At 39.9% G+C, this 72,089-nt stretch overlaps 1 protein-coding gene and 3 long non-coding RNA genes across 5 annotated transcripts in view; 1 reads left to right on the forward strand and 3 right to left on the reverse strand.

Moving 5' to 3' along the window:
- The window catches only part of LOC131383764 (uncharacterized), a 13,033-nt gene extending 12,596 nt beyond the window's left edge, over positions 1–437 (reverse strand). The window contains exon 1 of the long non-coding RNA XR_009214015.1: positions 302–437. This is a non-coding gene — a long non-coding RNA (uncharacterized LOC131383764). The remainder of the gene's footprint in view (positions 1–301) is intronic.
- A 1,785-nt stretch (positions 438–2,222) lies between these two features.
- LOC131383765 (uncharacterized) lies at positions 2,223–5,522 on the reverse strand. The gene is made up of 4 exons (XR_009214016.1): positions 5,467–5,522; positions 2,932–3,045; positions 2,433–2,538; positions 2,223–2,321 (listed from the first exon to the last, which is right to left on the reverse strand). It is a non-coding gene; the product is annotated as an uncharacterized LOC131383765 (long non-coding RNA).
- A 15-nt stretch (positions 5,523–5,537) lies between these two features.
- Positions 5,538–17,977, reverse strand: LOC131383763 (uncharacterized). The gene is made up of 4 exons (XR_009214014.1): positions 17,867–17,977; positions 9,820–10,044; positions 6,825–6,909; positions 5,538–5,659 (listed from the first exon to the last, which is right to left on the reverse strand). It is a non-coding gene; the product is annotated as an uncharacterized LOC131383763 (long non-coding RNA).
- Positions 17,978–18,396: 419 nt separating this feature from the next.
- On the forward strand, positions 18,397–40,059 carry MPHOSPH6 (M-phase phosphoprotein 6). Of its 2 annotated transcripts, XM_058440442.1 has the most exons (6): positions 18,443–18,496; positions 20,447–20,685; positions 24,010–24,122; positions 36,687–36,777; positions 38,813–38,907; positions 39,353–40,059. In XM_058440442.1, exons 2-6 carry the CDS (start codon positions 20,683–20,685, stop codon positions 39,483–39,485), a joined length of 435 nt encoding a protein of 144 aa, XP_058296425.1. In that variant the 5' UTR covers positions 18,443–18,496; positions 20,447–20,682; the 3' UTR covers positions 39,486–40,059. The 2 variants fall into 2 exon arrangements, with proteins under 2 accessions (XP_032012224.1, XP_058296425.1); XM_032156333.2 differs by lacking the exon at positions 20,447–20,685 and having other exon boundaries at positions 18,397–18,496.
- Positions 40,060–72,089: the final 32,030 nt, after the last annotated feature.

Genomic DNA, 72,089 nt, shown 5'->3' on the forward strand with positions numbered 1-72,089 from the left:
TAGTACAGCTTCACTCAGTGGAATTTCTCTCTCTCTCTCTCCGTCTCTCTCTCCCCGCCGGCCCTGCCCTCAGACACACACACAGACGCCCCACTTTTCTTGGCAGTCCTTAACATAAATGAGATAGACAAAAATTTTCAAAATTATTTTATTATTTCACTTTGTGCAAGATGTGTAAAAGCAGTGAAGCTTATAGAGTCCAGCACAATAGCTACATAAACCCCCTGACCCCCAAGATTCTTATACAATAAGAATATTCCCATTCTTATTCCCCCAAAGAAGTTAGTGATTTAAGACTAACCTGAGACTGTTGGCATTAGGGCCTGTTCTACGATATTCCAAAATTAGGAATCTATCTCTCATCTTCAGCAGAAACTGTTCTTTAATTCTTAATATCACGATGAGGAAGAAATTTCAGGATGTCAAAAGATAGAGACTCATAAAAGGACCTCACACGTTTCTTATTTCCTGTCAAATGCAATGCAAAACAATATCTCAGTATTATTCTACTGCTTCCAGTATTTTTGCCTAAAGATGGGAATTTCTAATCATATAAACCTGGTATTGCTCAGTTAGGGAGTGAGGCAGAGATTAGAAAAAAGTTTCACCCCTACCGGTAAGTTTCTATGAGGACTGAGTGGGAAGGTGGTTTCCCAGCATGTAAACCAAGAGTCCTGAGAAAGTTTTACATTTCTATCAGCAGAAATTGAAAACCCCCAGTGACACTGACACCCAGTCACACCTTTGTTCTGCCTTATATTGGACAGGAAGGAATGAGTTTCTCACCAATCTCTCTCCAGACATACCTACTAAAAAGTGCTAGCAGGCAGAGGTATTCTAAATAGGCTTTAAGCATAAGCAGATATAGCTTAAGCTTTATTAGATATTTCTTATTTTCTTCATCAGTGTAGATATACAGCAGGCTGTCTGTTAAAAAAAGGCTTAGGAGTTTGGTTCTTTGACTAAGAAAAATAATCATGGTCTGTTAGTCTATTTATTACCAAGAGAAGAAGAATTTGCTATGTGGCAATGTTAAGGATTGCGGCCCCACCTGGAGACCTTCCTGAGGGTCTCTCTTAACAGGCCCTATCTGTTCAGTTCACTTCCCATTTGCTATGCCTACAGTGCTGAAACAAGGACTGACAGAAACACCTGACTTCACAGTGCCACCTTTAAATGAAACCCCATTCCCTACATTCATGGTTTGGTCCTTAGTGGGTCAGAAGATAAATCTCTTGATGAAACCACAACATTTAAAAAAGAGTCACTCACATAGTAAAAGGGGCTACTGTTCTGTCAGTAACTGTATTAATCCTTTCTCAGATTGCTATAAAGAAATACCTGAAACTAAATAATTCATAAAGAAAAGAAGTTTCATTGGCTCACAGTTAAGCAGGCTATACAAGAAGCATGGCTGGGGAGGCCTCAGGAAACTTACAATCATGGCAAAGATGAAGGGGAAGCAAATACATCTTATATGGTTGGAGCAGAAGGAAGAGAGAGAGGAGGAAGGTGCTACACACTTTTAAATAATCAAATCTCATGATAACTCACTCACTACCATGAGAACAGCACCAAAGGGGAAATCTGCCCTCACGATCCAATCACCTCCCACCAGGCCCCACTTCCAGCATTGGGAATTATAATTTGACAAGAGATTTGGGCAGGGACACAGACCCAAACCATATCAGTAACTACACATGGTATGGACATGTAAAATAATGGTAGCCAAAATGCAGTGACTTATTTAGGAATGAAAGCGAGGATGATTTTCTAAAGGCGGTAAGACCTCCCTACAGACTTGATCATTATCTAATTGCACTTATTTTTAAAAGGCTCCCATAAACTGTAACCCTGGTGATTTAGACGAATCAATTAACATCTCTGTACAGTAATCATTCATCCAGCAGAAAAATATATTACATATATGTCAAATTATTTTTTTGTCTCATTTAACACAACACCAATCTCAGTTCACGTATGTTCACTCTTCTTCTTCTCGCTCTGTCTCCCAGGCTGGAGTGCAGTGGTGCAATCTCGGCTCACTGCAAGCTCTGCCTCCCGGGTTCACACCATTCTCCTGCCTCAGCCTCTAAATTAGCTGAGACTACAGGCGCCCGCCACCATGCCTGGCTAATTTTTTGTATTTTTAGTAGAGACCGGGTTTCACCGTGTTAACCAGGATAGTTTCGATCTCCTGACCTCGTGGTCTGCCCACCTTGGCCTCCTAAACTGCTGGGATTACAGGTCTGAGCCACCGCGCCCGGCCCTGTTCACTCTTCTTAATCCACCGCTGCTATTGCGTGATTCTGTGCTCATCACTTTAAAAAAAAGAAAATTTAATTTTAAGAAATCTGAATTAAGCATTTATGTTAGAAAAACAGTACATCAGCTCAAAGGAGATGGTTGTGTTAACGTAACAAAAGGTTTACCTCATTCCTTGTGCTCACTGAGGTAACCCTCATTCAAGTTGATATCCTTAAGTGAGCTGTGCTAAAAAATGATTGTATCCAAGGAGCTTAGTAGGGGCAAAGGAAACTGCAACACAAAAGGAATCTTATGAGATTAATTTTATTATTTAATATTTATAAGATTGTACCTAAAATGCTAACTCAAGAATAAAGAAATGTCACCGGTTAACATAAGTTTAAATATTTACAAATATTGAAATAGTGGGAATTGTCAAGTGAAAATACAAGAGACAAGGGCAATGCTATGTCTGATCCTTTGAGCATCATCAGCTCATTCTGACAACTATGATCAAAGAACACAAAGAAACCAGAATTACAATGAAGTGATTTTACATGGCTTTGGTTAGTGTGTTTTCTGTTGGAAATAAAAGAAGGAAAACTAGAATTGGCTTAAATAATGACTTTTATGATATCACAAAGCACGAAGTCCAGAGCTACAGTGGCTCCATGGTGAGTTCACCTGGTAATTCACTGATGTCAAAAGGAACCTTCTTCACAACTTTCTACTCTTCCAACTTAAGCATGTTGGCTTGCCCTCTGAGGCTGGTTCGCTTCAAGATCCTTAAGATGGCTTCTGCAATTTCAGGCATCATATAAGGATGACAATCGTCAGAGGCAGAAATGTTTGCTTCTAAGGGTAAATTTTACACAGAAGCACCATATGCCTAAGCCAAAGACTCCCCCACAATACTTATTGGACAAAATTATATCACAAACCCACGTCTAAATCAATCACTGGAAGGGTAATAATTAGAATTAGAATGTCTGATTTAGACTATTCAAGATTCACTTCCTCTCAAGGCTGATGGAAACGCTAACTTCCCCTAAAACACATTACTACCCAATATTTGAGAAAATTTAGAGTTCTACCAGTAACAAATAAGGCTGGTGAGAATGACAACGGGGTAGACAGCCTGAAGAATCAACCACATATACCTAATAGAAATAGAATAGAGCTTAACTCACTACGCTATGGCTCAATTCATAGAGTTGACACAATTTCACAGGTGGACAGTATCATGTATCTAAGATTAGCCATTGTTGTTATAGCAATATATCTTCATAGAGAGCTGGAAAGACATGAATCTCTCTTTAAAAGGCAGTAAGTGATTATAATTGAAGCACAAATCATTGCTAAATCCATATCATCTACATGCACCCAAAATAGATATTTCCTCTATTATTGCAAAATCAACGGTTCCTTTTACTGGAAATTTGAGTTCCAATGAGTTTCCAGTAACAGTTTCACATTACAGACGTGCATTTGTAATAAGTTTAAATTGGTTAATTGGGTTCAATTTATCTAATGAGCTACTAAAGTGGTCAATTGTTATGCAAATTAGGGAACATGGCTATATTAAAAAGTAATGTATTGTATAACATACCACCTGAATATATTCAGGTATACATTGTTTCATTTTTCATTTCATTCTGAATTTTCATTTATCATATCACCATCTCCCACACAGAAAAAATGGCTACAATGATACTTGTTAACTGTGTGCTCTTTTCTAAAATATTTAATCAATTCTAATGAGAAAAAATACTATTGAAATATTTTACTCTGTTTAATGTGGTGTAACAATAAATCAATCAACTGAAAGGCAGGAAACAGAATTCTAACTCTGATAGCATTTATTGAGTACTCACTGTATACCAGGCACTGTGCTAAGTGTTTAACCCGTATTCGTTTCTTTAATTCTCCCAATAACTCTGTAAACGAGGTACTATGATTATCTCATTTTCAGAATGAAGCACAAAACTGGGGCACAGGGTCACTTGCGCAGGCTTACCCAGTTACTAAGTGGCAGAGGCAAGACTCAAACCCAGACCACATGACTTCAGAGCCAAAGCACGTAATCGTGGTGCAATACCACCTCTCTAGTTCTGGAATTGACACTAGCTACTTAAATTGGTGGGGGGTAGGGGGTGGTTACAGTTTTCTAATGAATTCAGAATTTGAGATATTGGAGAACATTTCCAGCCCTAACGCTAAAAATGTCACGAAAGCCATGACCTTATAGACAATCTCCTCTGCCATATGGTTTATATTAAGATTACATTTATGAGCCGGGGGCGGTGGCTCACGCCTGTAATCCCACCACTTTGGGAGGCTGAAGCGGGTGGATCACCTGAGGTCAGGAGTTCGAGACCAGCCTGACCAACATGGAGAAACCCCGTCTCTACTAAAAATACAAAATTAGCCGGGCGTGGTGGCACATGCCTGTAATCCCAGCTACTAGGGAGGCTGAGGCAGGAGAATCGCATGAACCTGGGAGGCAGAGGTTGTGGTGAGCCAAGATCGTGCCATTGTACTCCAGCCTGGGCAACAAGAGTGAAACCCTGCCTCAAAAAAAAAAAAGATTACATTTATGACACAACTGAACACCCATCTCTGGACTTTCTAAGTAACAACAGCTGCAAGGTAATTCAGAAGAAGGAGAAACTAAAAAGCCAACCATGACATATAAGTCACAGAAAAAATACATCCCCTTGGAGGAATAATGTTACAGTTTATGAGACCTAAATTCAAAAGGTACTCCAGACACTGGCATGAGACCCACCTAGAAGGTAGGCTATAGAACTGAATTTCCTAAACTATGGCTCCTAAATTAACCAAATATTTTTCAAAGCACACTACAATGTTTCATGACAATAAACAATTGAAAATTCTTTCCTCTCAGAGCAAAAATTCTTTCATCACTCTGAGCCTCCTAAAGAGTCAGAATTAAGGTATTTTTAAAAATCCCACCAAACATAATTATGAGTATTCATAGGATTTCTCAGAATATCCTCTTTGGCTATACCCAAACTGAGGCATAGAGATCTATACATTTGCAGAAGAGTTAATATTAAATTTTTTTCTCCAAACACTGTGAACTAACTACTCATTAGAAGGGCCTACCATTCAGGTTATCTGAAGAGTGAAATTTGTAATCTAAATGACTAAAGTATCTAATCTTATGTTAAGGATACAAGCAGGATTGTGCAATACCTTCCTGCAGTCTGTGAAGAAGTTCATCCTTTATGTACTTTATCACTATGTGTAAAGAGCGTCATTGAGTGGTCTAAGTTCTGGAAAGTGTCCTGGTCCGAGGTGTTTTCTCAGCCCAGTCCCTATGGCCCATGGTGGAATGGCTATGGCACAGAAGTGCAAAGGATAGAAACGTTTTCTTCCGATACAATCACTGGAATATAAAAATCAGCAAACTTCTTGTTAAGGATCAATTTTCTTTGGGGTATAGACAGTTCCCTTTTGGGTGTACAGTAATATCTCAATTATCTCCAATAGATAAGGGAAATAATAGTGTGACTAGGCAAATAATTCAGGTCTCATAATATGTGTTTGTGTGTATGTGGGCATATCATTTTATGGATTTTGTTTTGCAATCCCATTCTTCTTATATTACATAATAAAGTTAATTTGTTATTCCTGAACGAAAGATGACCAAAAGGTTCCAAAGCATTGTGGAAGCTAAGGTGAAGTTGTGAAAAATAAATTTGCTACAGTATGCAAGGGCTAATCCATAACAACTTGCTTAAAAAGATAGTAACAGCTTGTTTACATCTATAATGTGAAATTTATTCCAAATAAAAGTGCTGTGCACTTCTATTCCCATATACTTGCTATATCTTTGTCCTAGGTTTATGCAATAGATAAATTAAAAGGAACTTTATGACATTTTCCACTGATGAAAAACCTTAGGCAGCTGAGGCACAATACAAAAAGCCATTGATGACAAGAACCATCTGCTTGTCATGTAAATGTTTCGTAAATCAGAAAAGGCATGAAGTTCCTTTTGTGTTGTTTCTCCCTTTCATCTTTCAGGCCAATCAGATTCTATGGACAAGGGACAAAATGGGAGGAATTACTACTATGTCTTGTCTGAGCCATTAGTTCGTAATAAAATAAGGATAATATGGCAATTCAGCAACAAAAGAGGCAAACAAGTATGAACTGAAATAACAAAATTCATTTGGTAATATTGAGACTTCAGAACCCAGGGAAGCAGAATGATCAATGAAGCGAGTGGCGCAATGGCCAGGGAGTCCCACCAGCTCAGGACCAAGCCTGGGTCAGACTCTTCCAAACCTCTGGCAAGTAATTTCGCCGCTCTGGATCATGTTTCTTTTATTTCCTTTCCTTTTCTTCTTTCGTTTTAGATACAGGGTCTTATTCTGTCACCCCAGGATGTAGTGCAGTGACTCAATGATAACTCACTGCAGCCTCAAACTTCTGGGCCCAAATAATCCTCCCACTTCAACCTCCAAGCAGCTGGGACTACTAGCATGCACCATCACACCGGCTATTTTATTATTATTGTTATTTTTATTGTAGTGATGAGTTCTCACTGTGTTTCCCGGGCTGGTCAAGCAATCCTCCTATCTTAGCCTTCCAAGCCAAGCACTGGGATTTCAGGAGATCATGTTTCTTAATCTGTGAAATGGGAATAACAACAATACCTATTTCAAAGGGTTGTGGTGAGAAATAAATCATCAGCTTGAAAGCGCTTATCCCAGTGCCTGGCACATGGCCAGCAATATATACATGCCAGCTGCTACTCCTACTAACCCAGGAGTAAGATCATCCAACTTAGCGACAATATGTGGATAGCACACCCTGCCCTGAGAATGTCTCTCATTGCACGTTTTAACAAAATGTATGCAAGTTCTTCCTTTCATGAATTCTTTGAAAATTTAATTCGGAAAGTAATATACATTTTCAGCCAGGTGCAGTGGCTCATGCCTGTAATCCCGGAGGGTGAGGTCGGCAGATCACTTGAGGCCAGGAGTTCGAGACCAGCCTGGCCAACATGGCGAAACCCCATCTCTACTAAAAATACAAAAATTAGTCAGGTGTGATGGTGCGGGCCTATAATCCCAGCTACTCAGAGGCTGAGGCACAAGAATTGCTTGAACCCGGGAGGCAGAGGTGGCAGTGAGTGAAATACTTCCATAGCTTCTATGGTTTCATTATTGCATTTGAATTTTTATAGCAGTGAGCTGAGATTGCGCCACTGCACTCCAGCCTGGGCAACAGAGTGAGACTCTGTCTCAAAAAAAAAACAAGTAATATACCTCAAAAAAAAAAAAAACAAGTAATACATATTTCGAAAAAGATTTTGTTAATGCAGGTTTTAAAGTGAGAGTCTCTTCCCTACTCACAATATCAATTGCAATCATTACTTTAAATACCACTGTTCTTGATTTGGGATATATGCTTCCAACCTTTTACATCTTTAAACAAATATAGATATCATTTTTATAATTTTTTTTTGAAATGGAGTCTCACTCTGTCACCCAGGTTGGAGTGCAGTGGCCCAATCTCCACTCACTGCAAGTACCGTCTCCCAGGTTCACACCATTCTCCTGCCTCAGCCGCCCAAGTAGCTGGGACTACAGGCGCCCACCACCACGCCCAGCTAATTTTTTGTATTTTTAGTAGAGACAGGTTTTCACCATGTTAGCCAGGATGGTCTCGATCTCCTGACCTCACGATCCGCCTACCTCGGCCTCCCAAAGTGCTGGGATTACAGGCGTGAGCCACAGCACCCAGTCTCATTTTTATGATTTTTGAAATAGAAATTAAACCATATTATAGAATTTATTGTTACTTCCTCTTTCACTTAACATATCCTGCATATCTTTCATAATATGTTAGTAGGTGTAGATTTCTGCTGTTGATATAAATCTAATATTAAATTTTAAATAAGGAGATAAATGATAAGATAAATGATGAAAATAAAAAGATCATTAAAAAGTGTTCTTTCATTGTTGCTTAGCTTTTAAGTGTGATGATGGCATTGGGATTATGTTTTGTTTTAAGTCCTTACCTTTTAGACATATCTACTGGAATATTTACAGATAAATTACATGATTCCTAGGATTAGCTTCAAACTGAAAGAGGGATGGAAAGAGGAAAACTTGGAAACACAAATAAAACAAGATTGGCCATAAATTGATAATTAAGCTGGCTGATGACCATGTAGGGATTAAAGTATTCTCTTCTTTGTACTTTTGAATATTTTTAAATTTTCCATAGCAAAAAGATTTAACATTTTCCCTTCTTAAAACTGATGTACTAAATGCCAAACAGCTATATCTTTAAATCACAGCAATTAATTCCTCCTGACTGGTTAGATAATAATTTAATCTACAAGACTAATTATTCCTAACACACATCCCCTAAGCAGCGCAAACCAATTACAATTTACCTTTCTTATAGTTTGAATGATGCTATAAAAATTCAAATGCAATAACGAAACCATAGAAGCTGGTTATTGTATTTCACCAATGTTAAGGGAGCTATTTATCGACAAATGCAAATTATAAACTATCATAATTACTGTTTTTTTAGAGTTAATGGAGTGCTTTCCTTTTTCTCTTACATTGGAATTATTGCAGCTAGATGAAAAAATAAAAACAGTTGTTTAATCTAGGTACAGTCAAGAAATCAAGAAGATCGCATGGAGTGTTCTGTTTGTTCACCCAGCTAGGAGGACACATACAACCTGGAGTGTGCTCACCAAAATTCTGTCATGCTCAAGCCAATAGAAGTTCTTTGCTATGCCACTGGAGCAGAATAATGTTTTGAGTTTCATGTTTTACTCTATGCACACCTCAACACTTCCAGGAAGGTGGCCAGGCCCTTTGTATGTCTTATCTGTGGCGCGAGAGAGGAGGTTTATAGGACATAGAGGGGAACTGCCTGAATCCTATAGCTCCTCTTGGCTTTTGTAAAAGTCTACACAAACTGAAGAGGTATGTTCCTGAAGCCCAGAGGCAGACAGGAAAGACAGTACTTTCTAGGGAAGCAAAAGGGAAGAAGAAGTTTTTTCAATATTGGGTTAGAGGTCAGAGTTCAGCAGATCCAGTGAGACAAAGAATCTTACAAGGCAAACAGTATCTGTACTGTGCACCCAGCAATGTTGGATGCTAGACTTCCAGTCCTCTCAAAGATTTCTGACACCGAACGTGGACTGGAAGAAAGGGAGAATCAGAATCTAAAAAAATTAAGATGAATGGTAAATAGATAACTCTGCATTATCAGTGAGATAAGGACATGATAATGCATGATCAATGACAAGGAGATCTTCACCTATGATTTGGCATCATTTAAGATCCCGAACCCTTGGACTATGTTTGGGGCAGGACATCACTAATGAATATTTAAATTTAATTTCTGCCAGCCCATAAGTATAATGAGATGTTAGATTTAAGTTTAATTGGATTTAAAGAAAATAAAAATGTCCAATAGTACGGATCTTAGTTTATGGCAGTTAATTCATACAGGCTACTCCATTAAAAATCCACCATGACAATAAAAGAGACTATAGAAGCAACCTACCTCCATTCTGTAATAACCATCCTTTACATCTGCACAGCTTTGTATTTGTAAGGTGTTTTCACACACATTGTCTCATCTGATCCTCACAGAGTTCAGAGGGTTCAGCGGCTCTTGAGCTGTTCAGAGTAGATGGGCAGGAGTGAAATGGCTCAATGGAAGACAGGACTTTCTCAACTGGTCACTAGTCATTTCTTTTGCTTGCTCGCTCTCTCACTCTCATTCTTGCTAGAAACAAGAGGAACCATTTATTCAACACTTCATTTAAAAACATCTGTGCAAAATTGTCACTTGTAAGATGGATTTTATGGAACCTATTGTCAAGGATGAATTCACTTCCTCAGGGGTAGCAATTTAGGCTGCCATCCAATGGTGGTGGTTAAGTCTTGGCCAAATATTACTCAGCAGAGAAATATTAATATAACAAAACAATTGTTTGTAGGTATATTTAAGAAGGAAAAACAATTATAGCACTTTCCAATGTCTTCTTACTATAAGAAACAGATATCCTTCTTAAAACAATTCAACAGAAAAAAAGTTCATTTAAAGAGCGTTCTTTTAGTGCAAATTTTTGAAGCCAGAAGATTTAATGGAAGTTGCCTCTAAGGAATGGGAGTTGGAGAAATGAAGTAGGTGAGACTTTCATTTTTCTAATTTGTACACTTCTTTATATGTGTATATATATATATATATATATATATCATAGTTTGGAAACTAATCTTTTTTAATCAAATGAATCTAATTATCTAATTGGGTTCTTTTCCTCTTTATCACATCATTGTTAACAAAATATCTACAAACATGAGCATTCTTTAATAACTTACAGGGCTTTAAAAAGAGAACTTTGATTCCTAATTATTCACTTTTGTCACTAAAACCCCTGCCCTGGTTTGTCCATGCTCTTTAGGCCAGGAATTTCTAACTATGGTGAGAACAGTGGGATAAAGGAGTCTTCAAAATCAGTATCAGGATTAAGAATTCACTTTCCATCACCCTACGCCAACTGGTGAGTATGCAAGGTTTAATGCACCTGCCTTTGATTTTTCAGGCATATTCTCAGCATACAAGTAGTAATACGGAGAACAGTTTTTTGTTTCTATTTTAAAGTTGTAAGAGAAAAAAAATTCTCCGAAAGACAAAATGCATTTTTATGTCTGCAAAACTTACTACAGGCTTTCATGGCTAGAAATCCTAGAAGCAAGATTCAAATTCAAGTCTTTCTATTTCTAAAGATTATGTTCTTTCCACTCCACCATACAACTTCCCCTAGAGATCATTTTCATAAATTTAGTTTTCTTTAAAACAGTAAATTGGATTTGCAGAGTTTTTTTCAGCCCCTGCTGTGTGAAACAGAGAAAATGTCTCACTGTTATGGTCAGCAGTGTCTGGGTACCACCAGTACGTGCCTGTATGATTTGTGTCAGGTATATGTGATAGCATCCTTCTCCAAAAGCTGTGAGCACCTGTGTAGCTTGAATTCAGCTTATGTGGAGCTTCCCATAGCCACAGAACAAACAAGACTTCCCAGCACAACTAATAAAAGAAGATTCTTTAAAAATAACTTACTACAAATAATAAATAAAATAACAAAACTTAAAGACATGTAACTGTCCTTATAAGAAAAATATTGGCTTTCTGTTTTTTAATGATGGGAGGCATATTCTTAGAGTAGTAGAGGGATATAGGAAGGTGAGAGTAAGAGCCCTTGACTCGGTCCACAGGCCCAGCAGCCTTCTTTTCAGCTGGCATCGGCTTCTATAACCTGCTCTCCTTTTCTAGGAGTAAGGATTCATTGCACGTAAAGAGAAGACTGTTTGGCCTCTCCAGTCCTCTGATTTAAGACCTTTCTTTTGTTACTTCTCATTAGTAAACACGACAATTACTCCTTTTCCTTGGGAAAGTAACAATCCTATGTCAGCTGTGGCCAGGTTTCCAGTTATAACATGTTCCCGTAACACTTCATTTCCACGTGCTTCCTTTTTCTGAGAACCTCCTCTGTCCTTCCCAAATGTCTTCCAGGTTTAGACCTTGTGGCTTCATTTGCATTATTTGATTATGTTTTTTAAATTGTTTCTCTTCATAATCCCCATAGCAACTGGCTTCTTTAGAAATTTCCTCACAGTCCAAAGATATCATACCTTTTAACTGAAAATAACATTTTGAATAGAATTAGTACAGGAAAATAAGCTGTTTTATTACCTCGTCCTTGACTTTTCATTTCTTTAATTTTCTTTTATAAAATTAAAAATTTTAAAAAAAACTGTCAACTCAGCTGGGTGGAATTTGTTGGGTATTGTGGGGCCTGTAAGTTATTAAAGGATGTATATAATTTTTTAAATGCTGTCTCGCCCATTTTACAGAGCAGGCAGTTTTTCACTTACTCATTCAATAAGTGTTTTTTTAGTATCCTAAGAACCATGTTTAAAGCTGTGAAACTTTTAAGGTGAGTATAAAACCCAGAATTGTCCTCCTGCACCTGAAGTCATTTTAGATAACAACAAAATGTAGTGTGTAATTAAACACTGAAACTATAAAACAGCCCTATCATCATTTTCAGTTGATAGAAGAAGAACGTGAAATTTGAATTGGGCCCTGAGGAGTAGGATTTGAAAAGCTGAAAGAACACCAAAAACATTATTCTAGGCATCATTCCAGAAGAGAAGGCAGCGTGAAATTTATATGAAGGATAAATGTGGAGTGTTTGGAGGGACAGTGAGTAGATCAACTTGTCTAGAGGACAGTATATTGAGACATATAAGACAGAAGAAAAGCTAGAAGATAAGGCTAGAAGGCAGGTGTAGAAAGTCTTACCCATCAAGTCTTGACCTGGGTTTGGATTTTATCTCAGAGGTGATAGGATTAACTAGATACAATGGAAGATTAATCTGCAGGAAATTACAAAGTGTAACCTAAAAGAATCTTTAAATTGGCTTGAGCATCCAGGCTTTCTCCTTGTCTTCTGCTTTGTTCCTTCCTTCCTCCATTTCCCTACTCCACTTTTAGCCAGTGATCTTAAGAATCACACAATTCTATTGTGCAATGTTTAAATGGGGTCATTCTCCTGCTTAAAACAGTTCAATAGCCTTGCAGAGACTTTCAGAAAAAATCCTACCAATTTAACACATGGCCTTTAAGATCTGGCCCTAACTTGCCTCTCTAGACTTGTCACCTATACAACAGGCATCACTTTAACCCTTTTCTATTGGACTGAAATACCCTTCACTCCTCCACGCCCCTTTCCGGTTTTTTGTCTGACAAACATGTAACTCATCTTGAGGTTTTGGCTTAGATGACACTTTCCCAAGGATGGATCTCAGAGTGCTTTAAATCCAGATTATGCTGCCTTCCACAGCTTCCATTTCCACGACAGTACTTAAGATCCACATCATTGTCTTGGGTATACCCATAGGGGTGGGGTGGTTTCCCTAGTACCTAACAAAGCACCAGAAACATAAAAGATGCCTAAAATTTTTTGGTAAATAAAAGAATAAAAAAATGAAGAACGCGGAAAAAATAGGAGTCTATGGCAATTGGACAGTCATAAAATAGTAAGATTTAGGGCATAAATTCTGGGATAGGCTTGCAGCAATGGAAAAGAAGGGATGGATGGAGGCACGGTAAAAAGGAAAGCTGGGTGGAATGCTAACAAACCTCAATTCTGACTGAGCTGACGTAATTTGGTATACATAATTAAAAGGTCCATCTAACTCTATAGTTTCCAAATACTGGCTGATCATCAGAATCATCCAGAGAATCAGGAATGTTTTTGGTTTTGATGTGTTTTAATTTTTCATGATCTTTCTTATAACAACTTACTGATGTTTAGGAATTACCTAGATGTCATATAAGGCCATTTGCAGCACTAATGTTCTGATTTAACCAAGACATCCATGAAAAGATAATAAGTAACTGAATGTAAGAGCAGAAGGAATGCGTTATACTACTACATTTTTAGGCTGGTTAACCTGGAGTCACAATTTGCATGTAACAGGCAGCCAAAAAAAAAAAATACTTGATGAATAAATCAGGAAAGCAGAAAGAGGGAGCACATTTTGCGAGATGGATTTGATGTTGGACATGAGTTCCTAACTGACACTCAACCATTTGTGTGTCCTTCCAGCTGTCTCAACAGAACTCTCACCCTGCTTTAAGTGGTTATGTCCTTGGCATTGCTGTTTTGGTTGGTATAGTGACTATCTCTGAGGAACAGCACCCAATTTCTCTTTAAAGAATTACCCTCCGCCATTGCGTAGTCTTCTTGGAATTGTAAATCAGGTCCTGCCCTCCCTCAGCTGAGACATAACAAAACTCTCTCCCTGATTTTGAAAACTTGACTAGAGTGTCCAAAGAGCAGAGAAATTGATTGGTGCTCACCATTCTTGCTGTGTCATTAAGTTCCTTGGAAGGCCCTGGTTTCTGTTCTTTTAACTTAGCCTTGTTATCAAGCCTTCTCAACATCTATGTACTACCCAGTATCCTTCTAAATCACCATTTTGTTTAACAAGTCTTTTCAATATCTGGTACCTACAAACAAACAAATGAACAAAAACTAATAATATACTACGTTCATTGTCTCATTGCATAAGAGTTCCTTCCTGTGCTCACCCTAGATTTTCCTCTAGTTTCTGCACTAGAAAGGTATGCATAGCCATTGCAGCATTAAAAAAAAAAAAAAAAAATGCAAGCCACACATGTAATTTTATATTTTCTAGCAGCCACCTTTTAAAAAGTAAACAGAAACGGATGAAATTAGTTTTAAGTCTATATTTTAAACAAATATATCTTTATTATTAATATACAATATGAAAAAAATTTTTTAGTGTAAGTCTTTTGAAGTGTGGTATGTATTTTACAGTTACAGTACATCTCAATGCAGATGCTAAATTTTGAAAGGTTACAGTGATATATGTTCCTTCCGAAACAATATAGCCACATATACAGAAAAATAACTCACACTGTTACTTTTAATATTTAAATAGCTGGGCACGGTGGCTCATGCCTATAATCCCAGCACGTTGGGAGCCCAAGGCGGGCACATTGCTTGAGGCCAGGAGTTTGAGACCAGCCTAGCCAAAATGGCGAATCTCCATCTCTGCTAAAAATTCAAAAATTAGCCGGGTGCGGTGATGGGCACCTGTAATCCCAGCTACTCAGGAGGCTGAGGTATGAGAATTGCTTGAACCCAGTAGGCGAGGTTGCAGTGAGCCAAGATTGCACCACGACACTCCAGCCTCGGTGACAGAGCAAGACTCTGTCTCAAACTAATAATAATAACAATAACATAATAAAATTTAATTTAAATTAACTAAAATGTTCAGTTCCTCAGTTGCACTAGCCACATTTCAAGTGCTCACTAGTGACATATGACAAGCATCTATGTACCAGGCACCACAGCCTTACATCTGCTACAGGAGTGAAGAGTCACAGGGAACCTTTTCTTGATGGATCTAGTAGTTGGCAGGAATTGGAGGCTTTCATACTTCCAACAAATTCCATCATGACAGGACTCAAAACTGTGTGAAGACCTGTTTGAAATATTTCTTCCCCCAAAATGACGTTTCTTTGGCTGGGTAACTACAACAGGTTAACACATTACTGATTGTGAGATCTATCCTCCGTGCTCTGCAATTCAGGTGCATAGAAACATCAAGGAATTGTCTTGTCAGGTAGTATCCAAAGTTAAAATTACACTATTACTCTTAAATCACTTCTCATTTATAACATGTTGAGGGGTGGGAAGAGACTTGGGGAATTCGTTTTAATTTTAGGGATTTTCACCATGAAATAGAAAAATAGAATTTTGAGTGGCAGGTTGAAGAAGTTGAACTTTATCTCTCAGACAATAACAGATACTGTAAATTTTAGAGTGAAAGAACAACATAATAATGTCAATCTTTCAGGAAAACAAATCAGAACCCAGACTGGTACAACAGCAGTCCATAGAGAAGGTGTGGCGCTTCCAGCATCCTTAGATGATAGATATATGCTCTTATTTCGCCGGGAATGCTGTTTTCCTCTTCTGAAGCTGACAAGATATGTGTTCATCCTAGTTCAGTCGCCCCTTAGTTTCCCAAGTGCAGATGGCAGACTGAGTCACTTCTCCCTTCACCTCTACTCTCACAGCAGTTCTTTGAGAATCCTGCAGAAAAGTCAAATTTATAGAGACAGAAAGTAGTCGCGAGGGGCTGAGGAATTATTGTTTAATGGGAACAGAGTTTTCGTTTTGCAAGATGAAGAGTCCTATGGTGGTAAAAGCAGCACAACAATGTGAATGATTGCTGCGCCTTTTCCCTGGTTAACTCTTCTTCACGTTTAGGAGAGCTCTCATTTCCAGGCCAGAATGGTTTAGGTACCCTTGTTGTACCCTTTCATGACCCTCATACTTTCCTTACCGGGCTCTCATCAGAACTGTCATCTACAGCTAATTGTATGGTATATCACTCTGCTAGGGTTACTATAAGAAAACACTACAGACTGGGTGCCTTATACAGACTGGTTATGATTTTCTCACAGTGCTGGAGGCTAGAGGTCTAAGATAAAGGTGTTGGCAAGTTTGGTTTCTCCTGAGACATTTTTTTAAATTTTTTTATTTTTTTGGCTTTCAGATAGTCTTTCCTTTATGCAAACACAACCTTGGTGTCTGTGTCCAAATTTCCTCTTCTTATGACGACATCAGTCAGACTGGATTAGGGCTCACCCTAAGGGTCTTGTTTTAATCACCTCTTTAAAAGCCCTGTCTCCAAATACTTTCACACTCTGAGGCACTGGGAGTTAGAACTTCAACGTATGAATTTTGGGGGATGCAATGTGGCTTATGATTAACCTCTACTGTTTCCACTTGTTAAACTTTTAACAACACGGACTTTGTCTTGTTCATATTTCAGGACCTTTACAGTTGCTGCTGTCTTCTGAGCACACTCTACCTCCAACTCTTCATACAACACGTTATTCTCAACTTTGAAACCTTAGCACCATCATCTGACAAGGGCCATTCCAAACCACTTTGTCTAAAGTAACCCTAAACGTTACTCTATCACATCACTGTTCTCTCTCTTTCACAGCAGTCGCCAGTTACTTACGTCCAGATTATCAGCTTCAGGAAAGGTGGGGATACGTGTTTTTACACGCTATTATACCCCCAGCATCTCACACACAGTCCCAAATGAATGAGATTCTGTAGCCACTTAGCACATTACAAGGATTTTATTTACCCCTGGGAAAACCTAAAGGGCTTTTAACATCCAAATCGGCGTTTGAATTTCAGCTCTAACATGGATTAGCTGTGTGATCACCAAGTGCCTTACCCGCTGTGTCTCAGAATCCCTAACAACACGATGACAATACCTTCTTTCCGGTTCTTATGAGGATTAAGAGAACTAATTACCCGTAAGGTGACCAGGTCAAGAATTTGACATAGAACTCGTGGTATCACCTGAGATGCTATTAGCTTGAGAGTGTTCCAAAGCGTCGGACCTGGGAATGGTTTTCGAAAACGCGTTTAGGTGGTACCCAGAGCATTAAACACCAGGGTATGAATGCTACCCTATTTTCAGTGGGTTTTTTTTATTCTTTTTGTTTTGTTGTTTTGTTTTTGAGACAAAGTCTCGCTCTGTAGCCCAGGCTGGAGTCCAGTGGCGGGATCTCACCTCACTGCAGCCTCAACCTCCCGGGTTCCAGCGATTCTCCAGCCTCACCCTCCCAAGTAGTGGAGACCACAGATCCGTGTCACCACACCCAGCTATTTTTTTTGCATATTTTGTACATTTTTTGTATATTTTGTATATATTTTTGTAGGTATTTTTGTATATTTTGTATTTTTTGTGTATATATATATATATTTTTTTTTTTTGTAGAAATGGGGTCTTGCTATGTTGCCCCTCGCTATGGTCTTTTCAATTCTTTTGATCAAAACCACGCCTTGTTCTCATTCACGTGTCTTTGGCACCCATCCCTGCCTCCATCCCTTGCCGTTTCTTGAGATTCTTCTGTTTAGCAGAGATCACTCGGCCAGACACGCACTGGCAGCACCCCGGGGATGAAGCCAGCCTACCTGGGGCGCCCCCGCCGCGCTCCCCCGGGACTCCGGGCTGCTGAGAGGAAAGCAGCAACTCCTGGGGTCCTGGTGAAGAGAAAACGACCTGGACCCTGCAAAGCGACCCAGAACACAGGGAGCCCGCCACCCACGTTATAAAGACAAAACACGTGGGTAACACAGCCCAGGCGGGTGGCAGGCGTGGCGGAAACCTCTGAGGCTAGCGAGGACTACTGAGTCTAGAGGGGGTCCCTGAGGAAGGGAGTCCCTGAGGGAGGATGGCCCTCCGAGGGGCCAGGCCGACGTCCCGGGAAGGCGGCCCGCGGCTCCGAGAAGCCAAGCTCTGGGTCGTCCTCTGACTTCAGCCTCTTTGGGTTCTGCCGCGCTCATCCTCGCGCCGCCAACTCGCGCGCTTACCCGAGCTTGTCAGCCAGTAGAGCGCCCGCTGAGGGGCCGCGCCCGCGCGCGAGACAAGGGGCGGGACGGGGCGGGGCGGGGTGGGGCGGTGCGTGTTACGTGAGGGCGCAGCTACGCACGCGGCTCCGCGCATGTGCGGTGAGGCTCGCGGCTGGAGTGCGGCGCTGGGCGGAAGCCTCCATGGCGGCCGAACGCAAGACAAAGTTGTCCAAGAATCTGCTGCGCATGAAGGTGCGGGGACGCTGAGAGAGCCACGCCGGGCGGTAGGGGCACCCGGTCCTTCCGACCTGGCCGGGGCCGAGGCGGAGGGCGGACAAGGGACACCACAGAGAGGCCTCAGAGGGCTTCCAGCTCTCGTGCTCATTCATTCACTTAGCGTCTGCTCTGCACTGTTTACTGGAAACCAGGTTGCGAATTAGGCCGACTCTCAGGAGGCCCGCGGGCGGATGGGAGCTTGCATACACAAAAGCAGTCAGGGTACAGCTTACCAAGTGCAGTGAGAGTGAAAGCGCCGGGGTCCCTGGGAACTCACCGAGATTCTCGCGGGGTAGTAGTCTCTTTAGGTTACTGGGAGGATGGAAGGCACAACGTCCTAAACTAGGAGAAACTGAGTTCAGAAGTCTGAGAGGCAAGAAAGAAAAAGAAAACCATGGAGATTTCCAAGAATTACAGACAATTAAATATGTCTGGAAGGCAAGTACTAAGAAATGGTTGCAGAGTAGGCAATGGTCACAACGTGCAGAGAATTTTAGGCTAGATTAAAGATATTTTGCTTTATTTTGTGAGCAATGGAAAGCTATTGACACGGGGAACAGTGTCAAAAAAAATAGTAAATACTTATAGTATTAGACAATGTTTGAAGTGGTTTGCGAATATTAACCTATGCAATTCACATAATGACACTTTGAGGTGACTACAGGCAATAACTCTCTTTTTACAGCTAAGGCAACTGAAACAGAAATAAGTAACTTACCCGAAGTTACACAGCTAATAAGTAGTGTAGACACGACGGGAACTCAGGCAGTCTGGCTTCAGAACCCTGGCTCTTTATTACTGCTCTGTACTCTGTGATGCCTGTTACTGAGCACTACTTATAGAGAGTAGCAAACTGTTACGTGTCATGTTTAAAGAGGTGGAATTTCCAAAAGAAGGAAGTAAGCATTCATAATGTTTTGAAAGATAGAGAGGCCATTCGCATTGGCTCATGCCTGTAATCCCAGCACTTTGAGAGGCTGAGGTAGACAAATCGCTTAAGCCCAGCTGTTTGAGACCAGCTGGTGGTGGTGAAACCCAATCTCTACAAAAAATACAAAATATTAGCTGGGCCTGGTGGCACGCACCTGTAGTCCCAGCTACTTGGGGGGCTGAGGTGGGAGGATCACTTGAGCTTGGGAAATCAACGCTGCAGTGAGCTGAGATGGTGCCACTGCACTCCAGCCTGGGTGACACAGGGAGACCCTGTCTCAAAAAAAAAAAAAAAAAAGACAGAGTAAACATTACATGGGCAAGATTTGAATGGAGTTGAGCTAGGATGGAGTTAGGGATGAACGGGTGAATGAGGGTGGAGGACAAATTGCAGCATAACAGAGTTTGTCAAGCACTTTCATGCATGTTAGCAAAATTTGATCTTTACTGAACAGAGTTTGATTTTATGATTTGTAATAACATTAATTTCAGAGAAGTGGAGTGAATTGGCCAAGCAGATATTGAAAAGATTTCAGCAGTTGTTTTAGCTCTTGGAATAAGCCAGATGATGTACTGGGTGACTCAAGCTCAAACTAAATATCCGAGTTGCAACTAATAAGAAATTAACTTAAAATAAATGTCCACCCCCACCAAATTGGGAGACTCAACTGGACATTGGAAGCAAAGGAGAAGGAGAAAGATCACCCAAATTCTCTATTTGGTTTAGCAGCTTTGGTCATTGATAAGAAAAAACTTACTGGCAAGATAGCAGGAGACACTGTCTATACTGATAGAACAGAGTATACTGTGAGAAGGCATGGAGCAGCTGCAGTTAGGGTGCCTTAACCAGAGCTAAGTCCTGTATAACATGAGTCCCAAACTGCCAGGCCACGGACCAGCACCACTCCATGACCTGTTAGGAACGGGCCGCACAGCAGGAAGTGAGCAGCGGGCAGGCAGGCAAGCAAGTGAGCGAAACTTCATCTATATTTACAGCTGTTCCCCATAGCTTGCATTACCACCTGAGCTCCACCTCCTGTCAGATCAGTGGCAGAATCCTAGATCCTCCTAGGATCAAAAACCCTACTGTGAAGTGCGCATATGAGGGATCTACCTTGCGCTCTACTTACGAGAGTCTAATGCCTGATGATCTGTCATTGTCTCCCATCACACCCAGATGGGACTGTCTAGTTTCAGGAAAACAAGCTCAGGTCTTCCACTGATTCTGCATTATGGTGAGTTGTATAATTATTTCGTTACATATTATAATAATAGAAACAAAGTGCACAATAAATGTAATGCACTTGAATCATCCCTAAACCATCTACCTACCCTTCCCCTCTCCACCACCCGTGGAAAAATTGTCTTCCAGGAAGCACATCCCTGGTGCCAAAAAGGTTGGGGACTACTTTTTAGGGCAAGTGTGAGAGGGTTGAGGATTTAATCCTGACTCACTTCAATGCCTCTGACTTGGTCAGCCATTGCAGGGTGATCCTGATGGGAAGCAGAAAAAGAAGGATGTGGATGGAAGGTCTTCCAGTATGGAATGGTTGTAGAGGGTGTTTATTTGTGATTTTAGCACTGTTAGGCTCTTAGAACAGGGCTTGGCAAACTTTCTGTAAAGGACCATATAATAAATATTTTGGTCTTATGAGCCAGACAGTCTCTGTTACAACTACTCAGCTCTGCCAGTGTTGTTCAGGATCGAATGACCATGGCTGTGTACCCGTAAAACTTTATCGACAACAACAGACATCTAGCCTGAGGACTGTATTGTGCTGATGCCTGCTGTGAGTCCTCACTAGCTTTGGAATGTGTTCTGAAATGCTCTAGAGTAGGAAAATCGAACTTCTACCTAAGTCTGGAGGTGGCTGATTCATATTCACAGGGAGTTCTGTCCTTTCTCTGTGTACAGAACATGTATATGGCTATTGTATACCAAAAGAATAGGTGCATGACTAAGTGGGAGAAAAAAGGGCAGTTGGGCAATATTGATGAGTTTTATCACGAGGAATATTAGTGATGAAATGAGGCATCTGCATTTAAAGAAAACCATCCCAGAAAGAGAGTCTGGAAAAATAAGACAGGTCCAGGTTCATTTACATTCAGAGAACCTTCATTGAGTGAGCTCTTTTGTGTACCAAGGGTGCCGCCTAAGTGCCAATGATACAGGATGAACAAGAGTCATGGTCTATTCAGAATCGTAGTCTTGGGAGACACCAAACCAGCACGATGGTGAACAATAATCCAGTGTTTATGAGGCTGTCTTGGGAAGGTGCTTCTTTATAGGAGCAGGCCTGGGAAGAGCCAAGCCAAATGCCAACCAGGAAGTCTTACCAAAGGACACACGCTGTGGGCTTAAAAGCGTAAATATTTTGCCAGGCAGAAAATGGAAACGTTAAGTCGCAAAGGCAAAAAGGACTGGGAAGTATAGCATGCACATTCCAGAAACTGCAGTTCTTTCCTGGGTTGAGGATATACGCACAGGTAAAATGGATGAGGACTGCAAAACAGTAGTCTGCAAACTTGTTTTCTTTTACTTTTTATTTAAAATAGTGATAGATTCACAGGAAGTTGCAAAAAGTGTACAGGGATATCCCGTGCGTCCTTCATGCCACCTCCCCCAGCGGCAACATTTTACAACACTAGGATACGATAAAGAGCCAGGACATTGATGGTGAGCTGACTCAGATTTCACCATTTTACATGCACTCACTTTGCGTGGACGGTTGCTGGGTCATATGGTAAGTGTATGTTTAGTTTGCTAAGAGACTGCCACGCTGTTTTCCACAATGGCTGTACCATTTACCTTCCCACCAGCTATGTTTGATTGATCAGTTTCTTCACATTCTCATCAGCACTTGATGTTATCACAGTAATGAGTTAGTTAATACATGATTTAACAACAAGGATACATTCCGAAATATGCATTGTTAGGTGATTTCATCATTGTGAGATCATCGTAGAGTTCACCTGTGCAAACCTGGATGGTATAGCCTACCACACACCTAGGCTATATGGTACAGCCTGTTGTTCGTAGGCTGCAAGCCTATACAGTATGCTACTGTACTGAATTCTCTAGGCAGTTGTAACAGAGTGGTATCTGTATCTAAACATATCTAGATATAGAAAAGGTACAGTAAAAATGCAGTATTGTAATCTTATGGGACCACTTTCATATATGGGTTCCATCGTTGACCAAACATCATTTTGCAGCGCATGACTATTTTATTCGTGAACATTCTTAAGATTTTTTCATTTAACTTAGTAGTCCTAGTTAAAGCGCTTATGCCTAAAAAGGCTTCGGTTTGGAAAAGCTGGAATAGAAGGAGGAGAAATATGGGACCTGGGCTGGGCGCAGTGGCTCACACCTGTAATCCCAGCACTTTGGGTGGCTGAGGCAGGTGGATCACAAGGTCAGGAGTTCGAGACCAGCCTGGCCAAGATGGTGAAACCCCCGTCTCTACTAAAAATACAAAAATTAGCTGGGTGTGGTGGCGGGCGCATAATCTCAGCTACTTGAGAAGCTGAGGCAGGAGAATCACTTCAACCTAGGAGGCGGAGGTTGCAGTGAGCTGAGATCGCGCTACTACACTCCAGCCTAGGCAACAGAGCGAGACTCTGTCTCAAAAAAAAAAAAAGAAATATGGCACCTGAATAAGGGAAAGAAATGGGGGATACATAGAAACCAGTGGAACCTGAAACCTCACTGCTAGGAGGCTTCTGGGTATTTTCTGATTTTATTTTCTCCAGTGTTGATATTTTATCATTTTGCTGTGGTTAGCCTCAAGTTTGTTCACTTGTTCCCTGAATAAATACAGGTATTCGTGCTAGTGAGAGACTGGCAACAGGACTATTATTTACTGCCATATTTTGAGTCAAGTTTCTGCAGATTTGATAAGAGCAGCTCAAGAGTTTAGCAGCATTTCAGAGGAAAAATAAAGATGAAGAGCAGACTTATAGATGTACCTGTGCTTCTGCCTACATTTATCAGGCTCTTACTGTGCTTCAGTCATCATATTGGGACAGATGAAGGAAATGACCCAGACACCCAGTCCTTAAGGTCTCTAGAAGAGATAGATGCTCAAAAAGTTAAGATGTGGTGAGTCTATTGGAGGGAGCCATGGAAGCATTTAGGACAGAGGCACTGATTTTACTGGCACTCAAAGAAGTGTAGTAGCTTTACCTATGTCAGACGGCCGAGGAGTTGGCCAGGTGGAAGAGGATAAGAAGAGCATTTCAACCCCAGATCAGCAGGTGCCAAAGCCAGTGGGCTCTGTGGGTGAGCACAAGACGTTTGAATGTGGTGTCTTAGCCCTTAAGTTTTCCAAAGGAAACATACATTGTGTATTTTCTCATGCCCTGACAAAACCCCTCATCGTCTAGTGTAAAGTTGGAAGGGTAGAGCTAAACCGTGTGATCACTTGCCCCAACCCTCAATCTTGAGATGGGTTCCGTAGATAAATGAGGGAGAACAAGTAGAAGAAGAAAATTATTTGGGATTTCCTCAATTCTAAAATGGGAAAAGTTTCTGACCTTGATTTTGTTTGTTTTCACAGTTTATGCAAAGGGGACTGGACTCAGAAACCAAGAAGCAACTAGAAGAAGAAGAAAAGAAAATCATTAGTGAAGAGCACTGGTACTTGGATTTGCCAGAGCTTAAAGAGAAAGAGTAGGTTTATTAAAATTTATACTGATGATGCTTGGGGCATTCAGAAAGAAACTCCTGGTAAATTTAACTCATCATTCCAGTGACATAAAGCCCATGACATAGTTTCTGTTCAGTTTATTGAGTTAGTCCCACAACTAAAAAATATTAAACCTATTAAAGTTGTACATGGATTTACACATTTTTACTACTCCCCCTCCCAGCCACTATTTATCACATTGTCCTTTTTTACATTGAACAAAGGAACCTAGCCCACGTATCTCTAATAGTAACAGCAGATGTTTTGGGGAAGCTGTAACGTTCTGTCACCTTAAGTTCTAAAGATTAGGTGTGTACTTCAGGCCTCTCCAGTTTTGTTTCAGTTACAGAGTTCATTAGGTTGAGCATTTTAAGGCAGGTCAGGAGTTTTTGTTTCTTTTTTTAAATTGTTACTACTTGTAATACCGTCCATTTTAGCTAACATTTACTGAATCTGTAGTGTGTACCAGGAACTGGGCTAAACACTTTACTTCCGTACTTATTGAATCTTCGTAGTTACTGAATCTTCGTAGCAAACTTAGGAGCTGCCTCCTATCATTCTGTCACTTTGTAGTTGAGGAACTGAGCTTAAGGGATGGTAACTTGCCCAGGTTCACCCAGCCAGTCAGTGCCGAAGCTGGGGTAGACAGTTTCTGGCCCACCCCCACGCTTGGCTGGTGCCTGATCAACAATTTTGAATGAAGGAGTGATGGATTTATTGCATCCTTTAATTTAGCTGAATCCTTCTGGAAGCTATTTTTCATTTTTCCCTGATACTTTTCTCACCTTAGTAAGCTCCGTGGTATGGTAGTTTTACTTAAACTTTGGTCAAATGACTGAAGATGCTGCTTACTATCTGGTGACACATTTTTGTCTTTCCATTCTGTACCTGATGTTTGGGCTTTGATTTGGAATGTTATATTCCCTTGTTGATTTGGCTGACCTCTGGACATTGTTTGAAGGTTAGATACCCTTCTCTAAAGATAGAAAGTATGTCCCACCAGGAGGGATCAGGGGAGGGTACTTTTTTTCTCTACTTCTTGGAGGAAGCAAGATGTTGGTAAGGAGGGAGAAGATAATGCCAGGGGCAGGGTCACAGGGAGGAAGGGACCTTTGCTGCTGAGGAACTATAATTTAATTTTATGCCTTAAGTAAACTTGCCGAAGTGTTCCTTCCAGTTGTTTATTAAAGAGCAGGACTGTTTCTATCTTGTTTCCAGTATTTTTCCCCCAATACAGCATATTATTCCCAGAAAATGACCTTTACCTTTCTTTCTGGGAAGGTAAATAGTACTTTTTTGCCATTACTCAGCATCTTGTTTATGTATAGGTGTGTATATCAGCTCAGGATGTTGGCAGGAAAACATGACCCTCTCAACTGAGGAGAGACTATCAAGGTGTGGGTGGGGCATAGGGGAGCCCCTCGGGGTAGTGCAGTGCCTCCTAGCATGTGTAGTGAGAGTGATTACCACCTGAGCTTGCAGAGTCAAGGGGTAGGGGGGGAATAGCTGCTACCGAATCTGGAGATAAGCTGTGTAGAAAGAGCACCTTACAGGAGCTACTACCTCCACTCACGAGTACAGCCAGCCCAAGGTCATCCTAGCAAGGGAGCCCTTCCGTGCATTACATTCAAGTCAGCCTCCCAGGCCAGAGAAACGGGTGAAGACGGGAAGTAGGTCTGGAGGGGTGAATGGATGACATATCTTTGGTATATGTGTTGTATTGAGTTGTTGTTTTTAACACCCTAAATAGGGAGATCATGGAATGGATTGGTTGATTAAGCATATGGGCTCTGAAGTCAGGCAGACCTGGGTTTGATGCCCAGCTCCATCACTTGTTTACTTGTCACCTTGGGTGAGTTACTCAACCCGTTTTGTGTCATTTATGTATTGGGTATGATGATAGTACCTGTCCAGTACATTCCGAGAGGTAGATGAGGTAATATACGTAAAACAGTCACCATAGCACCAGGCATATAGCACAGGGATTGTTGCCATTGTGTGTATTTCCTTATACCTGAATATATGAAGTACACCCATTCCTTTCTACTCGCTTATGTTTGTGTATCCTTTTTCGCTAGTGTTATCTGAACTATTCTGTGAAGTTGGAGATTGCATGTGTCTGTGCTCTGAAAGTCTCAAGTTTCCCATTTTTAGTGCCAGCCATATCAGTCTGTAATTCAGTGAAGATAATTAGGGCTATTCAGTGTTAACACTGCCTCACAGGGGACACCTTTAGCCAATGGCTAGACCATGCAGGGGAATGATGATCTAGCTGCTGTGCCTCAACTTTGAACAACTGAAGGGCTTTCCTGACTCCAGAGCTCTCATATGTGGCTGAGGCCTTAGTGTAGCCACATTGCCCATCATCTTCTCCCTCTGCCCAGTCCTCCTGTCTCTGTTTTCCTAGAAGGGCATCTGCCGAACAACACTGCCTGCTAAGTTTTCTGCATATATGTCTGTCTTAGAGTCTGTTTCCAGGGAACCCGATATAGTCTGAATTCCTAGGAGTGAAATTTACCAGATCAAAGATTTTGCTATGTATTGCCATATTGTTTTTTTCCCCAAGGATATGGTCCGGTAAGAGTGTGCAAGAATAGGCGGTTTAATTACTCCTTTGCCGTAGCAAGTTGTTTAAGAAGTATTTTTGGCTATTGTGCGTCTTATGCTTGTATTTTGTGGTCTGTTTGGAGTCAGAAGCTGTAGGGACCTGAAACTAACAAGTTAGCCTGCCACACTTTCCCTGATGCTGGTGGAAGATAGGAGCCTTCTGGGTCTGAGATGTAGGGGAGGAACAATAGCCTTTTCTTCCACCCATTTGAAATTCATTAGTTGGGGTCCCTGTAAGAAAAGACAGATTAACAAGAGAAAGGTATACACTTTGATTTCACAAAAGTTTTAGGTGACACAGGAGCCTTCATAAGAAAATGAATACCGAAGAATTGGTTGAACCTGAGTGTTTTTATGTTAGGTTTGATGAAGAGTGGAAAGTTGTGAAGGAATATGATGGGACCAAGGGGTATGAGCGAAGAGTAATAAGCCAGGAGAAACTTAGCAAGTCTTTTTTTCAGATTCCTCTCTCTGTCCCTTCTTCTTCTGAGATAAGGATGTTGCTTTCCTCTGAGTGTAGGGAGGGCATCTCTTACGTGAGGGTTTTATGACCTGCTTCAGGGGATGGTCAGAAAATCCTACTTGCACGTCATTTTTCAGATTCCCCCAGCGTAAAAATTTTCAGTATGCCAAGATGCCATATTTTGGGGGTAGTGTCTCCTGAACACCATCAGAAACAAAGGACTTACTACACAGCAAGCAGCACAAGCATCAAGTTGGCATCATTTCTCTTTTGTTCCCAAGTCCTATGAGGGATGTCATGAAGTGGCCCAGGTGGATGCTCTGCACCCACTGAATTTGCATCATAGCTGAGATCTCCTGAGCTTAGAAAACTGGAACCTTGGATAACGGGCCACAAGCAGACTTGCCTTCAGCCCCAGGAGAGGCATCCGTATTATGGTGGACAGTAAGCAAATCTGCCCTTGGCTTTAGAGGAAGACTGTTTTTCAAGGGTGCTCGCTATGCATATATCCTGCAAAGATAGTCCAGAACAAACAAGCAGTTAGTGCCTCGCTCAAAAAATGTGCAGGAATGTGAGACCCACTGAGAAGGGTTTTCTAACTGGAGTTTTGCCGTGGTATTTGTGGCTTTAGGCAAGTCCAGCTTTTTCTGAGCAATAGTTTCTCGTCTGCGAAATTTATGAAATAGATAATTTTGTGGGTGTGTTTTAGCCCGAAAATTATAGAACCTCATTAATGAAAATTGGATACTTAAAATACAAAAACAGTTAAGTTTTGAAATATTTCACTTGCTTGTCAAGTCTGTAATTAATTTTTCAAATTCTTAAAACCATGCATGTAGATACAAAACACCCGTGCTTCTTTTTATATTAAAGTTACGGTGTCATTGCAAAGCCGTGGGAAAAACCTCTGAGGGGCCAGGTAGTCCTGCTCTGAACCCAGTCCTGGCCTCTGGAGGTTGTCTTTCTCTGGGTCCCTCGTTTGTCTTAAGTGAAAGCTTTGATGTATAGTGCTTTCCTGAGAGAGGTGATTCACTTTGGAATTGAGGAGGTCTCATGAGCTGCTCACTCTATAAGGAATAAGACTGGGCAATTGAGAGGGAATCCCAAGTTCCTAGAAAAAGCTGAACAGCAAGTTCTGTGCCCAAATTTAGATTCCCTCAGGGAGAGGCGGTTCTGAAGTAACTGAGTTGCTGGCCAGACTAGAGGGCCAGTGAGAGAGGAACCAAAATCACAGTGGTTCTCAAAGTTTTGGAACTCAGAAGCTATTTGCATTTATAAAAATAATTTAGAACTCCTAGGCCAGGCACAGTGGCTCACACCTGTAATCCCAGCACTTTGGGAGGCCAAGGCAGGCAGATCATCAGGTCAGGAGATCGAGACCATCATGGCTAACATGGTGAAACCCTGTCTGTACTAAAAATACAAAAAACATTAGCCAGGCATGATGGCGTGTGCCTGTAGTCCCAGCTTCTCAGGAGGCTGAGGCAGGAGAATCACTGGAATCTGGGAGGCGGAGGTTGCATTGAGCCCAGATCGTGCCACTGCACTCCAGCCTGGGCAACAGAACGAGACTCCATCTCAAAAAAAAAATTTTATTTAGAACTCCTAGAGAGTGTTTTGTGTGATTTATATTTGTCAATATTTACTATATAAAAAATTTTAAAAATTATTTAAATAACAAACTCATTACCTAACACATTTTCAATGAAAAATAACTTTTTTAAGACAAAAAATTTATCGAGAAGAGTGGTACTGTTTTCTGTTTTTGCAAATCTCTTTAACATTGTGGCATAATAGAAGACAGCTGTACTCTGAACACCTGCAGTCAGCCTGTTAAAACATGTTGTTTTGGTTGAAGTATATAAAGAAATTCCCCCTCACACAGGTGATACAGTTGAAAAGACAGGAGTATCTCAATGGCCTTTTCAGATAATTCTTTGGTACAACTCCAAAATTCAATCAGTAGTAGTTTCTTCAGAGTAAATTGCAACATGGAATCTGAAAACACCAGTGAACTTTTCATGTCTTGGTCTGTCTTGTATTCTAAATAGATCTTTTACCCGTATATGATTTCTTAACATCCTGCATCTGTCATTTGAAAAATGAGTTGTATAGATTTTCCCAGTGTTAACTCATCTTGTTATACAGTATCAAAAATCACATTCATTATTATCACCATGGGTTTCATCAGAAAAGTCTTTTAAGTGTTGGGAAGCTATCAAGCCGAAGATGACAGATAAAAGCTATTTGGAATTCTAACTTTTGCTTGAAAGCTTGAATTTTGTTATTGGCAATAAATAGTGTCAGTTGTTCCCCTTGAAGTGTCAGGTTCACTTTATTTATTTTCAAGAAAATGTCTGCCAAAGAACCCAAACCCGCAAAACCATAGTTATGGTGTCACATTGAAAAAAAGTGTCTAATTCATCTCTCAGTTCAGTCACACAAGTGCAGTTATATTATTTGACTATGAAGAAGTATCTTTTTTTTTTTTTTTTTTGAGATGGAGTCTCGCTGTGTCGCCCATGCTGGAGTGCAGTGGTGAGATCTCCCCTCACTGCAAACTCTACCTCCCTGGTTCACACCATTCTCCTGCCTCAGACTCCGAAGTAGCTGGGACTACAGGCGCCCACCACTATGCCCAGCTAATTTTTTTTTTTGTATTTTTTTAGTAGAGATGCAGTTTCACCGTGTTAGCCAGGGTGGTCTCAATCTCCTGACCTCATGATCCTCCTGCCTCGGCCTCCCAAAGTGCTGGAATTATAGGCATGAGCCACTGCGCCCGGCTAAGAAGTATCTTATATATATATATAGTTTCAATTTTGTATACCGAATATTTTTTAAAGTAATTGAGGGCTAAGATTAACAGAAATACATTTGTGCTGTGTCATCAAGAACATTCTAATGTGAAACTGGCATTTTTCTTTGAACTGTGAGGGCCTGGCAGTGATTACCAGGGTAGTCTGGTATCACTGCTGCTTTCACTCATGCTAAGATTTCATTTTACGCAGAGTAGCTTTTGCACATTCTGCAAATGTCAACACAGTAAAAGATGACACCTTAACGTTATTGTGCAAGTAACTCTGACCTCCTACTACTCTGCATTCTCTCCATTCCAGCTGCAGGGGCTTTATGTTTCTCAGGCGGGTTAGATTCCCTTCTCAGGGCCCCCACTTACGACTTCAGGTGTTTTTCACCTGGGCATCCTGATATCTTGCTTCCTCCTTGCCTCCTGGTCCTTGCTCAGATGTCACCCCCGACAAGAGGCCTATCCAGACCACTCTTTTAAAAGACAACACCTCTCCTCTAGTCTGCCCTCACTATCTCCCCTTAAACTGTGTGTGGGTGTGGGGGTGTGGGTGGTGGTTGCATTCAGTGGAATGTACTTAAGTCTACAGCTGTATGTGTTTTGATAGTGCATGCATCTTTGTAAACCATACTCCTATCGAGGAAACATTTCCGTCATCACGTAAAGATCTTCATCCCTCTTTCTAGTCAGTCTCACTCCTGCTCCGACGCAAGCACTGTTCTGATTTCTTAAACCATAGATTAACTTTGTCTGTTCTTGAACTTCATAAAAAAGGAATTGTGCAATATGTGCTTAACTGTGTCAGCAAAATATTTCGGATATTCATCCTTGTTTTGGAACATCAGTAATTTGTTTCTGTTGCTAAGTGGTATTTCATTTTACAGATACACCACGGTGTATCTATTCATTTTTCTATTAATGGACATTAACAGAGAAGTGTTATAACACTTTCACTAAGGAAGTATGAGAGTTCAACATTTGGAGTTAGATATCTTTTTAATTTTATTCTAATGGCATCTTATTGTGGTTTTTAATTAGCCTTTTCCTGATGACTAATAATGTTAAAGAACTCGTGATTGGGTTGTTTCCAGTTTTTTATTTTTTTATTTTTATATTACTTATTTATTTTTTTTGAAATGGAGTCTCGCTCTGTTGCCCAAGCTACAGTGCACTGGCGCAACCTCGGCTCGCTGCAGCTTTCCTCCCAGGTTCAAGTGGTTCTCCTGCCTTAGCCTCCCGAGTAGCTGGGATTACAGGTGTGCACCACCATGCCCGGTTAATTTTATTTTTAATAGAGACCATGTTGGCCAGGCTGGTCTTGAACTCCTGATCGCAGGTGATTGCTGGCCTCAGCCACCCAAAGTTCTGGGATTACAGGTATGAGCCCCCACACCCAGCCTGTTTTTTTACGCTTATGGATAAAGCTGGTATGACATTCATACTCAAGTTTTGTTTTGTTATGTTTTCATTTCTTTTGTAACTGTGGAATTGTACTTTAACAGAAATTTTCAGACCAGTTTGTTCTATGATTTTACACTTTCACTAAGGAAGTATGAGAGAGTCCAACATTTGGAGTTATGTATCTTTTTACTTTTAACTATTTTAGTGGCATCTTATTATGGTTTTTAATTTGCATTTTCCTGATGACCGATAATATTAAAGAACTTCTTCCTTTTTGGCCATTTCCATATCTACCTTTGTGAAGTGCCTTTTCAAATATTTTGGCCATTTTAAAAATTGAGAAAGCTTTGTTTTTGTTTTGTTTTTTTAAATAATTTATGTCACAAAGTTGTTCATCCCCCTATCCATCCATCCGTTTATTGTATTTTTGATGCAGTAAGTTGCAGACATCAGTACATTTCTTTCCAAAATATTACAGCATGCACATCATTAACTCAAGCTCAGTGTTTCTGGGGTTTTTTTGAGACAAAACTTACATACATCTGTGCATGTGGGAGTTATTTATGTTCTGAATACAAGTTCTCTGCCACATATGTATATAGCAAATATTTTCTTCCAGCCTGTTAATGTTGTCTTTTGATGAGTTTTTATTAATTTTGTTTTATCAATTTTTTCTTTTATGGTTTATTCCTTATGACTCTTGTCTAATGAATCCTTGGCTATGCCAAGATGGTAAGATATTTTCTTTTTTCTTCTAAAAATTTCGTAGTTTTAGTGCTGACATTTTTATCCATGGTTTGCCTGTAACTTTTTGTGTACAGCATGAGGTAGAAATCAAAGGACATGTCTTTGATAGATAACCTGTGATCCTATTAACTTTTTTTTTTCTTTTTTGAGACAGAGTCTCACTCTACCAGCCAGGCTGGAGTGTACTGGCGCGATCTTGGCTCACCGCAACTCCACCTCCCAGGTTCAGGCGATTCTCCTGCCCCAGCCTCCTGAGTAGCTGAGATTACAGGCGCCCGCCCACCACACCCAGCTAATTTTTGTATTTTTAGTAGAGACAGGGTTTCTCCGTTTTGGCCAGGCTGATCTTGAACTCCTGGCCAACACGGATCTGTCTGCCTTGGCCTCCCAAAGTGCTGGGATTACAGGCTTCATCCACTGCGCCTATTAACATTTATTGAAAAAATTTTCTTGTTGCATTGTTTATCTCTAAGTACTTCATAGTTTTATATATCATAAATAGAGTTTTTTCAAACTTGTCCGTTGTGTGTATGTATGGGGTGGAGGGGTGTGTAGAAATTGAAGGTTGTACGTTGACTTTGTATTCTGTAATGCTAAATTGACTCACTGACAAGTAGTTTTTTTTGTGGATTCCTTAAGATTGTTTACATGCATAATTATGTCATCTGCAAAAAAAGAGAGTTATACATTTTATCTCCTCTTGTTGATTGATTTCATGGCTGAGGACCCAATGCAGTATTGAATAGAAATGACAAGAGTAGTCCTTGAATTGTTTCTGATCATAGTTGGGACGGCATTTACTTTTTCTCTATTACACATGAAGTGCTGTTTTCATGAATGCCCCTTATCAATGGTCAGAGATACTCCTTTATTTTCCTAGTTTGCTGAGGGTTTTCATCATAAATGATGTTGAATTTTGTCAAATAATTTCTTATGAGAAGATCATTATTTTTATTTTGTTAATGTGTTGAAAACTGTATTGACTTTTGAATATCAGAACAGCCTTGTATTTCTGACATACACTCTACTTGGTCTTCATATGTAACATTTAAAATTCTTAAATTCAGTTTGCTGACATTTTATTAATGATTTTCACGTCCATATTTATAAAAGATGTTAGACTATAGAGTTATTGTAATGTCTTTGGTTTTCGCCATAAAATGAGTTGGAAAGTGTTCCTACCTCCTCTTCTCAGTTTTTGGTTTGTGTAAAATTGAAAGTATTTCTTCCTTAAATGCTCGGTGAAATTCACCAGTGAAGCCATCTGGATCTGAAACTTTCTCTGTGAAAAGATTTTTAGCAATGTATTCCATTTATTTAATAGATATAGGACTAATCAAGTTTTTTACTTCAGATTTTTTTTCAGGTATATAATTTATTTTTTTGATTTTTTTTCCCTTAATTACATAAATTCTATCGATGTTTTTTTGCAGTCTCTGTTTCTTAATTCAGGCTTTCTGTTGATTGCATTCATGTTTTCATTTAAATCCTTGAATAAATTTACAGTAACTGTTTTAAAGTCCATTTCTACTAATTTCGTCTTCAATTATTTTCCTTCTTTCTCTGAGGGGATTACATTTTCTTGCTTCCTTGCATGTCTAGGAATTTTTTATTGTGTGCTGTACGTTTATATGTATTACATTGCTGACTACCTGGATTTTGTTATTTTTCTTAAGGGCATTGAATTTTGTTTCATTAGGCAGTTAACTTACATGCCAATCAGCTTGTTTTTGTTAGGGTATGTTTTGTAGCTAAATTGTCTCTACTCCTAAGGTGTGGCCTTTCTACTAAATATCACAGAGTGTTTAGCTTGTTCTCTCATCTCTGGCTAGGCAGAACTCAAACATTTCCCTGCTCTGTGCAAGCTCTGTTATTTCTTCAACATACAATTACAGGGTAAATTTTTTTTTTCCCCAGGTGTGGTAGGCTGGAAAATGGTCCCCCAGATAATATCTAGGTTTTCATCTCTGAAACCTGTGAGTGTTACCTTATATGGCAAAATTTACCTTGCTGGTATATGAGTAAATTACGAATCTTTAGATGAGAGATTGTCCTGGATTATCTGGGTGGGCCCTAAATGTAATCACCTTTCCTTATAAGGAGGAGGTAAGGGAGATTTGACACACAGAAGGCCTTGTAACCGTGGAAGCTTCTGGAGGGATCCCAGGCCTACCAACACCTGGATTTTGTACAGAACTGTGGGAGCATAAATTTCTGTTGCTCTAAGCCACCAATTTTGTCAGCTTAAATTTGTTACAGCAGCCACAGGAAGCTAATGCAGCAGGTATTCTCCCAGAAATCATCTCTCCAGCAGTTACTTTTCCCCTAAGTCTGAAGACTCATCCTGCACATGTGGAGCTTCATGGTCAGCCAAAGATTCAAGGGAACCCAATATGCAGGTCCTGAACTCCATAGTGTAGCTCCCTTTCAGTGGTATCCTCACCCAGATATTCCAGCCACTGCCATAACCCCAAATTTCAGTTTGTGTCTTTATTTTTTTCAACTAAAGCCCCAATGAAACAGTTTGTCTCTTAAGCTCAGCAAGACAGGGCTTTGTGTGAGTCCCCCACTCCCCGCTCCACAATCTGGAAATTGCCTCCAGGCAGAAAGCTCCACGTTCATGGGGCTCACTTCATTTGATTTTCTTCTCTCAGGCATCACAGTCATATGCTTGGACTTGTTCATTATCTGAAAATGGTCATTTTATATTTTGTCCTGTTTTATATAGTTACGGTGCAGGAAAGCTAGTTCCATACCAATTACTCCCCTAGAGCTAGGAATGGAATAACCTGCTTTATTTTCGTCCATTGTGTGATATAAATGTGTCATGTTTGATTCATTATTTGGCCCCTCTTTCTATAGACTAACCTCCATGAGAGCAGAGGCTCTTTCTTTTTTCTTTTTTCTTTTTTTTTTTGGAGGCGAGTGTTTCACACTGTCACCCAGGCTGGAGTGCAGTGGCACAATCTTGGCTCACTGCAACCTCCACTTCTGGGATGCAAGCGGTTCTCCTGCCTCAGCCACCTGAGTAACTGGGACTACAGGCGTCCGCCACTATGCCCAGCTGAGGCTCTTTTATTGGTGGCTGTTTCCGCAGTTTGATTTAATACACACAGTTTGGTTTAATAAGTGTTGCATGAGGGAATCTTTATGAGAATCAGAGCCTACTCCAGCAAACAAGCCTTAAAAGCCACATGTTTGCTTTCCTGCCATGCTTTAGGGTTTATGGACAGGCTGGAGATAGATATGTCACCTTGGATTTAGGGTCATGTGGTGGTGACTCAGCAGAGAAATTCTGCTGGAGACAGTAACATCCTGGTCCAGGGAACGCAGCCTGCCCCAGTGCCGTCAGTGGTGTCGTGCTCAGCCCTGTCAGCAGCAGCAATGGTTTCCCTAGGGTCATTCTTTAGCATGATTTTGGTTTTGGTGCAACCAGCTAGCGACCATTATTTCTGCCCATCTTCCTGTTCTGCCCCTCCAGCCTTCCCGGTGATTCTGAGATGCCCAGTACAGCTGGCTCTTTGTATCACAGATTTTGATATCCACAAGGGGTCCTGGAACCAGTCCCCCTTGGAAATGCAGAGCCTACAATGTTCTTACAGTAAATTCTTTCTCTGCTGAAGTCATCCAGGGTCAGCCTTTGGTGTTTATAGCTAAGAGCTCTGACTGATAAGACTGTTTAAAGCTGCCCAAGCCTCTGATTTCCCAGTACTTCTCCTGGATTTGTAATAAGAATTTGGTGGGGGCCAAAATCTCAGAAGTCACCACTAAAGAACTTATCCATGTAACCAAAAAACCACCTGTTCCCCAAAAACTATTGAAATTTTTTGAAAAAAATCTGTGTATAAGTGCACCACACAGCTCAGACCAGTGTTCAAGAATCAACGTAAATGCAAGTATAAAAAAGACTGGAAGGAAATATTCAAATATATTAACAGTCCTTTTTAACCTCTTGGTAAGGAACTTACAGGCAGTTTATAAACTCATACTTTATTCTGTTTTCCAAATTATGTTCCTTAAAATATGCTACTTTGATAATTAGAGAATGGAATTTTTGAAATCCCTGAGAACGAAAGACAAAATATGCCAGAAACTTTAGTAAAATGATTTGGAGTAGTGTGTCATTGTATACCGTATGTGTATTTTTACATACATATTTCCTTTCTGAAAACGAATTGAAAAAAAATATGGTGAGGGGATGTAAACAGAAAAGAAACTTTGCTTCAACTTTGGCAAATTCAAGTTTATTGTCAATACTTTAGATCTTTATATTATGTAGATATTTATGCAAATTAAATGTGGTGTTTAAGAGAGGCTGTGCCTCCAGCCTGCTGCTCTTGTCTCCTAATGCCTTCGCTGACCAAATTAATCAGATTTTATTTTTAACCCTAGGTTAGAAATCTTACTGTATTTTTACTTCATTCTACTGAGAACCATAGGTTGATTTTTTTTTTATTCAAAGTGTTGGCTTTTGTTTGCTGTGCTTTGTATACGGAGAAATGCTATTTTTATTTTCCCATTTAGGAGTTTCATAATAGAAGAGCAGAGTTTCTTACTATGTGAAGATCTTCTCTACGGAAGAATGTCATTCAGAGGATTTAATCCTGAGGTTGAGGTATTAAATATAATTGCTTCAAATTAAAAATTTTTCCAATTGAATTTTTTTCTGCTAATAATTGGGCTTAGGTGTTTCTCCACCAGGTACCATTTCTACTCATTATATAGAAAATAACAAGTCTTGAAATATCGCCATAGCTATTTAAAGAAATTGGAGACATTGCAGTCTAGTTTTATGGTAGAGGTGAGTAGATAATTTCATATAGCAGTATACAGCCCTTGACAGTGCCACCGTAAATATTAAAATTTCAAGTTGAGTCTTTTACAAGAACGTCAAGATTTTATTCATATGATGCTATTATGAAAAGTTATTTTCTGGCACCTATAAATGTATTTTTTCTAATGGAAAAATGTTGCTTTAGAATTGCGTAATTTGACTTTTTAATGGACAGTTTTAATCCAAGCTTGTAAGTAGATTTTTAAATGAATCCTTTCGACAGTTTGTTTGAAAAATGAATATTTGCCTTATAACTGAGCTATTCATTTGAATTTTCCTGCTCCAGGATAGAGAAGCAGAGCTTTATTTAACAAATATTCATTTAGAACTTTGGCTCATATGTTAAAAGCCATCCTATCAAGTACTTGATGAACCAAATGGACACTTGAGATATAAATCTTTAGTTTTGTAAATATTACTCGAAGCCAGGGTTTCTCGCCCTTGGCAGTGTTGACATTTGGGGCCAGATAATTCTTTGTGGTGGTGGCTTTCCTAAGAGAATGATGAACCACATCCCTGTCCTCTGTTCTCTACCAACTAAATATCAGTAGCACACGCACACCCCACCCTCCAACCCAGTTGTGACAACCAAAAATGTTTCCAGACATTGCCACAGGTTCCCTAGTGGGGAAAATCATCCCCAGTTAAGAACCACTTCTCTAGGAGCCACAGTTAACTAAGCCAGTTGCCAGAGTTTATTGAAAGATTCTAGATTAGTTTTCCTTTTCTGCTTTTTTGGCAGAGTGGGAGGAGGCATGTGTGATAATTAAGGTGTTGTATTAGAAGTGTTTGTTTTTAATATATGCTGGTCTCGCTTTGACCTGCTTTAATTAAGCTTCAGATTGAGAAGGAGAGGGGCTGGGCAGTGGGATAAAGAGGGAAGAAAAAGGCAGGGATTATGAAGATGTGGTGTTCAAAGAGTAGGGTTTGGATAGGCGAGCATTCCAAAGTACGTGTGCTGCAATGGGAAACGAGAGGTGTCACTGCCCGCAGAATTTGATGGGGGGCAGGGACGGGTGTTAGAAAATGGCCCTAATTACTGGATTCTGTAACACTGAATACAATCCCCCTAGGAAAAGGTTTTGAACTATTATCACTCTTTTAAGCCTTAGATAAACTAGTTGAGATTGATTTCTCATCTTTTATTCCTTCTACTCTCGCTAAAAAGAAGAGATTACACATTTAAAAAAAAAAAAGGTCAGAGGATAATTATCACAAAAAGGTTTATGTGAAAGAGTTGGAGGAGAGACGAGACTCGTGATGCATGGATGTTACATGGGATGCATTATGCACTTTAAAGTTTAGGAGGGTGAGGCTGAGGTGCATAGATTCCCTCCATTACACGGGGCCAGACTTCCACTTCTCCCACCTCCTCCACCCACCACCACCACCACCACCAAGAGATGCATTTAAAATTATTATTGACTACTAGTGTTTCTTCCATTTGGCTTAAAGATGGGGTGAGGAAAGTTCAGAGAAAATCTGGAAGTTTATTATTTCTTCCCTCACTCACTGGAATGTGTCAGCAGTATGCCTGCTTTAAATATGAGTAACTAATACTAAGATTTATGATCTTAAATACACTTTAAATTCACACTAAGTATAATCCAGTGGGGCTCTGCCTTACTATTTTTTTGACTCAGAGCTGACTTCTCTTATACCATTGTGGTATCAAGTATTACAGAGAGTCCCTTATCAATTTTGACTAATTCTCTAGATTGTTTGACTTCAGTTTCTCTGCCTTCAGGTAAGTTTGACATCAGTTCCTTTCACAAGCTTTTTCTAGCCTGAAGGTCAGCACTGGTGTATTTTGCAGAAATTGATGCTTCAGATGAATGCTAAGCACAAAGCAGAAGAAGTTGAAGATGAAACAGTGGAGCTTGATGTGTCAGATGAAGAGATGGCTAGAAGGTAACCGTGCTGCGCAGCAGCTTTCTAATCTGGACCTAGCATTCATTGGCTCTCCCAGGAATGCTCGTCTTACCCCACAGTCCACGGCAGCTTTCAAGGGAGTCCCCCAGTAGGATGATGACTGTGATCGGCCTTCTCTTAATGGCCTTTGGGGGCCGCAGACCTGTTTCAGGCTGCCAGTTGAGGGCCCATTTCCAGAGCTGCTGGAAATGTGTATTTTAAAATGTACATCTCTTTTTATTTAGGGTAATGCAAACGCCAAAATGGCAAGGAATTTAATCACTCTTAGAGAAGTTCATAAATTGTTAAATCAGATGGTTTCTTTTAATCATAGTTTTCTTTTTGTTAATCTTTTTTACTGCATATTTGGTCTGATATTCTTGACGAGGCTTGATCCCTACGTTTTTATTTGAAATTAAACGTGTGCTGTCTGTCCTCTTGACAGATATGAGACCTTGGTGGGGACAATTGGGAAAAAGTTTGCCAGAAAGAGAGACCATGCCAATTATGAAGAAGATGAAAATGGAGACATAAAACCGATTAAAGCAAAGAAGATGTTCTTAAAGCCCCAGGATTAAGATGGATGCCTTAAGCGATGGCCCCGGGGTGCTTGGTGGAAGTCAGCAGTGCATCTGGAGTTCATCCCAGTGGTGTCTCTATAGTTATTAATACTGTGGCGTTTACTTTGTAAAGAGATGTATCATTTTAGAAACATGATGTTTTTGAAACAGATGTGTAATGGATGTTGTACATCCTTTGCTTCATGGTATTCATTCAGAGTGGATTTTTAGCCCCTGATCTACAAATGTACGTTGTTACAGGGCTGCTTCCTAAAGATTTTTTTGACCTCAGGTTTTTCTTAATACAGTTCTCCAGTCACCAACCTTGAATTGACTCGTATAAATTACTGCCAATGTTTAAATTGCCCTTATGTTTATATTTAAATTATTATGTCAAGCCAATTCGTACATACAATTTGGAATCAAATGTCATAAGAATTTATTATATAAATTTATCAAGAATAAAAATGCCTCTCCAGCCTTAAGTATTTTACATGCTTCCAGGTCATTGTCAGTTTATGGTATTATGTTGTTTTATTTAAAGCATTTAATTAATAGAAAAAAATTGCTCTGTAATAAAAATCTACTTTCACATACTTTTTATATTTTCTTGTACTTTCAAATAACAATTTTAGTCTAATTCAGTAATATAACTTTTTTCCAAATAGTAACTTTAAAAAACAGCCATTGATCAGAATATAGTGATGTATTAGGTTGAACCATAAGAAATTGCCTTTTACAGGTCAAAAACAACCGTTAGTTTCTTACGGTATAGCCCAATAGAATTTACCACTGACCAATGGTACCATCTCCTAGTCTGAACTCTATTCTAAATCCTAAGTACAGAAAGAAGCACATAGAATTAAGTGTGTGTATGTGTGTCTGTCTGTCTGGAGATAAGTACCTAGGACTTCTGAGAACTACTGATTTAATTTCGCTCCCGGGAAGTAAATGAGGTACATGTCTTCTCTCTCCTCAAATCTCTGTAAGGTTTTATTGCTCTGTGACCTCAGTTCTCTGGTGAGTTATGAGAAAAGATAGGAATTTGAAGTTAATCTGGCCTTTTTTTTTTTTCATTGTGAGTATGAGAATGATGCACCTCCCAACTCTGGGAAGTAACGAGAAGTTCTTCCCAGTGCCTTACCAGCGCCACAATCCATGGACTTGTTACATGTCTTATGTACCTGTCTGCACAGTACAACTTCTGATTGACAAACTCATTTCACCATAAAAGAAGTGGGGTAATGGGGGCTTATGCCTCTCGAATGCACTGGTCTTAGCATATCCCCCATCACCCAGGAACAGCGGGCATAATAGGACGATGGAATGGTCTGCTGAAGACTTAGTTATGGCACTAGGTGGAATACAATTCCATCTGACAAATGTAACGTGTGCTTTGATTGAGTGACCATTCCATGGGACTGTTCTTGGTCAGAATGCACGGTCTGGAATCAAGCAGAGGTAGATGGAGTGGTCCCACTCATGGATGATTTGTTTCCTGCTTCTCTTGATGAGTTCCCAAGGGAGGAGTGCTCCCACTAGGGGACACAACAGTGGCTCCATTGAGACAGGAATTGAGACCATCCAGTCATTTCAGCACTGAACCAACAGGCTGGAGTTTACTGTTTTGGCTGGTACAAGTGATCCTGGCAACAAAGGGGCATTTATGTCATTCCTACACTATGGATGGCAAGAAAGGCATCTGGAACCCAGGGATTCTCTAGGGCATTTTTAGCACTTCCCATGTATGCCACTAACTTTAAGGGATAGCTCTAACAGTCTCAAAGAGGGGAATGATTGAGGTCCTTTAGGCAATGACGTTTTGGTACACCCCACCCCGTATAAACCCTGAGAAGCTGAGCTAGTGGCTGAGGGAAGAGGAACTATGTGACGTGTAAGGAAAGAAGAAAATTTATTATTTCAGCCTTGTGACTTGCCAGTTACAGAAACAAGTTACTGCAGCTGTTACATGTAGGGTTGGCACTCCATATCAGTGAGTTCCAGATACGGACTTGTCAACCACAGAAAGTACTCAAAAAATAAAAATACAATAAAAAATAATATAAATACAATACAGTATGACAACTATATAGCATTGACATCGTATTAGGCATTATAAATCATCTAGAGGTAGTCTAAGGGATACAGGAGGATGCACATAAGTTATATGCGAACATGCTGTGTTAGGTAAGGGATTTGAGCATCTGTGGATTTTGGTATCTGCAGGAGGTCCTGGAACCAGTCCTTGGATACCCAGGGATGACTGTTTTCTTCTGCGTGCGTGTGTGTGTGTGTGTGTGTGTGTACTAATTTGTTCTCTCACCTCATTTTGTTTTCTTAGGGCGTTAATTTCGCTATTTAGTCGCAGGGTAAGAATATTAGGTGGGATTGTGATTAATTTTAGGTGTAATTAACTGATAGAATGTCTGCTGGGACTTTGTGTCTCCTCATTTTGGAGAAAGGATGAGGCTATCTTGTACAAAGGACGTTTGCAATGTATTTGGTAGACACAGTTGTTTTCCTTGTTGCAGGAAGTTTAGGTTAGAAGTGTGTGGATGCTAAATGGCCGAAAGGGCAGGTTGTGGCAGATTCAAAGCTGTTGCTTCACAGAATCAAACTCACCCTCTGTATTCAGCTTTTTGTGCCGGGCTGGGACTGAGCAAACCCCATGTCTCCTATGCAGCTGACTTGATTAGGATTGGCCAGTGGAGGCCCAGCTGGAGATGGTGAGGCTAGAGGAAGAAGACAGGATGTGTCCCTTCTCTCTGCTTCCTCTGCTTTTCCTATTTCTTTGTCACCCTCAAAACACCTGCACCCCCACCGAGGCTGGTATGCCAGGAAGAGTTGTTAATATGAGTTTAGTCTTCCCAACACTTGCTGCAACAGCCTCATAGCAACTCCTCAGAGACATCACCAGCACCAACCACCCTGTACTAATTCAGACATATATCCAGCGCCTTGGCCACAGGGCTCCCCCACCCAACCCAGAGACACTGATATCAACAGAATAACAACTTAATGTCAGAGGTCTGAGTTTTGGCTCTTTGGGGCCCCTCCAAAGTTTCAAAAATTGAATAATTTTCCTCTCTTCCCTACGAGTGGCAGCTTCCTGCGTGATACCTCAGTGTTTTCCTTTTGCCGCGTTTAGTTCTTTAATACCCAATTAACAATTCTTTATATTTAATTTCCTCTGTTAAAATAAGGGTGGCTTTTAATCTCCTGACTAGATTTTAACTGTTACCAACACCCTAAAGCAGTATCTGAAATCATGGGTTTGCTAAGCTTAAAATGCTTATTTTTCTAATCTGCATTCAAGCGTATAATGATTAAAGTTGAAATGTTTATCTACCTACAACTTCCTGGAAGTTATCTCAGGAATCCAGGAATTAGCATGCACTTTTTAAAAAACACTGCCTCTGTATTTTAATGCCCTTTGACTTGGTTGCCAAGTCATCCTGTTCATCTGCTCAGTTGCCGGGTTACTGTCCTCTAAGGTAGGGCCTGTATCTTATTTCATTTGCCCTTGTGCCTAGCAAGGAATATGGCCTATATAGAAGCTTTTAGTAAGTATTTCTTCAGTAAGTGAATGAATGGCAGTTAGAGTGATTTAGAAACCAACTGGCTCACAAAGCCTATTTAAACCTACTTAAACAAAGACCAAAGGAGAAAAGCAAAGCCTATCGATTCTGAGCTTGCTATAGCAAAGGAGTCAGCCACCATCACTACCATTTGCGTGGAAACTCAAAGGCACGCAGAGGAATGCAAAAGCTTTAACACCCGTGGAAGAGAAGGGTCAGGTGTGCTCTGATTGGACTATTGGCGTGAAGAAGCTGGAGGTGAGCTAACTACGTGCAGGGCGCGGTGTGTGATAGGCATTTGCGCGGAGACTCAAAGGCAGGCAGAGGAATGCAAAAGCTTTAAGACCCGTGGAAGAGAAGGGTCAGGTGTGGTCTGATTGGACTATTGGCGTGAAGAAGCTGGAGGTAAGCTAACTACGTGCAGGGCACCGTGTGTGATAGGTAAGAGGTACATGTTTGACTTTCTCTAGTTGGTCCTAAGTTGAAAGCAAGGGCAAAATTAGGGAAGCTGTCAGTTATTAAGTCCTGGCCATCTGGGGCCGATTGTTACAGAAATTATTTACCTTCCAAGATAGCCATCTGGCTTCCTGCAAGTGTGGTTTATATAGCAGGCTGGGTTCCTGGGTTGCTTACTGTAAATAGGAGTTGGTTTCTTGGGCAGGTTGCTGCAGGTGACGGGTCAACATTCTATTTTTATATATGGTCTGGTCATTGTATATTCAGTTTCTCAGTCCTCAGATTTATTTCTAATCATAACATGCAATGTTTGATCGTGTCTCTATGGAAATGTGCACCCAACTTAATAGGAAAACGCCGGCAATGGGATCAGGAATGTTTGTGGCTCTAGCCATGAGCAGAGGTGCCTATTCTGGAGGCAAGTACTTCAGCAGTTAGCACCACAAAGACAAAGCCCACAAATCAAGGGATCTTTCACTATCCGAGATCTTGGGGAAAAAAACTGAATACCACACGGATATAAAATTCGGTTTCACATAACCATTGTTTCATGCCGACATACAACCATCCAATCACCGACATTCCCATTGGTTGATGAGCTTAATCCAAGTGGGCTTTCTGGGGAAAGAGAGACCATGTAGCTTTAATGGTAGTTTCAAGAAAATCCCTAGAGAACTCACTTTTTAATATGTCTTTTATAAAGGTATCAATTTCCCCCCCTTGCCTGCTGAGACACATTTTCCCGGTCTTGGCCTCAGAGAATACACAGATGCCTTATCATCTGAGTCCAGGGTGTCTTCGCAGCCTCTTAAAGAGAGACTGGAGTCTGACCTCCCATAGAAATATCCTTGCATCAGCAGTTTATTAAAATTATTTGATGGTTCTATAAGTTCCTGCAGGGCTGTAAGCTCTACTACAGAAGGTTTACATTTTAATTTTAATCATTGTGGAAGTCATTAACCCAGAATCTTACCTTGTTCAGCTCTGTTTGGAAAAAAAAATTATTTGCACAGAGAGGTCACTGCTTTTCAAACCAACAGCTCAATGTTATATACCAGAGTTTCCTTCCAATATATTTTGCTTGTTTTTTTTGGATGGCTTTGTGTTTTCATTTTCCCCAGGGAAAAGATGCACTAGGTTTCAGGATACTCATGAAGTAAGAGTCTGGACTCATTTGTGCAAAGTTGCACTGATATCTGTAAGATATATTTGATCTGGATGGTATCTCTTGCTAATATCTCTTTCATCAGTGTTGTCTGGATGGGAGAAAACTCTGCCTGCACATGAGAGCAGGGGTGACCCTACATAATTGCAAAATTGCGGCAGGAACTCAGAATACCATTGAGGTCATGAAGATGACAATCTGCCAAATATTAGCAGACTGCATGTTACTGTGACATCCCTCCCTCCTCTCCCGATCATGGCAGGTTCTCACCTCCAGCACCCTTCTCTGACCTCTGCTCTGATCCCTGTCCATGATGGATAGTTCATCATGTATAACACCTGTATCAAACAAACGCTCTCCCTGAACCGAATCCTTCCTGCTTTCACCTCAGAGCTTCATTTAACCTCACTGGGATGGCCACAAGTCAAACATAGAGAATGACACAGGAACAGGTCTGCAGTTCAAACTTTAGAGCAGGTTCTGGAGTCCATAGGAACAGAAAACGAGCTATGTCAGGAGGGTGAGGCACAAAGCCATACTTGGCTATCTGAGCTCCTATCAGGCATTCAGTCGAGAAGTTAGTAGATAATGACAGGAACAGGACATTACCTGCAGGAAAATAAAGCAAGGTGGAAGCAGCTGCTCCGATGGGTGCTCCCCAGAAGAGTTACCATTGTGACAGCCATGCAGTGGAGACCTGTGTGTAAATGCCAGGAACATTTGGGACATCATTCACCGTAATGATAATAATAATAACAACTCAATAATAAATATTGAGTTTTGACACTGGGCCAGGCACCGAATTATGGGTGGGGGATGTGAAGTATTACCATCATTTTACCCATGAAGAAACAGAGGCACAGAGACATTTGGTACACCCAATGTCACACAGCTTTTAAGTGATAGAATCAGGATTTGAACCCAGATCAACTGACTACAAAGCCGGTGTTCTCTCTCTTATGTCATGCCCAAACCGAGGTTGTCAAGCCCAAACCGAGGGTCGGGCTACTTATTCTCCCAGCCCAATAACGAGATGCAGATGAACTGGGAGAGAATCGAGTTTTTATTTCTGTAACCAGTTACAACGAGAAGGCCTTGAAATTATCCCCAGACAAACTCAAAACTACGAAGTTTTCCAGAGCTTATATACCTTCTAAGCTATATGTCTACATGTAAGTGTGCATTCATCTGAAGACATAAGTGATTAACTTCTTTAATCCATAACTAAGGTCTGAGTCCTGAAGCTCTTCCTCTGGAACCTCAGTAAATTTACTTAACCTAAATGGGTCCAGGTGCTGGGGTCAATACCCTTGTCTTGTCTCCTGCTAAATCATGGAGGTTTGGGGAGTTTCTTTAGTCCCCAATAAAGCTTGTTTGTGGAGGCCTGGGGAGTTTCTTTGGACCCCCCAGTAAAACTTATTTACTCCTAAATGGGTCCCGTTAAGAATTCCTTCATTATCCTGTCATGATTCAAGGCGCATGAAAGGCCCAGGGAAAGCTCTTGATGGGCTTTTGTGATATTCCAGCCTTTGCAGAAGGGCACTGACTCTCTCAGCTTTTAATATTTAATGGAACCACTCGGTCAGTGCTGAAACCATTGTTATGGAAGCCTGTGTTAGTGAAACCGGGCCTGCCACAATGTGATGAAGAAAGCAAAAGAAAATAACCGGGAAACAGGTATAAAACCTAGCCCCATAAAACTGTTTTTTTCTTTGTTTATTTGTTTTTTCCAAACAGAATCTTTCAGAATCCTATTGTTCTGGCAGGTATTTTTTAATATTTCCTTCTTACAAATTTCCTTTTTACAGATTATATGCATTAAATTGACATTAGCAATCAATCTTAGACACAAGTGATTGTTTTTATAAATTGGATCTCCTCAATATTAGTGATCCCATATTAAGAAAGATAGTACATGTGAACCAATGGTAACCAAAAAGAATTTGAAAAGTAATATTTTAGTGAGAGCTCACTTGGAATATAACCGTATGTCATCATGTATTTAAGTCATATTCTATGAAATACCCTATTTGAAAGCAGGGACACCCTTTGGTTCCAACCCCAAGTTATTCATGCAGTACTTGTAAAAAGGAGGTGTTGGCTGGGCGCGGCGCCTGTAATCCCAACACTTTGGGAGGCCGAGGCAAGCAGATCACTTGAGATCAGGAGTTCAAGATCAGACTGGCCAACTTGGCAAAACCCTGTCTCTACTAAAAATACGAAAATTGGCCAGAGCAAGATTCCATCGCAAAAAAAAAGTATGTGTTTAATAAATACTAGTGAATTGAATGAAAATATCATTCTATTTGCCCAACCTCACATAAATGTTTTCAGTGAGTCTCTTCTGTAAATGCGTTTTACAAATATTGGACTCCTCAGAGGTTTTGCATGTTTCACTGTTTTCCAAGGTAATCCTGTCTGACAGCATATATTCACAAACTCAACCTCTTCAGTTGTTCAAGGCTCAAGAGTAATGGAGTAGAATTTCAGTATTTTCCCCGGAGACCAGCGTTATGAAATTCGTGGTTTGGGATGTACTGCTGCCTTCTCGTTGAATCCTGGCACCAGACTCGATTCCCTTCTGTCACACAGAAGGTGTGAGGCAATTGAGGCAGTTTCTTCCCAGAAATTAACTCTACAGTTTATTTGATCTGGTAAGATCTAGCTAGGGAAATTTCCAGGCAGAATGTTAAACATGACAGATAGCTTTCTCTGGCTTCCTATGGTAAAATACAAGATAGAAAGGAATTGTTTCATTTTTTAGCAGAATTTCAAGAAACGTTGAGGCCCCACGGTGGTCTTTCTATACTAGCAATCAGAAAGTTCTCAAAATCAGAAAATTCAAAGATCAAATCCAGCGTGTTGTCAGCAAAATTTGGTCTAAGGATAAATATCAAGGTAAATCCTCAAATGAAGATGCAGCTGTTAAATCATTTTTTGAGTTGTCAGAAAGATTTAAGAATGTGCCTCCTAGACCCTCCTTGCTATGTAAAAGAGATTTCATGTATCTTAAGGGCATTGTCATTAATTTGGGGTATCGTTTGTTATGCAGCAATACATAACTAAAACACCAACTTTTAAACGTTTGCCAATCTTATGTGTACAAGGTGTACCATCTCAGTGTTACTTCATTTGGATTTATCAGACACTAATAAGCTTCAGAAGCTTCACATGAATCTCTGTGAGTTCCCCCCACCGCCAGCATTGAATGACAAAGTTTGGAGGGGAAAAAAGTTTCTCTGAAGTAGCTAATTCAGATAAATAACAATAAATCAACAACAGGGGATAAACCATAGTGCGGTTATTGCTGGAGAGAAATTTCAAGGGAAGAAAATAATTCCAGAATATTAGGTTGCCCCCTAGCACTGGTGCACCTCGTACGAGATAGTGGTAACATTGTACCTGCTTTCAAGAGAACAGTTGTTCAACGAATTATGGCCTCTATCCCCTTGATGCTAGGAAAATTGGTCTCTGTATTGTTTGGAAGTAAAGCTCAAAATGTCCAAATGCACAAGTCTGAGGTTGCTTCTGTCACCACCAGCAAAAGTGGCTGGTGGTTTTTTTTATTTTTTTAGTTTTTTTGAGGAATCTCCAAACTGTTCTCCATAGCAGTTGTACTAATTTACATTCCCACCAACAGTGTACGATGGTTCCCTCTTCTCCAAATCCTCACCAACGTTTGTTATTTCCTGTCTTTTGGATAAAAATAATTTTAACTGGGATGAAATGATATCTCAATGTAGTTTTGATTTGCACTTCTCTGATGATCAGTGAGGTTGAGTGCCTTTTTATATGCCTGTTTGCCATTTCTATAACTTCTTCTGAGAAATTTCTATTCAGATATTTTCCCCATTTTTAATCAAATTATCAGATTTTTTTCTATTGAGTGGTTTGAGCTCCTTATAAATTCTGGTTATTAATTCCTTGTCAAATACGTAGTTTGCAAAGTTTTTTTCATTCTGTGGGTTGTCTTTTCACTTGTTCATTGTATTCTTTGCTGTGCAGAAGCTTTTTCACTTGATGTGATTTGTCTATTTTTCTTTGATTTCCTGTGCTTATGGGGTATTGCTCAAGAAATCTTTGCGCAGTCCAATGTCTTGAAAGGTTTTTGTAAAGTTTTCGTGTAGTAGTTTTATAGTTTGAGGTCATGGTTTTAAGTCTTTAATCCATTTTTATTTGATTTTTGTATATGTGGGAGACAGGAGTCTAGTTTCATTTTTCTGCATATAGATATCCAGTTTTCCTGGCACCATTTATTGAAGAGATTTTTTTTCCCCAATGTATGTTATTGGCATCTTTGTCAAAAATGAGCTCACTGTAGATGTACAGATTTATTTCTGAGTTCTCTAACCTGTTCCACTGGTCTACGTGTCTGTTTTTATGCCAGTACCATGTTGTTTTGGTTGCTGTAGCTCTGTAATATAATTTGAAGAGAGATAATATGATTACTCCAGTTTAGTTCTTTTTACTCAGGATAGCTTTGGCTATTCTGAGTCTTGTGGTTCCATATACATTTTAGGATTTTTTTCTATTTTTGTGAAGAATGTCATTGGTATTTAGATAGAGATTGCGTTGAATCTGTAGATTGCTCTGAGTACTATGGACTTTTTCACAACATTTATTCTTGCAATCCATGAACATGGAGTAACTTTCTTTTTTTATTTAATTTCTTTCATTGATGTTTTATAATTTTAATTGTAGATATCTTTCACTTCTTTGATTAAATTTATTCCTAGGTATTTAATTTTATTTGTAGCTATTATACATGATATTACTTTCTTGATTTCCTTTTCAGATCATTTGTTCTTCGCATATAGAAATACTACTAATTTTTCATGTGGATTTTGCATCCTGTACTTCTACTGAATTTATCGCTTCCAATAGTTTTTGCATGGAATCTTTAGGTTTTTCCAAACATAAGATTTTATCATCTGTAAACAAGAATAATTTTTTTTCCAGTTTGCATCCCGTTTATTTTTTTCTCCTGCCTGATTCCTCCAGCTGAAACTTCCAATATTATGTTGAACAACAGTGATGAAAGTAGGCATCCTTGCCTTGTTCCAGATCTTAGAGGAAAGGCTTTCAGTTTTTCCCCATTCAGTATGATACTAGCTGTGGATCTGTGGTATATGGTTTTTATTGAGTTGAGGTATGTTTCTTCTGTACCCAGTTTTTTTGAGGGTTTTTATGAGAAAGGATGTTGAATTTTATCAAGTACTTTTTCAGCATCAATTGTAATAGTCATATGGTTTTTGTCCTTCATTCTGTTGATATAATGTATCACATTGATTGATTTGCATATGTTAAACAATCCTTGCCTCCGTGGGATAAATCTCACTTGGTCATGATGAATGATGTTTTTAATGTGTTGTCGAATTTGGTTTGCTAGTAGTTAGTCTAGAATTTTTGTATCAGTGTTCATCTGGGATATATTAGTTTGCAGTTTCTTTCTTTTTTTGGGGGGGGGTATGTCTTTGTCTGGTTTTGGTATTACAGTAACACTGGCCTCACAGAAGGAGTTTGGAAGCATTCCCTGCTCCTCTATTTTTCACAGTAATTTGAGTAGGATTGGTAATAGTTCTTCTTTAAATATGTGGTAAAATTCTGCAGTGAAACCATCGGTTTCTGGGCTTTTTTTTTTTTTTTTTTTTTGCTGGGAGACTTTTTATTACATCTTCAATCTCATTAGTTGTTATTGGTTTGTTCAGGTTAAGGATTTCTTCATGGTTCAATCTCAGTAAGTTGTATGTGTCTAGGAATTTTTCCATTTCTTCTAGGTTTTCTAATTTATTAACATACAATTGCTCATAGCAGCCTTTAATGTTGCTTTGAATTTCTCTGGTATGAGTTGTAACATCTTTCATCTCTGATTTTATTTATTTGGATCTTCTCTCTTTTTCCTTAGGTAATCAGGATATAGTTTTGTCTATTTTGTTTATCTTTTCCAAAAACCAACTTTTTATTTCATTGATCTTTTGTGGTTTTTTTTCCTGTTTCAATTTTGTTTATTTCTACTCTGATGTTTATTATTTCTTTTTTTTCTACCAATTTTGGGTTTAATTTGCTCTTGCTTTTCCAATTCTTTAAAAGGTTATTTGAAGTTTTTCTAGTTTTTTGATGTAGCCACTTATCAAAAGAAGCTATCACCTTCCCACTTAGTACTGCTTTCACTGTATCTGATAGGTTTTGGCATGTTATGTTTCCATTTTAATTTGTTTCACCTTAGGCCTCTCACTAGCAATGGAACTCAACCTTAAAACCAATAACCTTAAACTAAAATACCCACTACGGACATTCAACTTCTCCAATATACCAGGTTTTCGTTTGTTTGTTTGTTTGTTTGTTCGTTCGTTTGGTTTTTTTGAGACGGAGTCTCACTCTGTCGCCCAGGCTAGAGTGCAGCGGTGCGATCTCGGCTCACTGCAAGCTTCGCCTCCCAGGTTCATGCCATTCTGCTGCCTCAGCCTCCCCAGTAGCTGGGACGACAGGCGCCCACCACCAAGCCCAGCTAATTTTTTTGTATTTTTAGTAGAGACAGGGTTTTACCGTGTTAGCCAGGATGGTCTCAGTCTCCTGACCTGGTGATCCACCCGCCTCAGCCTCCCAAAGTGCTGGGATTACAGGCGTGAGCCACCACGCCCGGCCCAATATACTAGGTTTTTATTCGATCAGAATTCACCATACAATCCACCCACTCAAGCCTATTCACAAGCCAAAATATGGGCTCACTTCTTCTAGACCTAATTTGACTAGAAAAGTCTATACCAAAGACCATCTCACAAACCCAAGTTTCAGCCTCTATTACCATATCTGCTCCAAAAGTCCTAATTAAACTATTTCTCTCTTTTTTTATCCCATCCCTTCTAACCTACTCTTAATTAATCTATTACCCCAAGTAATTTCAATTGCAATATAAATACTAACAAATAATGATCAACCAGCAAGTACCACCAATCAACACCCATAACTATACAAGGCAGCCACACCCACAGAATCCTCACGCAACAACCCCGCTCCCTCACCCTCAAAAATCATTCAACTCTCTATGCTATTAAGATCAGTCATAATTACCACCCCATTGTACTCAACTATTCACCAAACCAACACCAACTCTATTAATAACCCTAATAATAAAGCCCCTCAAATGTCAATATTTGACTCTCATGTTTCAGGGTATTCCCCAATAGCCATTGCCACAGTATAACCAAAAACAACCATCATACTGCCCAAATAAATAAATAAATAAATAGGAACTATTAACCCCACAAAAGCTCCACCAAAATTCAACAGAACACCACAACCCACAGCACCACTAATAATTAACCCTAGACCTCCATAAATAGGAGAATGTTTTGAAGAAAAACCAACAAACCCAGTAACCAAAAGTACACTCAATAAAAATAATGCATATGCCATTATTCCCACATGGAATATAACCGTGACTAATGACATGAAAAATCATCATTCTACTTCAACTATAAGAACAGTCATGACCAATACCAGCAAAACACACCCGCTAACAAAAATTATTTATTACTCATCTATTGATCTTCCCACACCATCTAACATTTCTACATGATGAAACTTTGGCTCGCTTCTTGGTACCTGCCTAATTGTCCAGATCTTTACGGGATTACTTTTGGCCATGCACTGTACATCAGACACCTCAACTGCCTTCCCTTCAGTTGCCCATATCAGTCGAGATGTAAACTACGGCTGAATGGTCCGCTATTTTCGTGCTAATGGTGCTTCAATATTTTTCATCTGCCTCGTCTTACACATTGGCCGAGGCTTATACTACGGATCATTTATATTCTTGGGAACCTGAAATATTGGCATTATCCTCCTATTCACAACTGTAGCAACAGCATTTATAGGCTATGTTCTTCCATGAGGCCAAATATTATTCTGAGGCGCTGCAGTAATTACAAATCTACCATCATTCATCCCATATATTAGAACTGACCTTATACAATGAATCTGAGGCGGATTCTTAGTTGACGAAGCCACCCTTACACGATTTTTGCCTTCCATTTCATCTTACCCTTCATCATTACAGCTCTAGCAACTATTCGCCTTTTATTTTTACATAAAATAAGATCTAATAATCCTTCAGGGGTTTCATCAGACCCTGACAAAATCACTTTCCATCCCTACTATACAACCAAAGATAATCTAGTTTTCATTTTTCTCTCCTCCTTCTAATAACTCTAGTACTACTTTTGCCTGACCTTCTGAGCGACCCAGATAATTACACTTTAGCCAATCCCCTTAACACCCCACCACACATTAAGCCAGAGTGATACTTTGTGTTTGCATACGCAATCTTACGATCCATCCCTAACAAACTAGGAGGTGTACTGGCCCTTGTATTCTCCATTGTCATTCTAGCCGTTATTCCCGTACTTCACATGTCTAAACAACCAAGCATAGTATTCATCCGTTCAGTCAATGCCAATTCTGAATGTTAATCGCTGACCTGTTTACACTCACATGATCGGAGGGCAGCCAGTCAAATGCCCTTTTATTGCCATCGGAAATACAGCATCTATTATGTACTTCTCTACCATCCTCACCCTCATGCCACTCACTACCCTAATTGAAAATAAACTACTTAAATGAAAATGCCTTTGTAGTATAATTCAATACTCCGGTCTTGTAAACCAGAAATGGAGAATTCCCTCCCCAGGACAACTCAGGGAAAGAGCATTCCCATTTCACTGTCCACACCCAAAGCTGAAATTCTAATTAAAGTATTCCCTGAACTTTTCTCAGCACACACTTCAACTACCATGCCAGTCCTAATCAACTAGCACTAATACATTAGTGCTTTTATGTACTTCACACATTACTGTTAGTCCCCATGGATAATATATAGTACTATAATGGCTTATTTCTACATAGTACATTCATATATGAGAGTACATTATAAATCTGTCCACAGACATATAAGCACGTTAACAATCCCTTAGCCAATTATTGCACATCTACTGTTTTGAACCATACAACAAAACCTAATCCGTACGAATATTGACCCATACTAAAAATCCTTAATATTACATAGTACATACTTTAGTTCATCAGACATAGCACAACTCAGTCAAGAAATCCCTCACCAACATGCATATCCCTTACTAAATTTTGGTCTTAATCTACCACCCTCCGAGAAATCAACATCCCGCTCAGGAGTACTACTCCTCGCTCCAGGCCTATAACACTTGGGGGATGACTATTCTGAAACTATACCTGTTTCTTATTTCAGAGCCAAACATTAAGATCGCCCACATGTTCCCCTCAAATAAGACATGTCGACGGATTAGTGACTACCACCCTGTTAACCAATCACAGGAGCACTCTCAAGCATTTGGTATTTTTAACTTTTGGAGATGCTGTCACTCAGCATCGCAGAAGGCCTGGTCCCCTCCGAATCCGCTGTGGACGAACTCGGATTTGATTCCTGCCGAATCAATTGTAGAAGCTGTTCCCCTAGTCCTGGGTAGGTCCAGAAATTCTGTACAAGAGCCAGGGCCTGGAGTCAAGAACCTTAGGAATCTACCCGGTGCTCTATTCTAGTGTAGCTGAGCTGTCACCCAAGCATCAAGACAAAGCGCTTCCCACTCTTCCCTCCCCTTTCTTTAAGCAGAGGGAGTGCCTCCCCATTGCCAGCACTACCCCAGGCCTGCAGCCAGTACTTACTGGCTATGGCTGATGTTCACTCAAGGCCCAAGAACTCTTTAGGAACATAAAAATAACCAAAAGTAAATTTACCACAGAAGACATGCCTTGCAGACAGATGTAAATTCTGTAGAAACCAGAGCACTGAAACCAGAAGGGCACTTATCTTTATGCCAGAAAAGACAAAAAGTATTTTATCTTCCCAGGAGTGTTTTAAGGTCCTTTATTAAGGCAGCCTTATCACCAAAGCAAATCCAAAATGAAGCCAAACACCTCTACCAAAAAGAGAGAGGCTTGGTATGAAAGAAGACTCCCCAGGGCAGAAAAGGCCAGCCATAAAAGGCAAACCATGGAAGTGGGGCTCCAAGGACTCAAGTGACTACTGAACACTAACTCCACGAAGTGCCAATTCCTCCTGATAGTGATATTTCTTCAGGTTCCCCTTCCCACACCATTTATATCAACCTAAATCACTAACAGAGAGAGCCTCTCTAAAATGAAAGTATATTTGTTTGGAAACAGGGCATTGCAATGGGAATATATATGCCATAGTAAACTGTAAAGTTGGTGCAAAACTAATGAAAAGCAGCGGCAAAAACCGCAATTACTTTTGCACCAAGGTAATATGTGCACATTCAGGGAGGAAAAGGAAGATAGACGTTTTTAAAGGAAAAATCAAGAAGGTTACATAATTCTTTTGAGATAATAATCCTTGGCTAAAAGGATCAATAACAAGTGTGGTGCCAGTTCAGGACTGGACAGGCAGTTGCTGTGCAGATGTCCTGACAGCAGGTTTTTGTTTTTTTGTTGTTGTTGTTGTTTTGCTTTTTGGTGTTGTTGTAAGGTTGCAGTGGCCTTTGTGAAAGATTGTGGCTTTTGCAAAGTGTTTTATGATTGTTTTTATCAGGCATTTGTCCATGAGAACCTGCCTTCATGGACTTTTAAGGCTCCATTTGTCAATTTTTTTGTTTTTTTAACACAAGTGACTTTATATTTATTAATTTATTTTGTTTTGTTTTGTTTTTTGAGACAGAGTCTTGCTCTGTCCCTCAGGCTTGAGTTCAGTGGCCCAATCTTGGCTCACTGCAACCCTCTGCTTCCCCAGTTCAAGTGATTCTCCCACATTAGCCCCCGGAGTAGCTAGAATTACAGGCGTACACCACCACGCCCAGATAAGTTTTGTATTTTTATTAGAGATAGGTTTTCACCATACTGACTAGGCTGGCCTGGAACTCCTGAGTTCAAGCAATCCTCCCGCCTCACCCTCCCAAAGTGCTAGGATTACAGGCGTGAGCAGCAGCACCTGGCCACGTGACTTTATTTTTATACTGACAACTTCAACAGTACTATCTTTATTGTAAAATTCTAATTTATCTATCTTCAATTACTCTTAGAGAATCCAGTGTTGCCTATTACTCTTTATTTTCTTACTGAATACCAAACAGAAAAATAAACAAATGAATGGAAAGGGAAGAAGACAGGAAGAAAGAAAAGAAGAAAGGGAGAGGGAGAGAGGTAATAACAGAAAGAAACAGAAAGAAAGAAAGAAAGAAAGGAGGACAGTGCCATCAGAAGGAACAAAGAGGTTCTCATCCCTATTGTACCCTCTCTAAATATCTGATCCACCAACTCATAGGTGGCCAGAGACATAACTTTTTCTGGGAATAGCCCTCAAGCAATTAGCAACCCAATTGATATCAACACATCCCATCAGGTGGAGAGATTCGGAGATGTGTGTTTAACACCATTTCGTAGGATTTTCCTAGCGATTAAGCTGCAGTTGCCCTCAGTGCTGGCCTGCTTGATAAGACAGCTTGTGAGACTGGTTTCTCTTCTCTTTACTCCCTTCCAAATTTTTCCTACACCTCCAAATTAACTGCTGGCACATGAATCCTCATCTCAAGGTCTGCTTCTGGGGGATCTCAAATCAAGACAGCAACTCTGAACCAGACATTTGAATAATAGTTATTGGTAATGTAAGAATGGATAGACAGGCAGATTATTAGATAGATAATAGCATGGACAGATGGTTGAAATAAATGGATGGATAGATGGGGATGGATGATTAATATATAAATCAAGAAGAATCATTGGAAAGGAGAGATATTACAGACATTTTTATCTGGAAGTTCATATTAATTCATATTTTCTTACTGAATGCTTTAAAATTCTGTTTATTTTTTTTAATTATCTTTGAAAATTTTAACCCTATACCACAGTAGAAAAACTGCTAGTATCATAAATTTCCATATATCCATCTTCTAGGCTTCAAAAATTATCTACTCATAGTAATCTTGTTACATTTCTACCTCCACCCACATATCCCACTCTATATTATTTTAAATAAAATCCCAGATGTCATACAGTTTTCTCTGAAAATATTTCACCATATATGTATAAAAGATAAGGACTCTTAAATAATAATCACAGTATTATTATCACATCTAAAGTAATTAACAATTTCTTAATATCATAAAATATCCAATAAGTATTCAATTTTCAAATTGTCCTATTTATTTATCTAATTTTTTTTACAGTTTTTAAAAATCATGATCCAAACAAGTTCTCTACATTGTGGCTGGTTGATATTTTTTTTAATTCTCTTTTAATCTGTGTATCTCTGCTCCATCTCTCTTTTTTTTCGTGTAATGCATTTCTTGAATAATTACTTGATACATTTTAATTTAACAAAAACTTGGCCAAATCAAATGCAAATTACATTTTTGCTTCCTATGAGTCATGCAATTTATAACCCAGGGTGAAGCCAGTGCTTTGACTTTATTTCTTACTGTCTGAAGACTAATAGCGGAAACTGTTATTTATATTGTGGAAAGCATTCTTGAAATGTAAATGCTTGGAGGCTGTGGAAACAGTCATATGTATATGAAAGTAAAATTAGGTATTCTCAGAAGCTGGATAATTAAAGAGAATGAGAAAGCCAGCAGTAAATTCCAAATTACTGTGCTTTATAAACCTGGAAATTGATCATGCCATTTCCCTGCTTAAAATATTTCTATGGGTTTCCATTACATTGAAAAGATGCTGCAAACTCCTTATCCCGACCCCGTGTGATCCTGGCCTGTCTACCCATCTACAAGCTCTCCCTCTCTCTCACTACACTACAGTTACATGATCTTCTCTCTAAACCTTTGATCACATTATGCACTTGTATTATAGGCCTGGATAGCGTTGTTTCTAATTCTAAAAATGCCTGCTCACAACGGAGAACTGAAAAAGTGCAGAGTACTTCTCGGGTTTAAAAACATATATCCAAATCTGAAAGCACCAGATGAGTGGCCATGGGGGATTTTAGCCATAGTAGTAAGCAGAAATAAAAATCTTGTGGCCCATGTGGGTATCTAGACAAGCAAATTCTTTTGGAGCTGGACCTTGAACCCATGTTTTGAAATGGAATCACCCTTTGGTGATTGTTCATTTGGGTATAGAATTCTGGGTTGAAATGTGTTTTCACAAACACAGAGACCAAGACCTATGACTCTTCACAGACTCTTTCTGGAGGCAGTATTACAGAATAGGCTTAGGAAAACAGAGACAGTTGTGTCATGCAGGAAGCATTAGTGAGGACAGAAATCAGCAAATATTGGTTGGAAAATCTGAATATACATCAATTGTAAATTGTATGATTATTTGGTTTTAAAAATAATACCGGAAAAAACTAACACGGAAGACAGGAGGGGAGCATTTTAAGGGGTTAAACTGTGCTTAGGTCCTCGATTTATTTAAAAGGAGACCTAAAATACAAGTTTATGTAGATATGATTTTTAAAAATATAACATTTAAGTGTACATGTTAAAGTTTTGAGGAAGCACTAAAGGAATTGAAATAGATTATGGTTAAGTTAAAAATAGAAGGTCAAAGAAAACTTAATTCATCCAATACAAGACAGAAAAAGAGGAAAAATAAGTAAACAAAAGCATATAGCATGGCATAGAATAGATAAATGAATGGAATATAAGAAGTACAGAAATACACCCACATCTATATGGTCAGTAATATTTTTTTAAAAAAAAAAAAGGCATCACAGCAATTTGGTGGGTAAGTCTTTTTAACAAATGGTGCAGGAAAAACTGGATATCCTTATTTAAAAAAAAAAGTGAATCTTCACCCCATTATTCTCTTGTGTGGGCCACTCAAGTGTAAGAATTTCTCAAAACTCATTGAGCCGTATGCTTAAGATGCGTGTGTGTGTGTGTGTGTGTGTGTGTGTGTGTGTGTGTGTTGTATCTAAAATATTACTTACTTTTAAAAATCTTTATTAGAAATGATTACATCTGATTCCTTATCAACCTTTGTTCTCAGCCTAAATGTTACTTCCTCAAAGAGGTGCTCCATAACCATTTATGGTAGGTTAAATTTTAGGCCTCAGTTCTTTACCAGCTCCCTGCCTCCACACCCTTTCTGTGGATAGAACTTACTTTCCCGTGTCTGGATTGGAGATTGGCCATGTGACATGCTTTGGCTAAAGGAATCTAGGTGGAAGTGACAGTGTGTAGGTTCTGACTTTAAGTCTTAGAAGGCATCATGTGTTTTCGCTTTCGTTTTGTACTTAGGCTCTTTCGATGAGAAGAGCTTCTGCTGGGTAGCCACTATGCCTTCTGCCGGGTAGCCACTATGCCTTCTGCCTACTCCCCAGAAGGAATCCAAGCTGAGTGAAGCCATCCCCAACCAAATGAGCCCAATCCACAGCTTAAAGCAGAACTGCCACGCTGCATACATCCTCAAAAACCGACCCCCGGTTGATTTGCAGGTATGTGAGAATAAATGGTTGTTGTTGAAGCTATTAAATTTTGGAATGGTTTCTTACACAGCATTTTGAAGGTCATAGCTACTCTACACAAGTAAGCCTTATTTGATTCTCTCTCATGCTTCTTGGTTTATTTGTTTGCCAGCAATTATTGAAATTGGTGTGTACTTATTAGTGTATTTGTTTACTGTTTCATTGATTATTTCCCCACTAGCCTGTAGACTCAAAAAGGGCGGAGACCTAATCATTCTTTTTTTTTGTTGTTGTTGTTGTTTTTTTTTTTTTTTTTTTTTTTTTTTTTTTTTTTTTTTTTTATACTTTAGGGTTTTAGGGTACATGTGCACAATGTGCAAGTTTGTTACATATGTATCCATGTGCCATGTTGATTTCCTGCACCCATTAACTCGTCATTTAGCATTAGGTATATCTCCTAATGCTGTCCCTCCCCCCTCCCCCCACCCCACAACAGTCCCCGGAGTGTGATGTTCCCCTTCCTGTGTCCATGAGTTCTCATTGTTCAATTCCCACCTATGAGTGAGAACATGCGGTGTTTGGTTTTTTGTCCTTGCGATAGTTTACTGAGAATGATGTTTTCCAGTTTCATCCATGTCCCTACAAAGGACACGAACTCATCATTTTTTATGGCTGCATAGTATTCCATGGTGTATATGTGCCACATTTTCTTAATCCAGTCTATCGTTGTTGGACATTTGGGTTGGTTCCAATTCTTTGCTATTGTGAATAGTGCCGCAATAAACATACGTGTGCATGTGTCTTTATAGCAGCATGATTTATAGTCCTTTGGGTATATACCCAGTAATGGGATGGCTGGGTCAAATGGTATTTCTAGTTCGAGATCCCTGAGGAATCGCCACACTGACTTCCACAATGGTTGAACTAGTTTACAGTCCCACCAACAGTGTAAAAGTGTTCCTATTTCTCCACATCCTCTCCAGCACCTATTGTTTCCTGATTTTTTAATGATGGCCATTCTAACTGGTGTGAGATGGTATCTCACTGTGGTTTTGATTTGCATTTCTCTGATGGCCAGTGATGATGAGCATTTCTTCATGTGTTTTTTGGCTGCATAAATGTCTTCTTTTGAGAAGTGTCTGTTCATGAGACCTAATCATTCTTATTCATTGTTTTATGATTCATGTAGAGCCTAAGTGTTGGCATATAGTAGATTCTCCGTGAACATTTATTAAGCTGAATTGAACACTGCTCTTTCTAGGCTGGTGGAGGGAATGGCATCAAAGGAAGTTTGTTTTAGAGGGGGAGACCTGAGCATGTTTGGAGATTGAGAGGCAGAATCCTATAATAAAGGAAAGACTGAGAAGCTAGTGAGAGATAAAGATAGAGATAGAGATGGAGATAGAGATAAAAATAGAGACACAGATAGAGCTAGAAAGAGATAGAGATAGATAGGGAGAGAGATACAGTCATGTACAGCATAATAACATTTTTGGTGAATAATGAACTACATATATGACAGTGATCATAATAGAACTACATATATGATAATGAACTACATATATGACAGAAGATCATAATAGAGCTGAAAAATTCCTACTGCCTAGTGATGTCATAGCTGTCATAAAGTCATAGCACATTACCTTTTCTATGTTTAGATCCACAAATACTGACCATTGTATTACAATCGTCCACAGTATTCAGTATAGTAACATGCTGAACAGGTTTGTAGCCTAGCAGCAATCAGCTATACCATACAGCCTGGGGATACAGTTGGCTATCTCACCAAGGTTTGAGTAAGTGCACTCTGTGATGTTTGCATAACAAAATTCCCTAACGATGCATTTTTCAGAACATAATCTTGTCATTAAGGGACACGTGACTGTATGTCAATAGCTGGCTGAATATTATCTCAGTGTCAGGAATTTCCTCTCCTTTTCCTGGGTGTTCCATGAAACTCTGTTCCTTCCCACAGCTTCAATATTCAAAGCTCTTGAGGTTAAGCCTAACTCCCTAACATGGGTTTCAAGCCTTTCATGGTATGACCTTTGCAAATCTCACACTTATCTCTACATTCGAAGTTCCACCGAGCAATGTGTGGCTTACAACACACCAAAGCTTGCATCTGAGGCTTTGCACAAATGCTGTCCCCTCTGCTTCCCTCTACACTTGCCCACTAGACTTCGTGCAGCTGGCACCCGTTCTTGCTTCAAGTGTCCCTCTATACGTCACCTCCAGGAAGCCATCTGTGAATCACTGGTTGGATTAGATGGCCTATCACTCGCCACACCTTGGCACTGATTTCATTCTTAATAATAACTGCCATGTACACTAGGCAGGCTGTTCAAACAATTTTATATGCATGCACTCATTTAAGATTTATAACAGCTCTCACTATAAGGCAGGTATATTATTGTTCATTTCTTCAGATAAGAGCAATGAAGCACAGAGGGGATGAATATCTTGTCCGAGATCCCACAGCCAGTAAGCAGTACAACCGTACAACCAAGACTTAAAGCTTGTCTCTGAGGTAGTGTGGATTCAGAGTGTGGGGTTTTCACTGCTACACTTAACTGCCAAACTGCGTTGTAGAAAGTCTTGTACATTACTATTCACTAGAAATATACTATGAGCCATATATGTCATTTTAAATGTTCTAGTAGTCACAGATTTAAAAAGTAAAAAGGAACAAGTGAAATTAATTTTGATAATATATTTTGTTTAGCCCAATATTTCCAAAATGCTAGCATTTCAATGTGCATGTGACAATAATTGGTGTGACTATCATTATATTGGATTTTCAATAAAAAAAGTTTTTGAGCATTTTACATTCTTCTTTATTTTTGTACTAAGTCAACCAAATCTAGGGTATATTTTACACTTTACAGCATATCTCATTCGGCACCAGCCACATTCGAAGTGCCTCACGGCTACATGCAGCTGATGGTTACTTTATAATTCCTGAGAGTACTCTATAATCCCTGATTAGAATGCTATAATCCCTGAAAGTAAGGATTACATCTAGTTAATTGCTGTGACCATCCCCCCAACCTTCCCAGCATAGTAACTAACACATAGTAGGTTCTTTAAAATTTCAAATCAAATAAGTCGTTGTATGAAAAAGACACTTGCACACGCATGTTTTTAGCAGCACAATTCACAATTATGAAAATATAGAACCAGCCCAAATGCCCATCGATCGAGTGGATAAAGAAAATGTGATATATATACACACGTATATATATATGTGTATATACTTATATATGTAAATATGTACATATATACACATGTATATATACGTGTGTATATACTTATATATGTAAATATGTACATATATACACATATATACATACACATACATATATATACGTATATACATATCACATGTATATATATACATATATATATATATATATCACATTTTCTTTATCCACTCAATCAGTGGGTACTTGGGCTGCTTCTATATTTTTTTAATTGTGAATTGTGCTGCTATAAACATGCATGTGCAAGTGTCTTTTTCATACAACGACTTATTTGATTTGAAATTTTAAAGAACCTACTATGTGCTAGTTAGTATGCTGGGAAGGTGGGGGGGATGGTCACAGCAGTTAACTAGATGCATATATATACGTATATATGTGTATATATGTATATATGTGCATATATGTATATACGTATATATATCACATCATATGTGTATATATATTACATAGTGTGTATATATATCATGTATATGATATATAGTGTGTATATATATCATGTATATGATATATATAGTGTGTATATATATCACGTATATGATATATATAGTGTGTATATATGTATATATATAGTGTGTGTATATACATATCACATAGTGTGTGTATATACATAGTGTGTGTATATATATGTATATATATAGTGTGTGTATATATATCACATAATGTGTGTATATATGCATATATATACACAGAGACACTATGGAATACTACTCAGCCGTAAAAAGAAACAAAATAATGACATTTGCAGCAACCTGGATGGAGCTGGAGACCATTATTCTAAATGAAGTAACACAGGAATGGAAAACCAAACATTGTATGTTCTTACTTATAAGTGGGAGCTAAGCTATGAGTACACAAAGGCATAAGAATGATAAACCCATTACCCAGTGTGTAATATTTTATTCCTCACCCTCCTCTCACCTTTCCCTCAGGCTTTGGGGACTCATGGGAAAAGGTGGGAGTGGGAAGAGGAATAAAATATTACACGTTGGATAATGGGCGTGCTGAAATCTCACAAATCACCACTGGAGAAATTACCCATATAACCAAACACCACCTGTTCCCCAGAAACTATCCAAATAAAAAATATAATAAAATAAAATTTCAAATCAACTTACTGGTCCTGTGGGCCTCCTTATTGGCAGATGCTTGGACTACTAACTAATCTCCACACCTTCAACTCTACAATACCACCAAGTCTTCACTTTCCTTTATTTCATTCTCAATTAGGCCAAGTAAACTTAGCCTGGGGCCACATGTAGGATGACCTCCCAAACCAGCTGGGTCTTGGGAAACATGGAAGGGCTTACAGAAATAGCCCTTGATTTCCTAAACCTAGGTACTATCTCCAAGGAGGTTACTGTCATCATGTTGGGAAGCTATGGGAGGATGTGGTCACTAACTTGGCAAAGTGCCCATTCAGAAATGTCATCCTCTCAGCCATAGGAATGTCAACCCACTAAAGAATCCGCAGGCATAGTAGACTGATTGCATTAGTGGCCCCAGTTATATGTCTTTCACTGCATACATGCCCTTTGCCATGTGACTTTGCAGCTCCTGGCACTGAAGAGGCAGAGTGTCTCTTGACTTGCTTTGGACAATAGGATATGTTGATCATAGCGGGGTGCCAGCTCTGAGCCCATACCCCACGGGGCCTTGCGTGCATCCACTGGTTGTCTCTCATGCCTCTGTTGTTGCCATGACATAATGCCCAGACTGGACTTCTGGAGAATAAGAGCTATTAGAAGCAGAACTGAGTCATCCCAGTTGTTCCTGCTGGGCCAACCTGCCTCAGTCAATAACCACCCTACCCCATATATGCTAGTGAGCCCAGTCAATGTCAACAGAGCCACATAGCCACATAACCCCACAGACCTGTGAGCAGAGGAGCCTTCTTGTTGTGTGTTTGTTAGGAAGTAATAGTGTGTCAGTTGACAACCTAGTCAGCAGGAGAAGAAAATTACATTGATTAAGTACCTGTTACGTACTAGGCACTCTGAATTTGTGCTTTCAATATATTTTCTCACTCAATCCTTTATCTATTATAGATGAAAAGGTTTGGCAAACATTATTTGCCTACAACCCACAGTTAATACATAGCCCAGCCAGATCTGGACCTAAATCTATCACCAAAGCCCAGACATTTTTCTCTATTTAGGAAGATCTGCTGAGTACTGATCAGAAGTGCTCTCTTAAGATAAAGTTGTTTGGTGTTTGAGGAAGTGTCCCCACACAAATGCACGTGGACCCAGATCTTGTGGGTGTGACCTACTAAAAATACAAAAATTAGCCAGGCATCATCGCACATGGCTGTAACCCCAGCTACTCAGGAGTCTGAGGCAGAGAATCACTTGAATCCGGGAGGCGGAGGCTGCAGTGGGCTAAGATTGTGCCACTGCACTCCAGCCAAGGAGACAGAGGGAGAATCCATCAGAAAGAAAGAAGAGAGAAAGAAAGAGAGAAAAAAAGAAAGAAAGAGAGAGAGGAAGGGAGGGAAGGAGGGAGGGAAGGAAGGAAAGAAGGAAGGAAGGAAAGAGGGATGGAAAGAAGAAAGGAAGGAAGGAAGGAAGGAAGGAAGGAAGGAAGGAAGGAAGGAAGGAAGGAAGGAAGGAAGGAAGGAAGGAAGGAAGGAAGGAAGGAAGGAAGGAAGGAAGGAAGGAAAGAAAGAAGGAAGGAAGGAAGGAAGGGGAGGTGGAGATTGGAGGGGTGCCAGCACAAGTCCGGGAACATCAAGGATGGCCAGTGTCCACTGCAGCTGGGTGGCAAGGAAGGATCCCGCCCTCGAGACTTTAGATGGCATGGCCCTGCAGACAACTTAATTTCAGACTTCTAACCTTCAAAAATAAATTTCTGTTGTTTTAAACCACCAAGTCTGTGGTGCTTTATTACAGCAGCCCCGGGACATTAACAGAGTGTCTTCAAAACTGGTAGCTTTAACAATTCTTTTGCTTTTGTTTCTGTATTTTTTTGTTTGTTTGTTTGTTTTGTTTTCTTTTGACAGTTACCAGTGGTAAGAAGTAGAAACCGTTGCAAAGAGGCAGAATAACAGAGTTTGCTAAGAGTTGCTAAGAGTATGGTTCCGGCTCCGGAGATCTCTTAGGCTCAAATTTCAACTTCCCCATTTGCTAATTATGTGATCCAAGGCAAGATACACAATCTCTTTGTGCCTCCTCTCCACAAAATGGGACTGATGCAACAAATTGGATGAATCTCGCAGGAATCATGCTGAGTGAAAAATGCCAGTCCCATAAGCTCACATGCTCAATCGATTCCATTAATACAATAGTCCAGAATTGACACAATTTGAAAACTGGAGGACAGGTTAGTGGTTGCCAGGGTTAGGGGCACAGAAATATGGTTGATGTGACTATAAAAGGGCACCATGAGGGATCCCTGTAGTGATGGAAAGGTTCTGCATCTTGACTTTATCAGTGGCAATTTCCTGGATGTGAGACTGTGCTAGTTTTGCAGGATATTACCATCAGGGGAAACTGCGTCATGGGCACAAGGGATCTCTCTGTATTACATTTCATAACTGTATGCGATCTACACTGATTTCAAAATAAATACTGTAACTTTTAGAAATGGAGCTAATAAGAGTATCCAGCTTATAATTTGGGTTAGTTTGTATCCTGATGACTGAATGAGTTAATCCATGAAAAACAGGTTGGACAGGGCCCAGCAGAAGTGCTCATGAGTCGTTATCATTATCAGTTATTGTTCAGTACCACATCCTGTTTCAGAACCGTTTTCAGTCTTACATCTTGAAATGTATCTGTGCATTTGATACCTGGGCTCAGTCTCTACTTTATCATTGCCATGAGGCAATCTGAGTAGATGGCCATTCATGTAGGTGAGTCAGACGTTATGACAATTGTCTACAGGGCACAGAGCCTTTTGAGTATCGTTTCATCCATGCAACTCTGGAAAGAAGGTGCTTTCCACACAGTGAGGAATCCAGCAGCTGTGCGTGGATGCTTGCGGCAACCAGTCCAGGGCATGCCAGCGTGGGTCTGAGCACACCTGGTTCTCTTGGTGTGAGATGTAGTCCTTTACTCTCAGGGATTATAGCATTGTAATTAGGGATTATAGAGTACTCTCAGAGATTATAAAGTAACCATCAGCTGCATGCAGCCATGAGACATTTCAAATGTGGCTGGTGCTGAATGGCATATGCTGTAAAGTGTAAAATATACCCTAGATTTGGTTGACTTAGTACAAAAATAAAGAAGAATGTAAAATGCTCAATAACTTTTTGGAGGACACTGCCTACTTCCGAGAGCAGCCCATGGAATTACTGAGCACAGAGCTTTGCAGGCAGCACAAGGCACGTGCCCTGTAAATAGTATTCGGAGTACTTAAGGCAGAATTCTAAAGATGGAAACACAGTTGTAGATTGAGACATTCCTTTTCTGTATTCACACAACCGTGTATACCCTTCTCTCTTCCTCTCCCCATTCCCAACCCCAGTGTCTGAGAAGTCTTTATAGTTTAGGAGTACCCATGTTACTGGGTGGCCAAACCCGAGGGGGTTGGTGTTATCTGAACTGAGCACTTCTTTATATTAGAGAACTAAGTCAAAATCTCCGCTGGAGACACAAACCTTATGCTATTGCTATCATGTCAGCACAAAGACCTGGAAGTTTTAAATTCCATGAAATTCTATGCTCAATGATATCCTCCTTTATAAACTTTTTATTGAAGTATAAATCATAGTGTAATCCTCAATGAATTTTCACAAAGCGAGCACACTTGTGTAACCAACGTCTGTACTTAAAACAAAAACAGAACATGGCCAGCCTTCCTGAGGCCCCCTCAAGTCTGCATCTAGTGAAGATTCCCCTCCACCCAAAGTAACTACTATCTTGACATACATTTGCTTATTTATTTGTTTATTTATGTGTTTATTTTATTTATTTGAGATGGAGTCTCGTTCTGTCACTCAGGCTAGAGTTCAGTGGCTCAATTTCGGCTCACTGCAACCTCCACCTCCTGAGTTCAAGCAATTCTCCTGCCTCAGCCTCCCATGTAGCTGGGATTACAGGCACCTACCACCACGCCTGGCTAATTTTAGTATATTTAGTAGAGACGTGGTTTCGCCATGTTCGTCAGGCTGGCCTCAAACTCCTGACCTCAGGTGATCCACCCACCTTGGCCTCCCAAAGTGCTGGGATTACAGGTGTGAACATGAATTAGGTTTTTCTTTTTTAAAAATGTATATGAATGCTTGGGGTTGAAGCAGAACTCCCTTCTTTTATAACAGTGTGGACCAGGTGGGTAGAGGGGACCACTAGGACTTGGCTTGGCCTTTGGCTGAGCAGCCAGGAGTCGCAGGGCAGAAACACTGGGGCTCTCGCTGGGGTAGGTGGGATGTATCATATATGAAATAGTGAAGTTGTGAAATGCTTCATCCCTTAGCGTCTATTTTGGCTGGTATGAGTCTAGCTACACCAACTTTTTAAAAATTAGTTTTAGCACGGTATATCTTTTTAAAAATCTTTTTACCTTCAATCTTGAGATGTTTCTCCTGTGGACACTCACTTGTTTTCACTGTCATGGTGGACATTGACCCTCAGGAGTTTGAGGAAAGTGCATTCCTGTTCACTACAAAGTGAGTTCTGGGAAGGGGGGTGGTGTTCTCTCTACTCTGACCTTCTCCAGCTTCTCACCCAGCACTGTTGCTTTACGATTTACCAAAGTGGGGCTGCCTCCTATCTTTCACCAAGCCAGGAATCTCACTCTCAATTACAATGAAGCAGAAGTCACAGGACACAATGATATAGAGATGGGTCAGGATGTTGCACTATCCTTTTACTGCACGCCAATTATGATGCCAGGTGTTACTGGCTCTGCCTCCTTGAGCTTTTCTTGTGCTTTTCTTCAACCACCCATTCACAATTGTCCTGAGAGGGAGAATGTTCTGTCCCTTTTATCATTTCACTCAGGATAGAAAGAAAAGGTTCATGATGACACTGAATTAGTGTACTTTTACCTTATTTGAAACACTGATGAGGCATCTTTTCTCCAATTTTTCAAAACATATAAATGCCGACAGTAATTTTCCAACAGGAAAATTTGACAATTTCAACAATGCATTATTATAAGAAATAACATCTCAGCAAAAGGCATTTACACACCACTTACACCTTCTCCCTTCCTGCAGATGAACATGCCTTTATTGGAAGGAGCACACAGACTTTGGAAATTTAGGAAATTTCCTTACATTGGAAATTTGTTACAGGTAGTACCAGGAGGTTTCATGATCCTTCTCAGGAGGAAAGACTTTCTGACACCTCCCGGTAGATTTCAGTAAACCTTTGCACATAGCAGGTACCAATGGATGCCTTGGAATGAATGGAGGATGATTTCTTTTCCTCCTGAGTCCTAATCTTCCTATTTTTCTTGAATAACAGTCCCATTTACTGGGTAAATAGACCATACAGCTCTACAAGGTCACTAGCAGCACCCAATGTAACTAAGAATAAATCTTGCATCTCCTGATATGGTTTGGCTGTGTCTCCACCCAAATCTCATCTTGAATTGTAGCTCCCGCAATTCCCATGTGTTGTGGGAAAGACCCAGTGGGGCATAATTGAATCACAGTGGTAGTTTCCCTCATACTGTTCTCATGGTAGTGAATAATTTTCACGAGATCTGATGGTTTTATCAGGGGTTTCCCCTTTTGCTTGGATTTCCTTCCCTCTTCTTGCCTGTTGCCATGTAAGATGTCCCTTTGCTCTTCCTTCATCTTCTGCCGTGATTGTGAGGCCTCCCCAGCCATGTGGAACTGTGAGTTCATTAACCCTTTTTACTTTATAAATTACTCAGTCTCGGGTATGTTTTTATTAGCAGCATGACTAATATACCTTCCAAGCTCCTCACCCATTTAACGTCAACCCTGTCCACCTTAATTAAAATAACCCATTAGCATGTGAGATAAAGGGCTCTGAAACCATGCAGTTTATATATGAAATCGTGACTTAGAGAAAGTGAACTTCCGTCTAGGATAGAAAAGAGAGAGCTTCCTTTGACCTTTCACCGCTCTTCAATGAGAACTGATGCTTCTCTTGGTCTTTTCTGATGGCTAAGTTGGAGCTGTGACCAAGTCATCAGAAATAGCCTCGGCCAGCCATGAAAGAAGCTGTCTGGAACATCTAAACCCTGTTGTCATCAAGAGCTGGATGGCAAATCAGTTTCCTTTCTCACATGAATTGTCATCAGCTGGCGGTGGCTGTGTGGTGCACAAAGCTGAAAGAGTCGGAGGCCATATCTAGGCTTGGTGGAAAAGAATTTCCTGGTCGCTTAGCAATCTCTACCCTAGTAATTGTTATGAAAAAATTAACCAAAATTTGGAACCAAGACAAAAAAATACATGTGTAGTGTTTTTAGTGTCGTGTAAACAATGCCAGAACATTATCTAAAAGCCCACGTAAGGACAACCTGACTCTCTGAGAAAATGTGACTTTGCTTGCTGTACAACTTATACATTTGCCCAGTTCCGTAAAGGTAGATATTAACTTGGAGAAAACTAATAGAGTGGCAATTACTTTTCAATTTTTTTAATTTTTATTTTTAAGTTCCAGGGTACATGTGCAGGATGTGAAGGTTTGTTAAATAGGTAAACGTGTGCCATGGTGGTTTGCTGCACCTATCAACCCATCATCTAGGTATTAAGCCCAGCATGCATTAACTATTTTTCCTAATCCTGTCTCTCCCACAACCCTGCCTCCCAACAGGCCCCAGCGTGTGCCGTTACCTCCCTGTCTCCATGTGTTCTCACTGTTCAGCTCCCACTCATAAGTGAGAACATGTGGTGTTTGGTTATCTGTTTCTTTGTTAGTTTGCTGAGGGTAATGGAGTGCCTGTTACTTTTATCCTGTAGAGATGCAAATAATTTCTGACCAGGACAGAGCCTAAACCCAGATGATAAGTACTTTGCTCCATAGAACCTTAATCTGTTCTTTAGTTTTATATCTGATTTAGCAATCTAATTCTACCATCATTTTTTAAAGGACACTCTGTTTTATGTAACAGCTTCTCGTCTCCTCTCTGAGACCAGCTTTGCCATCCTACTGGTTATCTCATTAATGAATTAGATAATATTTTGATGTCTGCTCATTGTGTATTTGTATGAGATTTTAACATTTTCTGAAAATTATTTCTTGACCCTGTGGAAGGAGGAGGGAGGTAGCATAAAAGTCATGAGTTTTCCCTTCCTGGCCTGGGGTCCAGTGGAGGAGAGGGGCCTGAGGATGTGGCCTACACAGGCTTGCACTGTGCACCTCTTCCCAGGCCCTCCATGCTAGGGAACCAACCCCGTAGAAAGAAATGCACGTGTGTGATCAGTGCCTGCTTGGACCACCCAGTTATCTACTGATCAGAAAGATCATGTTGCCTTTCAAAATCATTTAGTGACCTGCTGAAACTTTACCACCATTCTATAAGGAAATGATGTATTGCTTCAAGCCCAGCTCAAAGAAGTAAGCTTAAATAAAACTTTACATAGTCCAAAGCCTTCTCCGCATCACAACATCTTTCCTAATGCCTTCTGCTCATGTTTTAGTTTTTCTCCCGTCATTACTATAGCACCCTATAATTAGCCATATGAATAACAACTTACTGTGTGCCTTCTAGAGCCAAGTAAGCTCCAAGTACTTAATATAGATTAACTTATTTAATATTGTAACTGCTCCATGAGACAGCTGCTATTAATCATCATCGTCTCACCGGGCCAACATGGTGAAACTCCATCTCTATTAAAAATACAAAAATTAGCTGGGAGTGGTGGCCGGCACCTGTAATCCCAGCTACTCGGTAGGCGGAGGTGGGAGAATCGCTTGAACCTGAGAGGAGAAAACTGCAGTGAGTTGAGATCATGCCACTGCACTCCAGCCTGGGTGACAGAGCAAGACTCCATCTCAAAAAAAAAAAAAAAAATTATCCTCTCCACTTTACAAATGATGGTTCTAAGGCACTAGGAAAAAATCAGGTAAGATCCCCAAGATCTCATAGCTTATCAGTGGCAGAACTGTGACTTGAACCCAGGAAGCTGAGTTCAAAAAAAAACCAAACACCGCATGTTCTCACTCATAGGTGGGAATTGAACAATGAGAACACATGGACAGAGGAAGCAGAACATCACACTCCGGGGACTGTTGTGGGGTGGGGGGAGTGGGGAGGGATAGCATTAGGAGATATACCTAATGCTAAATGACGAGTTAACGGGTGCAGCACACCAACATGGCACATGTATACATATGTAACAAACCTGCACATTGTGCACATGTACCCTAAAACTTAAAGTATAATAATAATAAAATTTAAAAAAAGGAGAAAAAAAAGAAATTAACCACTGCGTAATTGCTACTTTATAAAAATTGAAGGTGAACAAGTTCAGATTAAAAATTTTGCTCAACTCCACTATGTCCTAGGTGTGTGACTTTGGACAAGTTAACTTTCTAAGTCTGTTATGTTATCTAAAAATTGCGATTGGAATAACACCTACTTCATGGAATCATTATAAGGATTGGATTGGTATATCCCAGTACAGTTGTCCCCGTTATTCACAGTTTCACTTTCAGTGGTTTCAGGCATCTGTGGTCTACCATGGTCTGAAAATATTAAATGGAATATTCCAGACACAATCAATGTATAAGTTTTAAATTGCACTCTGTTCTGAGGAGCATAATAAAATCTCACTCCATCCTGCTCCCTTCCACCCTGCCCTGCATAGCGGGGATTCATCCCTCT

This window comes from Hylobates moloch, unplaced genomic scaffold (genome assembly GCF_009828535.3).
Source record: "Hylobates moloch isolate HMO894 unplaced genomic scaffold, HMol_V3 SCAFFOLD_6, whole genome shotgun sequence".
Classification (NCBI taxonomy): domain Eukaryota; kingdom Metazoa; phylum Chordata; class Mammalia; order Primates; family Hylobatidae; genus Hylobates; species Hylobates moloch.

Coding starts and splice junctions, on each gene's coding strand:
- MPHOSPH6 (XM_032156333.2), top strand. CDS start 18,446: ATGGCGGCCGAACGCAAGACAAAGTTGTCCAAGAATCTGCTGCGCATG. Junction 36,778..38,812: donor GATTTAATCCTGAGGTTGAG/GTATTAAATATA, acceptor TGTATTTTGCAG/AAATTGATGCTTCAGATGAA. Junction 38,908..39,352: donor GATGAAGAGATGGCTAGAAG/GTAACCGTGCTG, acceptor TCCTCTTGACAG/ATATGAGACCTTGGTGGGGA.